The sequence below is a fragment of the Podarcis raffonei genome, chromosome 11 (assembly GCF_027172205.1).
Source record: "Podarcis raffonei isolate rPodRaf1 chromosome 11, rPodRaf1.pri, whole genome shotgun sequence".
Classification (NCBI taxonomy): domain Eukaryota; kingdom Metazoa; phylum Chordata; class Lepidosauria; order Squamata; family Lacertidae; genus Podarcis; species Podarcis raffonei.
Genome location: NC_070612.1, coordinates 22,625,409 through 22,693,428, shown reverse-complemented (window position 1 = coordinate 22,693,428; position 68,020 = coordinate 22,625,409). Strand labels below are relative to the sequence as shown.

Below are 68,020 nucleotides of genomic sequence, written 5' to 3'. Positions count from 1 at the left end.
CTGCAAACAGATAAGAATGAATGTTCATTATACAGTCAACATTGTCTAATCTCTCTGGAAACAAATCAGGATGAATGCTCAATAAACAGGTCATCTGGAAGTGACAAAGTGGCAACTGTGAAGTCCTAGGCTGTCTCAATCACTAAGTGGTTATATAAAACATAATCCTTTGCGGTAACTGAAGGTTTAGCCCACAACTAGAAAGGCTTTTGGCAAAAATAAATAGATATTCTTTTCAATTTATTGAACAATATACAGCTGTTTAAATAAAGAATATAAAAAAACTCAGGTTACAGCCCTAAAACGGAGATTCAGCCAAGATTACATTGTTTACTGTACCTGAGACTCACCTACAGTGGGCTGTTATACTGCTTAAAGTCCGTGGTTACCACATAAGCCCAGAAAGTTTATGAATGCAAATGAATGCAGTTCCAACAATGGCTGCATGCTTAATCAAAGCACTGACGTTTAAATTGCAACCTCTGGTATGCATGCAGTTCATAAACAAAAAGTTCATTTCATTTTTCTGTTTACTTTTCTTCCTGGATGAAATAGAAACACCTATAAAAATACAAAGGGATAATAGAATTGGATCTCAGTAGCAGAAGTAGACCGTGCTTTTCAATGCCTTAAGGAAGCTGGCATTCCTTCTGCTGGGAGGCAAAGTGTGCAGGAAGGAGGATTCTCAATAGCTGAAACTGAGAAAATACATGTATTTTGGATAAGTAACGTTCTCCACAATTGCTCTCTGCTGAAGGAATGCTTCGATTGTGTAAATACATTTACAGCCCTGCATTTCACGGGAAGAATGGTTTATACAACCAGGACATTCATTTTGTTCGCTTCTATGCTAGTTTGCTGAGGCACTGATTTTCTGCAGTCAGCTGGAAGACGAGTGGGAACAGTGGTTCCATGTTGCACATTTTAACATTCCCTTTCATTTTTTTCATTTTTCCTTTGCTTTTTTTTTATTAAAGATTTTCTTGTTTTACAGAAGTATGTCTAATGTCTCTCGTATTTTTTCCATGTAACATTTTTACAAATCCGTTTCATTTGTTGAAACATTAGGGGGGATGGGGAATCCCCAACATAGAAGCATATTACATTGCCAACCAAATACGCCATATAATCCCATATATACTCGAAGATGAGACAAAACAATGGGTACACCTAGAGAGGGACACAATTGAAAATACCTGCACTACAGCATACCCACTCCTCCTAAACAAACTAAAGAAAATTCCCACAACACTTAACAGGTACACACAGACCATGCTCAAAGCATGGAAAACAGAAATCTTTTGCCTTTTTAAGGTTCTGAATCTGAGGGCAGGGACTGTGGTGTTGTTGTTGTTTTATCTGCAAGTCATAAGAAGAGGCTGCTGGATCAGGCCAATGGCCCATCTAGCCTAGCATCGTGTTCTCACAGTGGCCAACCAGATGATATGGGAGATAAAACTCCACCTATTTGTGGTTCCCAGTAACTAGTGTTAAGGGGCATTCTGCCTCTGACAGTGTCATGGCCCGTAGCAACTGGCAGTCTTATCCTCTGTGAATCTGTCTAATCCTCTTTTAAAGTCAGCCATCACTTATTCTTGGGAGAGCAAATCCCATGGTTTTAAGTGAGTGAAAAATAGCCCCCCTTTTTTTTGCTTGCCCTGAATCTTCCAACATTCAGCTTCATTTTATGTCCCTGAGTTCTAATGAGAGAGAAGAAAAAGCTTTCCTCTTTTTCAAGTCACTCTAGCAATCTTTCTGACTGGAGAACAGAGTATAAATGCTCTTAACAGCAACACTGGGTTGCCTGAATACTGTTCACAAGGATATTATTTTAGAATTAAAAAAATGCCAGTGGTGCTGTACGGCAATATGTTGTTTTTATTGTATCACTCACTTTCCAGAATTCTTCATTAGACTGGAATAATGTTACTTAGGACATAACTAATTTTTTTTTTTTAAACCACACTCCTAAACGCAATTCACTCCAGTGGGAGGGCATTAGGTTTTACCATGAATCTCCCCTCTTAAAATAAATGAGACAAAGCACTTAACGTGGAAGTCCTGTTCTTGAAGAACTGCCAGTCAAAATTATAACAGAATGCTAATATAAGAGATAAAAACAAATGAAAAAACGATAGGTGTGTGACTAAAATTACAGCTCCTTACACATGCCTATTCCTATATCATTGATACCAATTAGTAAGCTGTATTCTGGTGCGCAGCTTCGTTAACGTTCTGCTATCCCACAGGGTCAAGCACGCAGATTATGAAACATTGAATACATTGTGTACAATTAACAGGGAAATCAAACATACCAATGGAGCAGTTGCAACTTGGAAATCCCCTTGGCTGTTGGGTCCTTGTCTACATTCCGAACAATTCCCACAAGTCAAAAATTATTATGAGGAAATTTTGAATGGGTCTTTGATTCGTAGCCATCATTGTAGTTAATGTCAACTTTTCATATATTTGATGCTGCTGCTGCTACTAATATACATCAAACTGTCTTTGTTGGAGCAGTTCCCGGGTCATTACCACAAAAAATGTAGAGGAAATATCAATCTGCTATTTTTTCATTGACACCTAGGAAATGGTTGTGTCATGAAATTGTACTTAATATTGATCCAATGCATAGTTAGCAGAATAAAAACTTAAACATGTTGCAGGATTCCCCAAAAATAGACCAGAGGCAATTAATATTTCATCCAGCAGAGCTTTACTACCGCTCTTAACCACTACACCACACTGGCTGTGTGTTGGGATAAAGAGGTTGTTGGGATGCTAGACTTGTAGAAGGGCAGCTCCATCAGAAATGGTAGATCTGCCTTCTGAGAAGCTAGCTATGTCCATTTGTCCATTTATATGTAAATATAAATAAAATATATAAATATAAAGCTTATTTACAGTACAGTGGTACCTCGGGTTAAGAACTTAATTCATTCTGGAGGTCCATTCTTAACCTGAAACTGTTCTTAACCTGAGGTACCACTTTAGCTAATGGGGCCTCCTGCCGCACGATTTCTGTTCTCATCATCTTGAAGCAAAGTTCTTAATGTGAGGTACTATTTCTGGGTTAGCAGAGTCTGTAACCTGAAGCGTCTCTAACCAGAGGTACTACTGTATACGCTTCCCCCAATCCCCAGAAAAAAATTACTGCAAAGACCCATGGGGGCAACTTTTCATTTCGGTGAAAGCTAAATACAAATGAAACCTTCCCCCTGCTGCAGACCCCTCCTCCTTTTCTGCCTTACACTCAGCCTTTGTCTCCACTTTTGGTCTAAATGTCCAGCACCTCGAGCCACTTAACGTGGAGTATTTACCCTTAGAGTTTAGTATCAGTTGTACCTTCCAGTGCTCTTAAATGCAAACATGTTCGCTTTAAAGGACAAAAGCAAGGAACCAGAGTGTTGCCTCCTTGGCTATTTATTGCAACACCTGCAAATCCTTATCGTTTGCTCTTCTATGACGGCTGTTTTGGTAGCTGTCTCAAGCTTCATACTGCAGAAGTGGCAGTTCTGTAAAAGGGAGGGAGATGTAGCCTGTTGACTTTTTAAAGAGTATAATCCTAAATGGAAGATATGCCAGTTGAGGGCCTATAGCTAATTACTGAGGACCCCCTATTTTTCAAAAGCCAAGCCATGGACCCCCTACTTTTGAAAATTTTGATAACTCTATGATAGTTTCCTGCTAAGCAAAGCAATTTTTTTTAAACAAAATGTGGGTCAGACCCTAATAAGCCAAGGATTTTAGGTATACTAAAAAACAGACTAGGGCTGAGCGATATCTGGTTTTCAACATTGTGATATATCAGCAGCTAAACATTGGGATATTCTGATATACCGGTAAGCTGCTACGCCTCAGTGCCACGGGAAGATAGTGCCATGACGCCTTGAAGTGAGGGCAATCAGCTGCCCTGTTCTCCGTTCTGTGTGAGGGAAGGCAGCTCAGATTAGCAGTATGAAATATACTCGGAGTCCTGTAGTGATTTCATGCTCTTTATTGCAGCTTGTAAAACAGTGATTGAATTGCCCCCCAAACCTCAGGCTTTTATATACACTATTTACACAATGAGTCCCATCTGATTGACTGATTCTGCTTCCCTCCTGGAGCCTGATTGGTCTTTTCTTGCAGGCCAATCAGTTGTTGCATTCTAGGATCCTACTTGCCTATTGTTCTAGGATCCAAGCTTCGTACATAACACAGTGTTATCCGCTAAGATCATTATTGGCGGAGATCATCATGTGATATTGACAGTGCCTTGAAATCAGTTGCCCTGCTCTCCCTCGCATGAGGAGTGATATATTGCTGTGCATTGCCGGGTCAAAACTGTTATTGCGGTGTGATTTCAAAACAGATTTTGGCCAATATATTGAAAAATCTAAAACAGACCATAAAATTTGTGATAGTGAGGCATCTGATCAAAGTCTGTATTCTTGATCAAGGCTTATATTTTTTGATCAAGGTTGTATCTTAAAAATTAGCTTAAATTCACAAATGTTTCTTTCGAGGCAGGAAACCAGCAGGCAGCTGGCAAGCTCTTGGGCAGAGGGCCCCTCTGGTTTATTGCGGTCATAAAAAGGCTGAGGTCACTGACCCTACATATTACAGAATACAATCAAGCTGCAATTAAGTTGGTAAATAGTAAGAATTATTGTGCCTCCCATTAGAGACTTGAGCCACATTTTCATAAGGTTAAAAGGGCAAATAGAAACAGCAGCTGGACTAGGCAAAGCAGCTCTCTGAAACTGCTTTGAAGCTTTAGAGAACTTAGAATTTAGCTTAGCTTTTACTAAGTTCCCTTTCTTCTAAAAAACTATATATGTTATGAAATATATTGGCTTAAATGTAATTATGCAAAGGATTTAGAAAGTAAGAAATGTTAGATTCTTATGTTAGATTCTTATTTCCTAGAATCATAGAATCATAAAGTTGGAAGAGACCACAAGGGCCATCGAGTCCAAACCCCTGCCGAGCAGGAAACACCATCAGAGCACTCCTGACATATGGTTGTCGAGTCTCTGCTTAAAGACCTCCAAAGAAGGAGATCTTTCATAGATGGTGTGTGAGGAGATGAACCCAAGATCTCTGTTTAAGATAAAATTAGAACCATTAGCCATCTGTTTTGCAGGGAATAGGGCAAGAGGGGCCAAAGGTTATCTGGTAATTAAGGTGCCTGGTCGAGGTAAATGTAAGATATATGACTACTTATTTGCCATTTATAAATAGAAGAAAATATAGCTCTCTGTCTCCCATAAAAGGTAACAGGAAATGGGTGTATCTTTTATGATTGGTTCTAGCAAACAGCCAATAGGAATTTCAACCAGGCTGATTGGACAGAGGCAGCCAAAGGAGGAGCAAGGGGGCTGGGCTGAGGGAATATAAGTGCTGGCCATCAGGGCTGAAAGGGCAGAGCTTTGGTAACCATATACCACTGTGTCTCTCATTTATTTGTCTGACAAATAAATTATTATTTTAATTTCTCTATTGCTGCGTTAGCCACAAGCAGCTAAGCGTTAACCACAAGCAGGGTGCTACAATAGTACCATGCAAAAATTTAGTTGGGGGGGGGAGTCAAGGGATGGGGCCACAGACCCCCTGGCTGTGTTCCATGGACCTCTAGGGGTCCCCAAACCCCTAACTGGGAACCACTGGGCTATATGATTGGACAGACTCTTCATTACATTACTGCAAAACCGGATCTATTGCCACCAGGACAGATATAAGTTAGAAGTTTGGAGGGCAAGGAACCCCTAAACTTCTGGGTGCTAGATTCTCTCCATAATTCCTGGATCATAGGAGGAACAAACCTAATAATGGCCAAGTTATTAACCCATTAAGAAGGCCATTAGCAGAGACTCTCTGGTTAGACATAAAACGGGGAAAGCCTCCTTCTGAGGTGAGAGAGAGTTAGTAGAGACAAAAGGCCAGAATTTCAGGAGGAAGGGGCAGAATTGTATTTACAAGAATGACTTCAGATTCTGAACTTGCATGATGAGAGTGAGCCGCCCAGAGTGGCTGGGGGAACCCAGTCAGATGGTTGGGGGTGCAAATAATAAAGTTATTATTATCATCATGCAGGAGAAAGGAAAAGAGTGAGAGCGAGGAAGAGGTGAAGTGTGAAGAGTTTGGCAGGAAGCCACAAGGTGTATTTTGCCCTGTTCAGTCTCAGACTGAGGGCAAGCAAGGTTGCTTACACACAACAGCATGCATGTGTGCAGAGGGGGCAGTTTAAAGCTCAGCCTGGGCAGCTGGAAGGCCAATGCTAAACTCTGCCCCATTTCATTTCATCCTCATAACCACTGGGCCCAAGCACAGTGAACCTTCAAAGTTGGAAGTAAAAGTTTTAGGTTAAATATGTGGACAGGCAAAGGGCTCATCTTCTGCTCCAAACTGCCCCACTATGCTATACTTTCAATAACCCCTGCTTTAAAATAAATAAAAATAAAAATATTTTCTTTGGTTAAAAAAGTATGTGCATTATCTCTTTTCAGGTTGTAGGGTTTTTTCCTACGGATCAGTTACATTCAATGTGAGATAGTAGTGTTGCATACAGTTCAGTGGTACCTCAGGTTACATACGCTTCAGGTTACATACGCTTCAAGTTACAGACTCCGCTAACCCAGAAATAGTACCTTGGGTTAAGAACTTTGCTTCAGGATGAGAACAGAAATTGTGCTCCGGCAGTGTGGCGGCAGCGGGAGGCCCCATTAGCTAAAGTGGTGCTTCAGGTTAAGAACAGTTTCAGGTTAAGAACGGACCTCTGGAACGAATTAAGTACTTAACCCGAAGTACCACTGTATAAGGTTGGGGGAGAAGGGGGCAGGAGAGTGGTAAGACTTAGTGTATGTGTGGGGTTTTAAACCCCCACTTTCTTGATATAGATTCAGCTGAGTTAGTTCTGGTGCCCACAATGTCTAGTGTAGTTTTGACCCTAAATTTGTCTGAACGGTGTGTAAACAGAGTCATGCTTAGAACAAAGACGTTATCACTGCAGTCCCTCGTTAAAATGATAAGTACCCTATCAAACTGGACCTGAAGTGCTGTTAACACACGGCAGGTATTCGTTTTTATATTTCTAGGTAAGAAAGTGTGAACCAAGTTAAGAGATCTGCATGCCACAACCTGCAAGTGAGCTTTTGCACTATTTGCCTTTATTTACAATTGGTAAGGCTGTCTTGCGGATGGGGCACAATGCATGTGGAGTTGGGCAGATGGGAGCCAGGGTCCAATGACATCTTGAGAGCTACATGTCCCTCATTCCTGCCACAGTTCAGTCATGGTAGCTGGCTTGCAGGGTGGAAAGGAAGAAGGTTCCTTGCTGCCTCATAATGATCCCTTCCACCACTTGCCTACATCATGTGCACATGAGTGCCATTGAATCAGCTGAGACACATAAGCTCCACAGTACAAAGCCATCAAAACTTCTCTTTGATTGCATGTATCTGAACACTGGGCAATTTTTCTCAAGACCGATAAATGTGTATTTTCCCAATAAAGGGATATTACTTTATGTTTTTTTTTAAAAAAAGGTTTTATGTCGTGATTTGTGTGTGTGTGTTTTGAAGCTGTATTTCTTCTAGTTCTTTCCCCTCCCTTGGTTGGCAAACTGAACAAACAATTAAAAAAAGATTACTTTCCAATGGTATTGTTGTCTTCAATCGTTAGGCTGCTTTTAAATTGATGTGAAATGCCCACAGGCTGTGCTGCATTTGAAATCACCTGGGCGCACATGAATGACTCAGTAATAAGAAAAGTCAATTGTAAAAAAAACACTCCCTTGAGAGGTGAAAGATTAATGTTAATACTGTTAATCTGTAATAAACCACATTGCCCTCTGGCATTCCACCCCCTCTCCAACTTGATTTTATCCTATATTTGGATCATGGTAGACAATAAAAGTACTTAGGCAGAAAGGTGTATTTGCTTGCGCTTAATTTATTATATATTTATTTGTGTGTGTGTGTTTTTCTAATCCACTTTTCAATTCGGTCAGATTCCCGGCTATTAACAAGTATTTCTTTAATGCAAAGAGAAATACAGGAGAGTCTACTTCATTGCCCTTGGTAACTATGAACACAAAACCAAGTCCATTCTCTACAAACCTTATACAATGGCAGGATGTATTAGATGGAAAACCACCTGCCATTCTTCCAAAACATTTGTCCAGAGCATTCACTCTGGGGCGCTATTGTTGTTTATTTATATAAGTCTACCAAATAGCATTGTTCTCTGGGTCACTGACAAGCATAAAATGCAATTAAAATACAGTGTGATAAAGCATGCATATTCATAATGTTATGGGCAGAGTGGAAAGTTGTAAGTTGATAAATCTGTTGTCAGTGCTCAGGCTATTGTATGCAAACTACTGAACTGAACACCTATTTGGGGTTCTGTTTGCATGCTAATAAGTATCCAAGCTCAGTTGTGATTTGGGCATCCTCACTTATTCATACACTTATTGTTTGTTTGTTTGTTTGTTTGTTTGTCTATCTGTCATGTCTGTATCTGACCTCAGATCTGAGTTTTTAAGGAGAGTCAATCAATATAACTTTATTGTTCTATCCAAAGGCAATGACAAACCCACAGCAACAGTACCAATAAAACTATAGAGATTACATCCATAATAATGAGCGAACATCCATGATATAAGACAGAGCTTGCCAGAGACACAACAAGCTCAAATCCAGCTTGATTTCAAATTAAACCTCGGAAACACCACAACAATTTATAGCAATTTTATCCAACTCCTTTTTCCTCCTTTTTAACTTTTTTTTTTTTTTTTTTTTGCAGCCATTGCACTCTGTGTGCTACAATGCTATAACTGTCACTTAAAAGAAACTGGACCATTTCTGCTGAGGTGTACCTGCTTGCTTGTGTGAACAAAAGGTTTCAGAAAACAATCTCTTGGGTCTCTATCGAAGGGGCAGGCTAACAGATAACGAGTAATGTCTTCTACTTGAGGTTGACCACAAGTACAAAACCTGTTTGCATACAGGACCTGGTTTTAGAGGCCATCCAAGACTGCAATCAACATCACTTGGAAACACAGCTCAATAAAAGCATTTCTTAAGGAAGCTGGTGAGAGTTTGGTCAGAGGACTAGCTCTAAAATGCTCTGTTCTGAAGAGTGGATACCAAGGGGAAAATCTGGTGTTTCTAATTAGTTGCAGATCCTTTCTGGATTCTATCCAGGAGAGCCAATCCCTTAGTCAACACTTATTCAAGGTCAAAGCAGAACTCAGTTCTGGAAAATAGTAATAATCTAAAACATTTTGACAAGCTGCTTTGGAAAGTTGGTTATCACCCAGTTATATATACTATTATAGCACAGAGCAGGAAAAGATCCAATAGGCATAGAAACATTTTTTAAAATATACTTTTAACTGAGCACAGTCTGCTCTTGCCTTAATTGTTGGCCAGCTGGATTCTGTACAAAGGACAGCAATAGGTCTGAGCTCCTGAAGTCCCTATCTGATTCAGTAGCTAAACAATTAAATGACATCAATATTGGAACTTGAAGTCAGAGACCTACTTTTGCACCATTATGAATGCTCAGGAGATGGACCTGGAGGAGTCATTTTCCATTCTTGACTCAACTCCTTCAGAGCCAAGGCTACTGATGTGGATGGATATGCTGATAACTCAGTTGCTATCTTCCAAGGAAATTATCTTGGCTCATCACCTAAACAGAAGTCCCCCAGATGATCTGCAGGTGGCCATTCAGAACTGGCCAGTGAAGAAATTCAGAGGAATAATGAAAACAGAATCTGAACTACAAGCAGGAATTCAAGCCTTTGTAGGGGCTCCTCGGTATTAAAAAATGGTTTACATTGTTTAGGAGAATGTATATCATCTTTTCCTATTTTATTTCCACAACCACCTTGTGAGGTATGTTAGGGTGAGAAATAGTGACTAGTCCAAGATCCAACCACTAAGCTTCATGGCTAAATGAGGATTTGAATTTTGGTCTCTCTGGTCAACACAATATACCCTACATTGGTTCAGCTACAGTACTACTAAAATACTAGATTACCTCCAAGGATCCTTCAAACATTATAGGATTCTATTATCCTCTCTTTTGGACAATGCAAAAAAGCACCCACCCTATTTTGAGAGGTAAATTCCAGATTTTGCTTATTGAAAATAGTGCATGGAATTGAGTTTCATGATGAATAGTAGTTTTGGGGTAAAAAAGAATGGCTTGGGGATAGAGTTCAAATTGGCTTGCGCAGAGCTGCTCACATGGGTGGGTATGGATTGTGTGCATAAACTTCACTGAATGATAACTTGTGTGCATTTGCAGAAATCTGATTTATAAATGCTAACGATATATATAAATTAAATGAGTGAAAACCAAAAGCCTTTACAGCATAATAAAGTCAGAACAGCACCACTATGACAATTCAATAATGCGATGCAGGGAAAAAAAGCAAATCCATAAGAAGTCGAAACTTGGAACGCTCTAAAAAGAAATGAGGCAAGCTTGTCATAAAAGCACAAAATTTGTTAACTGCAGTCAAAGTTTCTGTTTGCATATTGACAGACTTGCTGAAGAACAACACACTCCCATTGGCATGTGAAACAAAGGACATTCAAGTATAAGGAACAGAAAGTTTGATGTTCTGCGTTAAGTATTCCTTCAATAATGCTAAAAAGCTCCTTTGGGGAACAATGTGTACGCATCACTGCTATTCACAACACCCAAAATTAAGGATTAAAAAAATACAATTGGCTAGATGACCACAGAAGTCATTCCTGCCTCTCTTTTCATAGAATCTTAGAGTTGGAAGGGACCCTGGGGGTCATATAATTCAACTCCCTGCAATGCAGGAATCTCAAGTAAAGCATCCATGACAGATGGCCATCCAACCTCTGTTTAAAAACCTCCAAGGAAGGACAGTCCACAACCTCTTGTGGGAGTCTGTTCCACAGCCGAACAGCTCTTACTGTTAGAAAGTGTTTATGAACGTTCAGTTGGAATATCCTTTCTTCTAACTTGAAGCCACTGGTTCGAGTCCTACCCTCCAGAGCAGGAGAAAACAAGCATGCTCCCTCTTCCAGGTGACAGCCCTTAAGATATTTGAAGATGGCTATCATATATCCTCTCAGTCTCTTCTTTTCCAGGCTAAACATACCCAACTCCTTTAAGCGCTCCTCATAAGGTTTTAGTTTCCAGACCCTTTGCAGATACTCCCGTTTCCTTGTTTCCTTTAGGCTAGTAGTTAGCATCCATCTGCCTCGAGAGAAAATGGAGTATGCCTGAGTGGGGGTGATGAAGTCAAATCAATGGAGAATCACAGCATCTGCTGTGGTTGCAGAAACTGGTAACATGAAATTGATGCCTCCCGTGCTGTTCTTGCTGCTGCACCAGCAGCAGAATGACCTCTCTGGGGCATGGAGGCCTGGGCTGCCCAGATGACAAGACCTTGCCGATGTGGTCCAAAGGAAAGAAGAGCAATACATCTGGTAGCAGCTTGGCTGCCAGAGTTTCCGGAAGGAGGCGTACAAGGTGCCATCCAACCGTCTTACGGACTCCACTCTGGATTTGTGTAGCGTTTACTCCTTAGCCCTTTCTTCTCTTGAAGATATCCTGCAAGGCAGCAGATACATGCAGTCCTGAGCTCTGTGAAGGAATGGCAGGATGCAAATGTGGTAAAGATTTGGCCAATGCTAGCATGGAGCAGAAGCTGAACACCTGCAATTTATTATTATTATTATTGCTGCTGTTTGCCATGGGTACAAACCAAAGCATTTGTAACAGTGGACTGTTCATTTACCATTCCTCCTCCAGATAAGTTATCTGGTGAAGCAGTGTCCCTTTCCCACATCTGTTTGCACCTACTTAATGTAACATAGGTACTTTAGAGAGATGTTTCTTAAAATAGCACAATAGAGTATGGGGGGGGGGAGAGTTCCAGGCTCAGCACATGTCCGGGCAGCTGGCCACTTAAGCTGTAAACTCATCAGTTACTTCCATGGGAAAAACTGTGCTGATGTGATCAGGGAACTCTGTGCAGACAACCTCCAGCATATCTTGCTGGTTTGCTGCTGGGTCAGTTCAGGGAGAAACCATACAGGTAGTTTATGGGTTTTGGGCTTGTACAGGATAAACATTTTTGGTGGTAAGGTTGGACATCTCTAGATAAATAGATAGATAGACAGATATAGGTAAAGGTAAAGGACCCCTGGATGGTTAAGTCCAGTCAAAGGCAACTATGGGGTTGCAATGCTCATCTCGCTTTCAGGCTGAGGGAGCCGGTGTTTGTCCACAGACAGTTTTCCGGGTCATGTGGCCAGCATGACTAAACCGCTTCTGATGAATGGAGGACCGTGACAAGTGCCAGAGTGCACAGAAATGCCTTTTACCTTCCTGCCACAGTGGTACCTATTTATCTACTTGCACTGGCATGCTTTCGAACTGCTAGGTTGGAAGGAGCAGGGACCGAGCAACGGGAGCTCACCCCGTCACAGGGATTCAAACCGCTGACCTTCCGATCAGCAAGCCCAAGAGGCTCCCTTTAAATACGCACACAAAAGCGACTAACCTAAGTTTGCTTTTTTACTAACGTCTCAAGAGGCTAGTAGGCTGCTTTTCTGTGCTGGCCACAGAGGAGCAAACAGCATGGAAAGATCCAAAGCATACATTTTAAGGGATGGCAATGGTTTGTTTCTCTGTTACAATTTCTATATTGTAATTTGCTGGATTGGGGAGGGAACGAGTCTCACACCAAATTCCCTTTCATTTATTGTAGTGATCTTGTCAAACACAAAGAATCAGCACCACCTAGTGCCAAGCAGTGTTACAAGCACAGTTCCAGAGTCATGCTGTTTGTAGCCAGACGACAAAAATTGCTGTTATGTCTTAGAGACTCAGGTGGTATGCACACTCCTGTTTACACTGCACCCAGTGCACTCCCACTGCTAGTTGGGAAAGCGGTGTACACACGACGTTATCCACAATCCGTATCTATCTTGCAGTTTCTTGTGAAATACTGCTTTTTGATGTGTTTTCCCCCAAACAGCTTTGATTTGAACTGAGAAAGAGATGTTGTCAACGTTTTAAACTAGTAATGTGTACACAGCCTCAATGCCAAACTACATATTAGATACTATAAATAAAAATCTAGACAGCTGTTTCTCATAGTGAAAATTGGTTTCGGGAGTGGAGCAGAGAAACTGCAGGGTTCCAAATAAAAGTTAACTTTTTCAAATACCTGCCTTGAGTCTTGTGGGGAGGGCAGGCTGTTGAAGGGGGAACTACAATGGAAACACATTGGATTGAAAAAGGGTTAAACATCCCCTTGCCCACCCCAAATTACATCCTTAATCACTATAAGAAACAGCTGTCAGAGATGGCATGCATGTGCTTGTGCCTAACATGTTTGGCCATCATACCTGTGACCCAGAAAACTGGGGTGGGCAGAAAGGCCTTGAAGGAGCTTCTCTGTTGACTTGGTTCGCAAACCCTGTAAAGCCAACCCATGGTTTAGTGTGAACGTGCGAGCTCTTGGAGATGAGATCATGGCCGCTTTGCTGCTCCCCAGTCATTCTACTGCTGTGCTGAGCTGAGCTAAGCCATGGTTTAGCTTAGTCACTTAGTGTGTCATCTGAACCCAGGTTTGTGGTTTTGTTCTCCTGGACAAATAACCAGCCATAAACCATAGGACAAAGTTTCTGACACTGGAGGTAATCTAGGCTGCATCCCCTGCAATAAAGCATTCTGGGTACTGTAGTTCATAGAATACTGCTGTGTCCTTCATTACATTCTGTGGTAGCCAATTCCATGGTTTAGCTATGTGCTGTGTGAAGAAGGACTTTCTTTCGTCTGCCCTGAATTCCCTCTACGTTTCTGGTGAGTAAAATGTAATAGTTGCTATCCAGTCAGAGCTTTTCTTCTTATCACTTGGGGAAAGAAAGGGCAAATGGAGTTTGCCATTGGCAAAGGCAGAAAAGGAGCATGTACAGTGGCCACAGCTTGCCCTCAGGTCACTCTTTACACACCTGGCAAAAAAGGGATAACATTGTAAAGAGCAGCTACCCCTGTGGTTCTCTGTTAGCAAGGGCCAGTTCTATTGTGTACAGTCTCTTAGCTGCCACTGTGTAAAACCACACTCCCCTGTTCCCCCAAACCTCAAACTGTCACTACTTTGTTCCAAAAACCGGTTAAGATTCCTATAGTTCGTTGTCCCACAACACTTACAAAAAGTCAAGCACTTAAAACGCGGAAACGAGAACCTAAGGACATAATCAACTGTACACTACCCACATAATAAACAAAGGACAAAGCAATGCATATTTCATCATAGTGCAAGAATCCTGACATTTCCATTATTGTCTTTATAGCATTATTTGTCAGAAAGGGTGAGTCACTCATCATGGACTAATCCGTGGCACCTGAAGGGTCCCTAGTGTGATCAAGGTAACCTTCCACATTTGAAATAATAAGCACATAAGGAGTTCGTCATTACAGGTGTGCCTTGTCAATTTCCCTGTCCTTGTTCCCTACCATATTCCTAGGGCTTGGGGTGAGTTACGTGCCTGTGTGTGTGTACACACACACCGGTGTGTGTATATATATATATATATATATATATATATATATACACACACACACACACACACACACACGTATATTAATGCAAACCACAGAGTCTTGGGTTAAAAACAAATTGTTTCTGGGAAGATGTTTGCCGATAACCTCATGAGACCCACTGACATTTCCCCATCAGTTTGGAAACAAGCAGCCTTTGACTGAAGGGGCCACCAGGGTTGATTTTTCCAGCTTTTAGCTGAAAGTAGCACTGGGATCAGGTGCACACCCCATATGTTTAGACTAGGCATTGAGGGCCACAGTCCCTTCTGGGAAATCTTTTAAGGTCCACATAATAGTGGGCGAAGAGAGAGGCAAAGGTGGCTAGAGCAACAAATGTAAGTTCTACCTTTGTACACTCATTAAAGTACACACTACCCTGGGGCAGACCCAGTCTCCCAGCTTGTTTTGGACATTTCTACTCTTAGGGCCCAGTAGAAGCATCTGATGCGCTGCTGATGCTAAGCAGGTGCAAATACGATCAGTCCATTTGGACTGGGAGAACAGCCAGGAGGAGCCCCATGAAAACAGCATATACATCATCATGAACTTTTATGATTCTTTAAAATAAAAGGGAGGAGTCAAGTGCAATTCTCTTCCCGTTTGTGACTGTGGGCTAAGGGCCTAGTTCTCATTGAGGTGGGTACCTTATGTTTGGATTATACCACCTCAGACTACAGTGGGTGGATTCTTACAATACTGAATGCTCCTGCATACAGAGTATAGACCCCCTGCACATAGAGAACTAGGGATCAGGGAACAACTTTTAGTTTCTTTCTTTTTTTTAAGTAAGTTTTTATTGGTTTAAAATACAAACATAAAATGAAGGTAAGTATAGAAAAGTTAAATACCAAAAAAAAAAAAACCAACACATCAAGACATAAAAGAAAAAAATTAAAAAGACAAAAAAGAAAAAGAACCAAAAATTTATACAAAATTATGTCTATCAAATAAAAATTTCTGCATAAAACTTCCATTCGTTCTCATTATACAGTTTCTGTTGTCATGGTTTTATTGCACAGCTTTACTTTATACCCTTTTTCATACATTCCACTAGAGTACAATTTCTGGTTTCTACGTGGGAAATTTTTAAATGTTTGATATGGAGCTCACCCTTGGGGGATTGCAGTCGTCCCCTTGATTCACCCAGTCCTCCTGCTAATTTTTTTAATCTGAAACCAGCCTTGTGAATGCTAATTGAACCCTGCACCACAAACCTCAGTCTCCCCCCAGCTAGCTCCCCAACCTGCCTGCTTTCTTACAACCAGTCCAGGAGCTGGCACTGCCTGTCACCTTCCTCTTCCTTAGGGCCCCTCTAAGGCCCCTCCCACAATCATGATTATTTGGGCTCATGAGGCAATCGGGGGAGTTACATGCAATCACACTTTCAGTACTGCTTGTGCCTGGGGCAGTCACTCTGCTTCATTTCCAATCAGTGCACATTCCGTAACTTCCTGCTGAAATCCTATATATTTTTGTTTGTTGTGCTACAGCACTTCTCCAGAGAGCAAACACAGAACAAATCAATGAAGCAAAACTGGGCTTTATTTCACCCGGGTCACAGACCCAGTTTGGCACCCCCTCATGCACATTTGCATGTACACACACACACATACACACACTCAGGCTGAGAATTTCAATGGTGTCCTCAGCTCCCCCCCCCCCCCGCTATGGCTCTGTCACAACCGGCAGTTACAATGTCGGACTAGGATCTGGGAGACTTGAGTTCAAATCGCCACTCAGCCACAAAGCTCCTTGTGTGACCTTGTGGCAGTAACAGTCTCTCAGCCTGACCTACCCCACAGGTTGTTGTGAGGATAAAATGGGAAGGAGGAAAACGATGGAACCCCCTTGAGCTCCTTGGAGGAAAATCTGATATAGAAATGCAATAAAATAAAATATTTAATGCACCATTTCTGCTTTAAGAACACATTGCAGGCTACACCCACAATAAAACACCAGAGAGGCCCAAAGTCTCAGTGCTGCCCCTTGCACAACTCAGACTGTGCCTCTCTTTGGTGCTCCGGTTGTGTATTCATGTTTTTAAGTTCAGTCCTTGTGTGTTTATTATCACGTTCAATAAAAATCTTGGAAAAGAAAAGAACTAACAATTTGCTGCCCTTTCCAGACAACGTCCCCCCCCCCAATCAGCCGCGGTTGGGGCTTTTTAGGATCGCGTCTCAAGTTACACCAGCCACCTCCCGGGGCCCACAGCCTGGAAGGGATCTTCTCCCAGGAGATCGGTTGGGGAAGGGGGCGAGCCAGGCCCTTCCGCGCTTCTTTGCCCGCCGCCGCGCTCTTTGGCGCTGCTGTTACCTGCTCTACCCGCGCTGCCCCGCGGCAAACAATGGAGGAGTTTCCGCGTCGTGCAGCAGAAGCGGGGCTTTGCCCGGGATCGGAAGAAAAGACTGAAGGGAAAGTGGAGGAGGCGGGGGCCGCGCCGTCTGGGCGAACGTTGCGCGCCGCCGAGTTCCAACGAAGGGAACCTCCTTGCGTCAGAACACCGGTTCAGCCAATCAGGCGTCCGGGCAAGGGATTCCCGCTCTACTTGCCGCTTGTTCTGTCTCTTTAAATGGTTCCAACCGAGGAGAGACCTCAGTGGAGATTGGGAATAGGGTAACGCAGCAAGGGGGTTCTCTGCGGAGTCAAGCAGCAGGTGGACATAGACCGGAGGAGGGGGAGAATAAGGCAGCCTCGGGAGAGCCTCTTGAGAAGCAGCAGGCAAGATCAGAAACTCCTCTAGTTGTTTGGAAACATTCATTCCTCTAGCCTGGGGGGGGGGAGAGGATTCCATCTAGTGGGGGCGGATCAGGAAAGAGAAGCGATTGTTCAGCTCCAGCAGAGCTAGCTAAGTAAGAAGCCAGCAAGCCCCTCTTCAGAGATGGAGTGGAAGTTAGAAAGATTCGCAGCCCGGAAGGTCAAGACGGATGAAAGTGTGTTGTGGGTAAATCTACGTCCTTCAGTCTCTCTCCGCACCCCCATCACTATTTTGTTGTTGCTATCTTTTATTTACTTTTTTTTACATATATATCCTGCAAAATTTTAATTTCAACACTCAGTAGAGTGATCTGAATGCTCAGTGCATTAAGCACTGGCCAGCTTTGCAATCCTACCCGTGTCTGCTCAGAAATAAGTCTTATTTGAATTCAGTGGAGCTCCGTCTCTCTCTCTCTCTCTCTCCCCCCCCCCGCAAATGAGGTTAGGATTTCAGCCTTAATTAAAACTTCACCTATTAAGGGTGCAATCTTATGCACATAAGACTCGGGAGAAATCTCTTGTTTAATATGGTGGGACTCATTTCTGAATACACCCACATTAGTTCATGATGTTAGGGGGAAACTATAGTGGGACTGACTCCTGAGCAAACACACATTAGATCACTGTGTTAGAAAACCTTTGGAGGCCAAGACGGGGGAAAATAAAGGTCAGTGCCTCTAATTATTATTATGATGGGTCTGTTAGGGTGTATGCGGCGCTCCTTAAAAATAAGGACCATCTAATTCTAATACAATAAATTGCAAGTTATGGAAGGCTACACAGCCACACAGAAGTTCATTCTCTTTCCCAATCAATATGTGCTTCCAGATTAGTTAGGATGGGTAGTTTTGTTTTGTTTTTTTACAAAACCCTATACAGAAATGCTGTCCCCTGCACCATGAGATGTAGGGGAGGGTGTATGCGAAAGGTCACTAGGCCTGGGCAAACACAGCACATGGTTTGTTACAAGTCACTAAGAATGTGAACTGGCATCTGCATAGTTCAGACCTGATACCTAAAGGTTGAACAGCGTTATTGTAACATCTCTGTTTGTTTGCTTTCTAGGAGAAAATAATGAGAACTCTGGGGACAAACCTCCAACAGACCAGAAACCTAAGTTTGCAGATTCTGGCTAAGGTGAGTGTTTATAAAACTGCATAACTGACTTTGCAAACTTTTGATTGTCTGCAACACTTTTGTGTCCTCCGGAAGAGAGTATGGGAAGTGATAGGCATTGTGTAGTAGTTCTTTCCTCCAGTATAAGCTTACATGGATGTTCTAGGAGCCAAAACAGATGAATGTGTTAACAGTGTATAAATGTTGGTTGTGGCTATTTACTGTTGGGAATGTTTGGTGGTAGAAGCAGTGCTTTGTTCTGGGGGGATGCAGGGGTATGCATACCCCTAAACATTTTGTGAATCTTGGTACTTTTGTCCATTTACTGTATTTATTTTCCCTAATTTGAACTATAAAGTGGTGATTTTCTTGAGTCAAAATGAGAGTACCCCTACACATTTTTTAGGGGGAAAAAGCACTGGGTAGAAGCAATTCTGTGTTGTATGTGAGAAGGAGCAGACGCTGAATGTGAACACAGGAATGTACCGCTTTGGCAGTGCAGTACTAGCTGGCTGTTTTGGATACCTGTTGTTTTACAGCTGCTGGTTGCACTCCATACTGTTGCATTCCCAAACACCGCAAATGTAATGGGAGTGCGCCCTCTTGTGAACATTACTGGGATGCCCAGCTTTAAAATAGGTGCTTTAAAATTCCAGATTTATTGCCTTGGCTCTGCACTCAGAATCACTAAACCGTTCTTTAACCACCTTGACAACAGGATATCTTTTAATTTTTATATTTTGGATGTCTTACCCGCTCTTTATCACGGGGTCCTAAGGCAGGTGGCAACGATATAAAGGTAGTAAAGTCAGTTAAAATGATTCAGAAGAAAATGGTGGGTTCTAATCTATCTATATACATACACAGATGTATATAGTTGAAAGGATGGGGCAAAGAGGTGTGTTGCCTGCATATAAAAAAAGCTATGCAACAAGGGTGCCTGTTGCAGCTCTGCCCAGTTTCCCTGTTGTCGGAGTGACCCTGCTGTGAAGCTGTCTCTCTGTGTGTGTGGTGGAATGGCAGTGTATTGTTAGCTGGATGAATATCTGAAAGGCACCAGCTGACATTCAGCTGCCAGCCTACGGCACATATTGTGATCATCGGACAACCGCAGGGGTTTGTATAATAAGACCTTCGAAAATGTTCTGGCATTATTTGAGCACACTCATTAGCTGCTTTGCAGAGTTCTGAATGTCACAACAGTCTTCTTCAAGCATAGTTGTTCAGAGCAACAGTAAAATAAAGGAATAAAGTGATTTTTATGAATGGGTCTGGTCACCCTGAAGTGCTTGAGAGGTTCTGCAAACTAGGATATATCTAATCTTAATGAATGTAACTTACCCAATATCAGTGACTGCATTAAAAGTAAATCCATTTCCATATATGCAGGGCACTGGACACCTAATATTGATGCCCTCTACAATATTCCTTTCATTATCCCATGTTGTTTTACTTCTGCACTGGGCAGCCATAAAAAGGTTCTTGTAAGCAGCCATTGCCAACTTAGTGCCCTCTAAGCTGTTTCAAACTACAGCTTCCCTCAGCTCCAGCCTCTGTGCTGGCTGGGGGTGATGGGAGTTGCAGTCTGAAACAGCTGGAAGGCACCAGGTTTACAAAGTCTGGTCTAAAAGCGTGCACTATTTCTGAACAGCTGTTTATTTTAACAAGAGATGTCGTTTCGTGTAGCATCTCTCACCCTGGCATATCCATTTGATTCCGTTTGACCTCTCTCTGTGTGTTTGTGTGTGATGGCTTGGCAGTGTACTATTAGTTAGCTGTTGTACCTATTCCAGCAACTAAATACACTTCCATATCATTGCATGACCATGCGTCATAGGCTAAATGCTTTCCATTTGTCTCTGATGGAAGAGGATCGTTAACAGCCACTGCTGGGGAAACCCACCAGTGCCTGCGGCGTTGTGAAAACTTGCAATAAGATAGTCTGTTTCTGATCAAACTGTCGGCTTTTATGTATTTGTTCCCTGTTCTTTCCAACTCTGGCCAGTTGCTTGACTCATCTCTTCCAGACTAGCTTGTCTGCTGATGTGAATATATTGCCATATGGTGAAAGGGAAGAAAGGAATAACAGTAGAAATAACAGCAATGGCCGGGGTGGGGAACCTCAAGCTTGGGGGCCAAATGTCGCTCTCCAGGCCTCTCAGCTCCCCCAAGCAGTGCCCCCTCCCCAGGTCCTGCTCTGTGATGTCCTTGAGTGTTTTGGCCCAGCTGGAATGTGTCCTTGAATTGCAATTATGCCTCTTGCTTGCCTGTGTGAATTGTATGTAGAAACCTCTGGCTTTTGCATGGCTGGAATATAGCCTACTGTACAAAGATTAAGAGGGACATGAGTGGCGCTGTGAGTTAAACCACAGAGCCTAGGACTTGCTGATCAGAAGGTCGGCGGTTCGAATCCCTGTGACGGGGTGAGCTCCCATTGCTCAGTCCCTGCTCCTGCCAACCTAGCAGTTTGAAAGCATGTCAAAGTGCAAGTAGATAAATAGGTACCGCTCCGGTGGGAAGATAAACGACGTTTCCGTGCGCTGCTCTGGTTTGCCAGAAGCGGCTTAGTCATGCTGGCCACATGACCCGGAAGCTGTACGCCGGCTCCCTCGGCCAATAAAGCGAGATGAGCGCCGCAACCCCAGAGTCGGCCACGACTGGACCTAAGGGTCAGGGGTCCCTTTACCTTATAAAGATTAAGAGGCACACCTGTTGCTCCACCTACTGGCATGCATCCCCCAAAAGGCAATGTGGTCCTCAAATTGGGAAAAAAGTTTTCCATCTCTGCGCTGTGGCTTTGGGAGTCCAACGCAGGAGATGGGGATCTAGCCCCTGAGATCCTCTGGCACAAAGATAAGTCACATCCTTGGTAGATTAAGCAGACTTAAGACTGTCTCTCCTCAATGCCAAGGATGTTTATAAGGATCAAGGGATTTCAGAAAAGTGGCATTCAGAAGCAATGTCATATACAAAGGGGAAACTCTCAGTCAGACTGTATGCTAAAGACTTCTGGAGGACCCATATCACTGGGGTGTGCAAGTGTCTATTACAAGAGAAGTCACTGCTGTTCTGAAATTCTGCTTCTTCTGCACGTGCAAATTGTTCCCAGTGTGTAATGGGAGTATTTATAACCAGCAATGGTTACATTCATTCTTTGTTCCACATTCTAGTCTGCATTACCCTTCACACATGTACAAAATATGCAAGAGAGATTCAATGCACATTTGAGCCTCATGTTTCAACACTAAAGTTCACACAATCTTCTCCACGCAATCTTTCAATGTGTGAGCCAACCCCACTGTACAACTCTGCACAGTGAGGTGTTTTATAGTGTTCTTGCCTCCATCGTTATTAACTTTCAGGGGGAATCCCTGTTTACCCAGGTATCTGGTGGCTGAGGAACACTCCTGGCAACCCCAAGATCATTGGTGGAGGAATATTTTCAACTGCTTTTAGAATGTTTTAAACTGTAGCTGCTTTTAGATTTTATTTCATTAATAATGCGTTAACTGTTTTAGAACATTTCTGCTTTGCTTTTAAATTGTGCCTCTGTTTGCCACTCTGGGAGGAAGGTGGGATATCAATTCAATAAATAAACAAAAATATTCCCACTTGACACCTGCAAGCTCAAACAACTTCAGAAGGAGTTCTAATCACGTACCAATGTATGAATACCATACAAGGAGGATCTTCTCCCCTATTGCCATTTAGGATTCTTCCTCAACTTGGGAAGAGCTTTAGACATGTACATCGGTACACCAACATAACCCCTTCTGATGTAGCATGAACATGGGGACATCAGGGAAGTGTGGCAATTCCATAGCCACCTCCACACCTTCTTTCATCATGCTGAGGTTTGTGGGAGGTTTGTCATATGTTCCCTCTCTGAATAGACTATTTCAGCAAGCAGGGTATAGTGGTGCCTCGGGTTAAGAACGTAATTCATTCTGGAGGTCTGTTCTTAACCTGAAACAGTTCTTAACCTGAGGTAACACTTTAACTAATGGGGCCTCCCGTTGCCGCCGCGCTATTTCTGTTCTCATCCTGAGGTAAAGTTCTTAACCTGAGGTACTAATTCTGGGTTAGTGGAGTCTGTAACCTGAAGCGTCTGTAACCTGAAGCATCTGTAACCTGAGGTACCACTGTATTAGAATGTGATATTGAGCAATTGCTAACTTCATCTGTTCAAACAGCATGGGGTGAAATGTTTGAACTGCTGAGTTTACCAAAAGCCCAAATAATCCTTATCTATACAGGACATGACTGACACCAAGCAGCACAGGAGACAAACATCACAGGTGGATGATCAATATTTCCCAATAACTGAGGTATGGATTCTTTTGTATGGGACTCCCAATATGAACTGTATTGGTAACCTACCATTCTCCATGCAAAATAAAGTAGAGAAACAATTATTACACTTTTTAGTTTGTTTGTTTTTTTGTAGTATGCAGAGGAGAACTTACTAATGGTTAAACTTGCTATGCTCTTACACTGGTATTTATGATTGGCCTGCCATGACCACGGGATGTGGAGGGGAGGGCATGCAGGATATCTGTCAGCAAAGGACTGTGTTAAGGAAGCTTTTGACATCATGGCAACAGTTTCCCCAAAGTCAGCATTTCTTACTGGAACTGTAGGGATAAAGGGTGTCCATTCATTTGTAAAGGTTCCTTTTTGGAGTGACTACTGGAGTAGAATCTGAACCTGCTCTCGTCATTTGGGGGCCCCAAATATTGACCACCAAACTAGTTCCTGTCCGTGTGGCCCCCAGAAGAATGTAAGACGGAACTTTTGCCACGCTAAACACTGACGGTTGCCCCACCTCTCTTTTCACCAGAAGTCCCGCCTCCTTTTAAGGTCGCATTCCATAATTCTGTTTCTTGGTCGTACTACAGCAGTGATGGGGAACCTTGGGTCAAATCTGGTCCTTCAGGCCTATCAGTCTGGTTCTTAGGAGTCTCCCCCCCCTCCACAAAAAACTATTTAGGTGGTTATTTCTGTAAACTCTGGAGTTCTTCCAAGCCTGCTGAGACCTCCCTCTTGTATGTGGATAGTGGTGCTTTGGTTTCTTAAGTGACCACACTCACAAGACTGAATTTGCTATTAGTATGTAGGAAAATTATAATTTCCCTCTTTCCCCCCCTTAAGCAGTATGCTCCAGTTTACTCGATAGTGCATCATGTAATAGAAAATTATTTTGGAAACCAGTGTATAGAAGAGAACACTCCAAACAGACTTGGCTTATTCTATCTCTTTTTTAAAAATAAAACTTCTTCATAAAAACTATTTACATTTTTTTTTATCCCCCCTCTTCCACCTCACCCCACCCTCAATGGAGCATGCATTTCCTGCTGTTGTTGATAAAATACTAGATTTTATCAGCTTTAAACAGAATGATTCAATGGCAGGACAATTTCTCACACTGTACTTTCATTATTGGGTTAAATAGTGTTACTTGAGTTATTTGGAAAATGGTGTTTTAAGTAACCTGCTGGGAAAGAAAGAATACCTTATTTTGATTCGTCTAGGACAGGGGTAGAGAACATGTGGTCCTCCAGATGGGACTACAATTCCCATTATCCATGACAATAGGCCAGATCCAGGGCTCAGTTGGGTGAAGTGCACAGCATACCGATCCTTCTCTTTGCTCAGATGGTTTAAGAGCTGTTCCTTAAACAGAAGAGTTTTCTGTCGAAAGCTACCAAAATTTTATCCAGTAAGAAAAACCACTGCATGTCCAGCTTTTACCATTATTAAGCAGGAATGTACTAAGAGCCGAGGAGAGATGTTGCCCTGTGGAATCCAAAAGGCACATCAGCTTTGTCAAAGGTCTTCTCTTTTTTTCAAAATGATCTGCCTAACCAGAGCAGCTACATCTGGCTTGATGCTTTCTATGGGCTCTTCGGGTCTCCAGAACTTCACAACTTTCCCATCTGGGTTGATGAGATACTTCCAGAAATTCCACCGAGGCATAGCTTTGGAGGAATCTGCAAGAACAACACAAGATTAGTTTGTATTGCAAGCAGAAGGGGTGCCATTCAGATTTTTAAAAAAATTAAAAAAACAAAAACAAAACCCCCTTATAAGAACAGAAGAATGTTAGAATCCTAGAACTGTAGGGTTGGGCTCCAAGGGTCATCTAGCACAACCCCTTGCAATGCAGGAATCACAGCTAAAGAATCCCTGACAGATGACAGGAGACCCAGCTGCTGGCTCAGGCCAGTGGTCCATCTTAATCCAGTTTCCTGTTCTCACAACGGTCCACCACTGCCGTTTTCAGAAACTGGTATTCTGAAGCATACTGCCTCCAAAAGATGCATCAAAGTGCCACTGGTATCAATAGGAATGATGTGCTTAGCTCCCACTGATTCTCTGGACCGCCAAATTCTTCCTCCTGATGAATTACAGTAATATGAAACTAGGCTTCTGGAGCTAATCGTTATTGCTGATCAACACACAATCCATAGCTGCCTTTCCACATCTCTGCTCATCTCTCCTCTTTGCTCAATTCAGTGGGGTTAGGATTTCATCTTAAGGGCTAGAATCTTGGTGGTGGTTTTAAAAAAACCAGATTCTTGGGAAGCTGGGTTCTGTGTCCACATTTTGTTTGTTTTCCTGTCCACTTTCCCCCTAGAGGTAACGCTGTACATGCTTACCTATTAGAAATTGAAACGCTGGCGATGCTTCACTTCCTAGAATCTTTATTTTCTTGAAAATGGGGAAAGTGACTCCGTAATTTGATTTTGCAAGATATTCAATCCGCCGGCTTGTGTCTGGCTCCGTTTCCCCATACTGATTACAGGGGAAGGCTAGCACTGTGAAGTGGTATGGTCCAAACTCCCTATGCAGTTCCTGCAGCATGATGTAATTTTTTTCTGTGTGCTGGCAGTAACTAGCCACGTTAACAACCAGAGACACCTTCAGGGAGACAGAAAACAGGGCAGTGAGAAAGAAAGAGGATGAGAGACTGCTTATGCCGAGGTTAACAAAATGGCTTTACATTCTGACCATCTCAGCTATTTAAATGTAGGAAAAGTATACATGTTCAGCTAAGCTTCAATTGCAGAAAAACAGCCATCCATCTACTCAGCATTGTTTTAGCCACTGGCTGCCACAAAGTAAACTTCTTCAATTGCAGGAAGGAAAATATTAGTACCAGTGATTACTGCTTAGGACTGTTTTCCCCTACTCTGGAGAAATTGCAGGGATTATGTAAACCATTAGCACGACTTCAATTCACCGAAATACATTGGCTAGATTATTCCTAATGTTTACAAAACAATTGTTCACAGTAACAGATGCATTTTTTAAAAAAAGAAATGGGACTATTAAAAAGTCCAAGAATCAAACTCATCAATTGTTTGCATTTCACAATAGTTAGCCATTGGATTCTGCAGACGTTTGCAGCTTCTGTAATAAAACAAGAGAATCATTTTGATGACTTACAAAAAAACAGGCCTGTTAGAGCAGACCAAGAGGCCAGCTGGATCAGACCCTCTGTTGACAACAACCAGATGACTCTGGAAGGCTCACAAGCAGCACAGGAAGGCACCAGCCCCCCCCCCCGTAGATGCTAGCTCAGGAACGGGAAACCTGTAGTTCAACAGGTGTTGCTGAACTACAGCTTCCATTTGCCCTGAACGTTGGCCGTGCAGGCTGGGGCTAATGGGAATTCAAGTCTAACAGATCCCGTTCTGTTTGTGCTAGATGTTCATTGCATCTGATATTAGGAGAAACCTTGCCTTTGCTGAAACTACTTTGTTGGAAGTTAGAACGTCTCCATTTACACCAGCAAATATTATGAACTGTTTTTTTTACTCAGGAGACTTGGATTCCCACTCCCAGTATTCTTCTAACTGCTAAAATAAATCTACATTCACAGTGTTGTTGTTTTTTACAACCAGCCTGCATCTCAAAGGACGTAAAATGTCATTATTATGCACGGAGAAGACAATAGCTCCATGCAAAGATTTCAGAAACAAAATACGTGTCACTTACTTTGCCTCTGTATTTCTCCAACGAAACGGCCCTGCCTTTCGGATCCATCACTTCAAAGGAATAAAAGTCTTTGACTTTGGGCTTTAAGTACTTTAGTTGCAGCAGTCCCAGTATGGCTGTGAACAAAACCATAGAGAAGAAAATGATTAAAATCCTGGTTTTCAGCCTCGAGCTTTTCAAAGGACACGCTGTCAGAGGCAGAGGCAGAGGCGGCTCCATTTTGGAGGAAGTCTCAGCAGGCCTGGAATGTGAAGGAGGAGCTGAAACACAAAACTCACAGGAGCTTGGGAAGGGAGGTGGAAGAGGGAGCCAGAAGGCAGGCTGTGTCCTGTCCCCCCCCCCCCAAGCCCAGACTTTGCCTAAAGTCTAGGCTGCAAGGTCTGGAAACTGGTCTATTCTTTTTCTTTAGAAGAAATTTATTGACAGCAAGTCAGCATTTTAGATCCCCTTTTCCATTTAAATGCAATGCCTTCTGTTTTACAATTTGGCAACAAACCATATTTTCTTCTCGCTTTCCTTCTCCCCCACATTTTTCTCCCAGACTGTCATCTGATCTATGGTTATGTGGGGGATTAGAGTGTGTTGTTGTTGTTGTTGTTGTTGTTGTTGTTGTTGTTGTTGTTGTTTTCTTCTTCTTCTTCTTCTTCTTCTTCTTCTTCTTCTTCTCTTGATTGGTTTCATTAGAAACTGGTCTACTCATCTGGCAAATGAACTAGTGGGCATAATCTGATTCTCAGAAATCGCTTTGTTAATGTTAACGAGAATGTATGTAAAGGACCTTGAACAGTTAGAAAGCGTAGGTTGGATCCAGGGTAAACAAAGAAGCACAGGCATGTCTACTCAGAAGTAAGTCCCATCAAGTTCAAAGAGGCTTATCCTCAGGTTAGTAGATACAGGATTGCAACCAATGTTAGTTGCACTTAATTCCCACTGGGACAAATAGGGCTCTTATCCTGTCAGGCTTTACACTTTTATTTCACTGATACCTAAATGCCGCTAACTCACAGCACAGTTTCTATACCAGGCTAGTAAATCCCTCTGAGTTAAATTGGTCTTATTTCCAGGTAAGTGCAGACTTACTCTGGAACCAATCTATAAATAATAATAGCAACAACAACCATAAGTATTGAAACAATATTTGACTGCACAAAACCTAATCCATTAATTTATAGTGTGTTTAATAAATATAAGCAACTTTATAAACTATTATGTATCACCATTGTTATCACTTTACTGCTTTTTGTTTTAAACAGACTCCAGGCAAGACTTCCTATTCACATTTTAAAAGTTGCCTTGTGAAGAAACTGGCATCTTCTCCAGTTGCTAGTAGCCCAATTTCCACAAGGTGGCAGCAGTCATGCAGCAGAAACCAAGTGGAGCAAAGTTTTGCAGAGAGTCCCACTACCTCAGATGATGGGCCTGATCTGATGAAAATCATGACAGTTCCAAGTCAGTGTACAGAGAAGGGTGATTCCCTCAAAGTAAAGGGGTTATTCTAGTCATTACTCCATAACTCCAGATTAATAAATGCAAAAAAACTTGAAAATGATATACAGGTGGTATTTTAATAAATACCTAATAACCTAGCCAAGATGTAGAAGACTATATCAAGTAAATGCTGGAAAGGCAAACAGTCTGAAGGATCATTTTTTCATATGTGGTGGACTTGTAGAAAAGCGACAGGCTTTTGTAATGATACATAATGAATAGAAGAATATGTTTAAAATTGTGATCCCCAAAAGTCTGACACATTTCTTTTGGGAATAATACAGGGTAGAGGTCCCAAAAAGTTGGTTAGATTGTTTATGTATGCTACCACAGCAGGCAGAATTCCGTAAGTGCAGAAATGGAAAGAAGAAGAGATTCCAACAAAAGAGGAATGGACTTTAAAACTATTGGACTGTATGGTGATAGCGAAACTGACGGCAAAAATAAGAGACCAAAAAAGGTGAAATGTTTGTGGAAGAGTGGAGATCCTTTTCAGACTCTGAGAAAATGCTATAGTCAAATGAAATCGCCGGCAGGACTGCAAATATAAGCAAAGGAATGAGAATGATAAAGGAATGTAATGTAGGATATATGTTATAGAAATAAGTATTACGTTTAAGGTGGTAGATGAAGGATTTGCACAGAAATGTCATGGAAGTAAGGATGGGAAGTCAAAATGTTAAGGGAATGTTGCAATGAAACTGAACTGAATTTGCTAAATTGTAGGAAAATAAATAACAATTTATGGATCAAACAATGCACAAAAAAGGACAGATCTCTGCTTTCGGTCTCTGTAAGCTGAGTTTGGTAACATGGGGGAACTGTTCAACAATGGAACTACAGCTGACAGTGAACAAAACAGGTGATTAAAGCCTAACATTGTTTTGGTGTAACTGAACAAATAGAGCTCAACTAGTTTGGCACAGCCTGATTAATATTATTACTAGTCTAACAACAACAACAACAACAACCTTCCACATGTCTCAAGGTGACATTTAAAGACCAGGTTCCTGAAAACCTGTGTCTTCATCTCCTGACAGTTTCCTGAAACTTGACACAAACATCCTTAAAACACAATTAGAAGTACCGTACTTCTCCAGTTAATCTGTGCCAGGAAGCAAGTCCTTTGCACTTATGTGCACTGTCATAGCTGGAACAAGCTAAACTGTCATTTGCCAAAGGTGGGCTGGGTGGGTTTCTGAAGGGTCTGTATTCAAGATGAACCACAAAAGCCACTGAAAGCCAAGTGCCATGAGAAATGTGGGTGGAACTGTGATTTGCGTATGAGCTGGAAATCACCACAGAAAGGGGGGTGGGGAACCTTTCTCAGCCTCGGGGTTGCAGCCTGCTGTGGGCAACCTGCCGGGAGTCGCCTGGGACCAGATGCAAAAGCGTTCGGAACAATAGATGTGGCTCTTACTGTAGGCTACATTCCAGCCATATGGAAGTCAGAGGTCACTGCACACCCACCTGCGCTGTCTCTCCAACCAAGAAGGCCTTATCTGAGTTCATGGACAGAGCCAGCAAGGCAAAAAGAGTTGAGGAGGACAAAGAGTGGCCAGTGAAAAGTGTGGTTGAGGAGAGGAGAGGGGACACTGTTAAGTTGTGGATGAACATATCAGATGACACAGCGATTCTTCAAACAGCTCTTGTTTATTCACAGGCCAGAACAGAACTGAACTGAAGGGTTCAGCCAGCCTGCTTAAACAGAGCGCCACTACAACGCAACAGTAACCACTTTCTGTAATTATCCAATCACTGAATGTCACTTTCAATCCCTTATTTGCATATGTGGACCTGAGTGAAAACTATCTACAGTATCCCCTGCTGGCCCAGGGTGAGAACTTCAGTACATAACAGACACGGCCTAGGGAGGGTCCTAAGAGCCCAGATGTAGAGGGTTGGAGGCAGGGCTGGCCTTAGACATTTTGGCACCTGAGGCAGACCCCAAAATGGTGCCTCCTTCCCTGCTGAGGAAGAAAGGATGAGGAAAGATCTACATCAGGAATAAGAGAGGAAGAAAGATCTACCTTGGGAACAGCTGCCCCTGTGGATTTTGACACCTGAGGCGGTTGACTCGCTTGATCTTATGAGTGGGCTGGCCCTGAATAAAAATCTACATTGGGATCAGCTGCCGCTTTCACCTCACCTGGGTGGCTGGCCCTGGTATTTGGCCCCCGGGACTGAGGTTCACCGCCTCTACTCTCATACACACCAAACTGCCTGAGCACTGTTCTTGCTGGGTCTTCTTCCGAAAGCAGTGCCTGTCCCTTCATAAGCTCCGAGGCACTGAGAGAGGATGCAACCACCCAGCCTTCTGCCCTTACTGACCCTCCTCTTGCCATCCTCTTCTGTCTGCTATTGCCAGCAGCGCTGTAACTTTGTCCCCATTGTAGTTGGAGACAGTAGGGCAGTTAAATAATTTTAGGCTCTGGTTTTATCCTGCCGCCTCCAGATGCCAAGATGTGGTCTGATAGGGCCCCGTAGTTAGATGGTAATGTTCATTATTGTAAGCCCTTGTGGTCAGTCTGCAGAGTGAGGCCCTAAAGTCCTGGCACCACTTCTGGGAGAGGAGATGGGATGAAGGGACTACTGAAACAACGGTGTGAGAGGCACAGGATTATACCCTCCCTTGCTGTTGCAGTGTTTTAAAGAGGTGAGTCGCCCAGTCTTTAGGGGACGACCCGACAAATACCCAGTCAGTTTTTAAAAAACGAATCAGCAAAGTTTGTCCTGTGTTACAAGTTATGGTGCTGGTTAAAAGACTAGAATCCATGGCTGAAAAGCTTTTGGTAGCCCTCAGCTATGCTTGCAATACTTCAGTTACAGGATTATGGTGCTTGCATCTAGAGGACGACTGTTGGGCTGCAGTTCAATATATATTTTACTCAAAAGTAACTTCAACAGAAATCAAATGGAACTTAAAAACCAAGGGCTGTCCTTTTCTCCACCTTCTTCTCGGATTATAATACAGAATTTACAAGCATTAAGCAAATCTGTACTGTTTTTCTCAAGGGAATATGACATCTGCAACAAAATGTTGCAGCGTGGAGTGCTCCTGTTCAGGATTCTAGTCAGCCTGGAGACTCCATTTAAACATGGGGATCGAACCCACAATTCTGAGATTAAGCGTCTCATACTCTACTGACGGAGCTACCAAGGAGCTTTTGCTGGATCTGGGAGCAGACAGGAAGCCAGTAGTCTCTTCCTGCTGCCTGTTTGAAGGGTTTCAGGAAGGCTGCGTCCAAGGGAGAATCAAATGGCTTCTGGTGAGCCTGCCTTTCAAGACAAAGCAGGGCTGTGGCTGAGGGATTCTTGAAAAAGCATACCAGTGAGGAATATGTGTTTCTAAGTTGAAAGTTAAGTTCTCATATAAAATTCCCTTCATGAATTTCACATTAGCCTCAAGAAGCGTATCATGTGAACTGAGCATTCACAGGGCAGTGGCAATTCCCAATATTAGGATGCCTGGGGAAAGTGTTGCCTTAATCATGGTATTTGCTGCTAATAAAGACTTTTATTTTTCCATTTGTGTTTATTTGAGTCCACATACTGTTAACTCACACAGTGACTCTCAATGTTAGTTTCGTTTTCTAGTTTCGTTTCCGGTGAGCTCAAATGCAGTGGAAACTTGTTATCTACAGATCTATGTGAAATGAAAACAGTGATCTGTTATCTTTCCCCCCAATTTGGTTGAGTTTCTTCACGAGTCATGCATGGAGGGGTGAGGCGGTGGCAAAGTCAATGTGGTGCAAACCTGACAGTGAAGTTAATCTGTTGTTTCCTGCAGGTGTGTTTTCACTACACCATCATGCCTCCTCCCCTCTCAGTCCCACTAAGCAGCAGCAACTAGGCCAGAAGGATGTTCAATAAGTGGCACAGTCCCACCACACCATCTGCTACTGAATATAAATATGCCATGCAGGAAATCAGATTTGCCGCACAGTCAATGTAAATGTGGCAGAGAGGTATCCTATCTATCCCCAAGCTCTAATTTCTTGCCTAGTCCAAGGAGACCTCTGTATCTCCTGCCTATTAGCTCCTATTGAGGAAATGCCAGCACCTGAACTATTCACTTCTTTTGTCAAGCCCAACACTCTGGCTAGAAATTGACTTACAGTAAGGGCGGGGAACCTGCAACCTTCCAGATGTTGCTGTACTACAACTCCCATAATCCCTGGCCATTGGCCAAGCTGGCTGAGTCTGAAGAGAGTTGGAGTCCACCATATCTGGCCACAAGTCGCTCCCCCTGCCTTAGGGCTAAACCATAGTGGATGTTTCTGTCACAAATCATCATAGCAATCCCATATCAATATATGGTGGTCAACAGATGTATTGTACTTTTGGCAAATTAGACCCTGTTACACATGGTGGATTAGAAAATATCAGTCTTTTATCTCACATATTTATCTTCTGTTAAATGTTTGCCACAAAGGATTTTCCAGGGATCTAAAACATGTGGGACACTTCATGAGTACAGTGGCTTCCCACTTCACATGTTTGCCCTCCAACTCATGTAGGCCAAAGATGATGGCAATGGGAGGCAGTGTTTGTGCCTCGTCCCTGTTTTCCCATCCCATTGCATGTTGACTTAACAGTAAAGAAGTTCTGAAGAGCCAGTCCCTTAGTTGACACTCACTGAAGGTCAAAGCAGAGCTCAGTTTTGGAAAGTAACAATAGTCTAAAACATTTTGACAAGCTTCTTTCCAGAGTTAAAAAGGTAAAGGGACCCCTGACCATTAGGTCCAGTCGTGACCGACTCTGGGGTTGCGGCGCTCATCTCGCTTTATTGGCCGAGGGAGCCGGCGTACAGCTTCCGGGTCATGTGGCCAGCATGACTAAGCCGCTTCTGGCGAACAGAGCAGCGCACGGAAATGCTGTTTACCTTCCTGCCGGAGCGGTACCTATTTATCTACTTGCACTTTGATGTGCTTTCGAACTGCTAGGTTGGCAGGAACAGGGACTGAGCAACGGGAGCTTACCCCGTCGCGGGGATTCGAACCGCCAACCTTCTGATTGGCAAGTCCTAGGCTCTGTGGTTTAACCCACAGCGCCACTAGGGATATAAATATGGATCACCTAGAGGCATACCACTCTAATACAAGAAGTCACTTAAATTGTGACTCTCTGAAGTGCTAGGGTGGTAACAACACTGTCAGGGAATCAGGAGCAGGAGCACTGGGGAGAGAGGATTGGGAGAGCGAAGGGGAAGAATCTGAGGGCAGCGTAGGGGAGTATGACAGTGGCCCGAGAGATTCCATGAGCTTCTCCAGCGAATCAGAAGATTCCCAGAAGGGGGCGCCGATGGTCAGGGCAAGGGGGGTCCCAGGGGGGACGCACCAGAAACAAGGAGCCAGAGGGGAACCCCAAAGCAGCAGTGGAGGATCGGGACCAGTTTCCCCACCAGAGCATAGTGGGGGGGAGGAGTCACATGTGTCAGGGCCAGCGTCTCCTCCAGAGAGGGAGTCAGGGCTGACCACGCCTCCATCGGAGAGTGGGGGAACGGAAGGGAGGTCAGTTGCAGCTAGCCCCACCGAAGGGGGAAGCAGTGGCAGCAGCAGTGAAACGGTCAGGAGGAAAGCTGCTGGCTGGGCGCGCGCGCCAAGTTCAAATGTGCAGGCGCGCGGAACAGCAGGAGACCCGGATGGGGAACCAGCTCCTAAAGCCCGCCGGAGGGAGGGAGAAGGCTCAGGGGAATCAGCGGGAGAAGAGGCTAGAAAGGGCGGAACCCCGGCGGGCAGGCGGACCCAGAGGAGGAAGGAGCAGCGGAGAAGGTGGAGCAAGGCTAGGATCTTAAATTGGTGTCAGGGGGGAGGAGACTCAGACGGAGCATCAGTGGTCTGACACTTTAGACGTGGGGCTGCGCGCTGCGGCTCTGGAAGTGAAACTGAACTTCAATAAAGACTTTTATACTTAACAACGAAGCAGCGTTGGTCCTTTGTGAGCTGGGACCTAGGGCAGCCCTGACAAACACACCCAGGACCCCCTTCTTCCTTACAGAGAAGAAACTTACCACAGTTAAGTACCAACGTTTGCTTCTCTGATTTGCCCCTTATGAATTTCATATGTTTACAGTAGTCAGGTTAGGAGTGCAGTGGGTGAAGGAGGATAAGCAAACCCTCCTTTTGATTCTGCAAACAATGAGCTTGAACACGTGGATGACATCAAAGGCACAACTCCCATTCATTCAAATCAGGCCCCAAGTTTGCTTCCCATGACTGCGACTGAATGCTTTTTTTTGTTGTTGCAATCAGGCTTATGATTTAGGCTGCTAATTTGACTCCAAGGTGAAATTCTCTGGGCCAGAGGCAAGAAAAACCCCTAATTATACGGACAGTAGACTGAAGATTGGAACTAGATTTTAGAAACGGGAGTTCAGATCACAGATCAGCATTTAGATCCCACAGTTGGCTTTGGGTGCTGAGGTATCTGCTTCCCATCTGTTAAATGGGTGTTATAATTCAGCTACAGAGATGAGTAAGATGAGCATAAACTGAATCACCAGCAAACAAAGAAAAGCTTCATCAATATGTATAAAAAATGAGTATCATAAAATCATGTGATCAGCTAGTGCCATTGTTCATGACTGTGTCTATCCAGGAGAGGTGGTTGGCTGTGAGTCGAGCATAGACGCCAGGGTATCGGTGACTTTCACATTTTCTAACAAATGAGAGGATTCCAGTTTGTTCCCCATGGCATATTAAAGGACTACCAGAGTCACCCTGAGGAAAAGAAAGGAAAGAAGAGATTGGATGTTACCATTAAGCAGAAGCTGATCTATATACCTCCCTACGGTCATAATATTCCAACAACAAATTCAGTTCTGCAATTAGTCATTTTAATAAAATATTTTAATTAAAACAGTGACTGCAATGCAGCACAATACAGTCTATGGCAGGCAAAGGCAGATGGCACACCCTATGAGTCCCAGAGTGTTTACCTGCTACTGACACCAGACTAATAATTATTATTATTGTTGTTGATGATGCTGATGATGCTAATACAATAATAACATCAAGCAGCATTAATCCAGATTGGTCCTCAGTCCCTAAGTTAACACGCTACATTTTAATAATGACTTCAACCAAGGAAGGATTTTGCCTAGCAAATCGGGATAAAATAAATAAAACTACACAGCTATAGCTTGATTCCCCAAGTCATACTGGATAAAACACTAAGCATTGTTAAGATTATGAACTGAAATCTTCATCAAAAGCTGCATGCCTTCTTCAGTGTATTCAAAACTTTAAGCAGCTAAAGTTTTACTTCATAAACAGGCAGAGGCTCAATTCTTAATAAGTGAGGACCATTTCATTTCATTTTACTTAAACTGATTTACAGACTGATTGATTACAGAAGTTTCTAAGTGGTGATTAATTGGTTTTAATTGCACGTTGAGGCTGTTTCATTCTGTCTTAAGCGACTTCTGGTATCTTACTATAGTAGAGTATTGATTTATTTTTAAAAAAGAAGTGTTAAAGGTGAACACAGCTTGGTAGGTTTCTGGATGAAACATCGGCTCTCGATCCATTCCAGTCCGGCTTCCGCGCTGGTCATGGGACCGAGACGGCTCTGGTCGCCCTAACAGATGATCTCCGTAGGCAGCTGGATCGAGGCGGGTCAGGGCTGCTGATTCTTCTAGACCTGTCAGCAGCCTTCGACATGGTCGATCACGAACTCCTAGACCACCGCCTTGCCGACGTGGGGATCCAGGGCACAGTCCTCCAATGGCTGCGCTCGTTTCTCTCTGGTCGGGGACAGAGGGTGGCGCTTGGGGGGGAATTGTCATCGCGCCACTCCTTGGTGTGTGGAGTGCCTCAGGGTGCGATTCTCTCCCCGATGCTTTTTAACATCTTTATGCGCCCCCTCGCCCAGCTTGTTCGGAGTTTTGGGCTGGGTTGCCATCAGTATGCCGATGACACCCAACTCTATCTGTTGATGGATGGCCATCCTGACTCGGCCCCAGACACACTGACCAGATGCCTGGAGGCTGTGGCTGGATGGTTACGTGGGAGCCAGTTGAAGTTAAATCCTTCGAAGACAGAGGTCCTCTGGCTGGGACGGGACGATATGGGATTGAGGGGGCAACTCCCATCTCTTGCGGGGGTGCAGTTAGTGCCAGCACCGTCCGTTAAGAGTTTGGGTGTAATCTTCGATACCTCCCTCTCTATGGAGGCGCAGATTACAGCTATAACAAAGGCGGCATTTTTTCATCTCCGCCAAGCTAAGCAGTTGGCCCCTTATCTCTCTCGCCCTGACCTAGCCACTGTGATCCATGCGACGGTCACCTCCAGACTGGATTATTGTAACTCGCTCTACGTGGGGCTGCCCTTGAGACTGACCCAGAAACTCCAGCGGGTGCAGAATGCCGCGGCGAGACTCCTTATGGGGTCTTCGCTGCGAGACCACATTCATCCGGTGCTATATCAGCTGCACTGGCTCCCGGTGGAGTACAGGATCAGGTTTAAGGTGCTGGTTTTAACCTTTAAAGCCCTATACGGCCTAGGACCCTCGTACCTACGGGACCGCCTCTCCTGGTATGCCCCACAAAGAAACCTACGGTCTGCAAATAAAAACATCCTGAAGGTCCCAGGCCTCAGAGAGGTTAGGCTGGCCTCAACTAGAGCCAGGGCCTTCTCGGCTGCGGCTCCAATCTGGTGGAACGCTCTGTCAGAAGAGACTAGGGCCCTGCGGGACTTGACATCTTTCCGCAGGGCCTGCAAGACAGAGTTGTTCCACCAGGCCTTTGGTCAGGGCACAGCCTGACTCCCTCCTCTGGCAACCTGCACAGAGTTTTGCTTAATGGTTGCCATTAACTTGATTTTAATTAATTCTTATAATGAAATATTTTTAGAATGTTGGTTTATTTGATTGTTTGATTATTTGATTGTTGTTAGCCGCCCTGAGCCCGGCTTCGGCTGGGGAGGGCGGGATATAAATAAAATTTATTATTATTATTATTATTATAACATTCCTTCTAAAAATGAATCAAGTGGCTGTACTTCATTCAATGCCTCAGGTTTATTATTTTTTTTATTGAATATTTGGTAAAAAAATAATAATTTAACTGATTCCTCGGTCGATCAGTTGAAAGGCAAAAATTTCTTCATGGGGGGGGGGGCAAGCAGCTGTATGAATGCAGAATTAGTTGAAAGAAACAAAGACTCTCTTACCATACACCTGTCCCCACCGCCTTTCTTTTCACCAGCACACAGCATATTCATTGTCAGAGGAGGGTGAGAATTATAGTGGTGCTTGTCATTGCAGACCTTTCTGCTAATGATGGTGACGTTGGCTCCATGCAGTGTATCAAATCCGCTTCTTCTATTAATTGTTCCCCACCCAATTACGACACACTGGGTTCCACCCTTGATGTCATCATATGAGTGGGTAAGTGAAATGGTTTTTACAGGTGGAGGGTGGCCTTTTCCTGACTGAAACTGAAGGAATCATAAAAAGGATCTATAGTTGGGATCTACAGACAAGAAGAGGCCACAGATTTTCATGCAATCTACCTTAGGCTTCCTTCTAGCATAATATTAATTAATAAATAATAATAATAATAATAATAATATTTCCTTTATGAATCGCTCTCCATGAGGCATCCTGAATCTATCTATCTATCTATCTATCTATCTATCTATCTATCTATCTATCTATCTATATACCGTATATACCGTGTTTATGGAAGACAATCTTACTCAGCTATGAGTGATCGCCAAAGAAGAATATATATATATATATATATATATATATATATATATATATATATATGTGTGTGTGTGTGTGTGTGTGTGTGTATATATATATATATATATATATATATATATGTATATCAGCTACATATAAAGAAATTAAAATAACTGTAAAATGCTTTTGAGGTTTTATTACAATCAAGCTGCTTGTAAATTTCGTTAAATGAACACATAAAACAATTGCATATATAAACACAAACACATGCAGTTTAAAACGGCGGTAGCACTTACATAACATCGACTTACCTGCAAAAGCATAATATCATTTTCAAATGTCTTCGGATTAAATCCTGGGTAAGAAAATGTTTTGGTAATGTTAGCCTTGTGTTTTCCATGCTCCATTTTAGTTCGTGAATAAGCTCCAAAAATCATGTATGCTTCTTCATCCCTGAAAAAGCGAGCCACTGATAAATTCACCACACTGATATTTGATTTTCACCATTCTGAGTGTTTGCATACTCTTCTTTATCCACATATGTATATATTTTGCTGCCTCAGATGGGTGAGCAGTCATTTGAAGCTCATCACATATTCAGTATTAACTCTGCAGCAGCTGCCATTTTATCACCTTGCTCATTCTAATTTGTGACCACTCTTTTATAGTCAGAAAGGGGTTTCAGCACTAATTAAAAGATTGATTAAAAAAACTAATGTTATAAAATGGCGGCTGGCAGAAAGCTTCTGGCAAGTGTGTACATTTGTTTGCTTAATTTGTATCTTGTCCTTCCTCCCAAAGGAGCACAGGGCAAAAAACAAGAAGCGATAAAACAATGAAAACATCTTTAAAACAATTCCAGTACAGATGCAGACATGTTGAGAATGACTGGAGAACAGCGTTGTCTGGTTGCCTGTGAAAAATGAGTGAATAAAAATGGAAATTCCATACTAAAGGTGGAAACCAACATAGCACAAAGGAAATTGTTCCATTTCTGCTTGCCCAATGGAATTATCTCTCTTCTCCCCACCAACTCACACTGCTCTGGGAAGTCTTCCAACTGTCCAGAGTGTACCAGCCAAGCATCTCTGGAGAGAACGGAACCAGAATGGATGAAATATACTCAGAGTCGCGAAGTGATTTCATGCTCTTTATTCAGCTCATAGTGGTGAGGAGGAATGAATGAAAGTCCCCTCAAAGTATCTGCTTTATATACATTATTTACACAATGGGCTGCACATGATTGGCTAATTCCGGAATTCTACTGTAAGCCAATCAGGTTGTGGATTCACTTCTATCTGGAGCATGATTGGGTAGTTCCTGCCAACCAATCATGCTGCTGCATTGTTCTAGGACCAATCAGACTGCTGCATTCTGAATCCTATTGTTCTAGGACCAATCAGACTGCTGCCTTTTGGATCCTATTGTTCTAGGACCAATCAGACTGCTGCAGTTTGGATCCTATTCAACTCAGTACATAACACCCCTCCCCTCTAAGTTCCAGTCCTGCCCGGGAGGTCGCATTCATAGTCCTCGAGGTACGCTGGCGGCCTACGTGTGCGTTGTGGCCTGGGGTGTTCCCTGGTCCGGGGTCCAGGTTCTGGCTCGTGTTCCAAGGATGCTGGCTGTGATGGGGCTATTTGGTCTGGCGCAACCGGCTCGCTCAGTCGTGGTTCTGGTTCCGGTGTCCTTTCGGCCTCGCAGGTCCTCTCTGTATTTACTGATTCTGCCTCTCCTGCTGGCCCCTCGTGCTCTATGGGCCTCACTGCCCCTCTGTTCCCTTGGGACTCCTCTGACCTTTCCTCCTCCTGGTTTTCTCCCGGGAATCGTCGCCGTATCTGGTCGCAGTGGCGGCGCCAGCATTGCCCCCCATCTGTTGCCTTGGTGCGTTGGGCCCCGGGACCTGGGGCTCTTGGATTGGTCATCTGATGCCTGGCGTCGGGTGGGCCGAGCCCGACACACCCGGGCGATGTGTCCCAATTTTCTGCACTGCCTGCACTCTGCGTTGCGGAAACGGCAGGTCCTCCTCTCGTGACTTTCTCCACAGCTTGCGCAGCTCCCTCCTTCTCGTCGAGACAGCTGTGGTATGTGGGCTGCTTGAGTGCGCTGCTGTACTCGGTGCACCTCCTCCCTGTCGGATCCTGAGTCGTCGGTGAGGTCTTCGTGGTGGACCCTCGGTTGGGACAGCTGGCTCGGCCGTGCCTCTTGCGTCGACCTCTCGGCAGCTTCCGTTGCCAGGGCCTCCTCCAGAGCGACCTGGAACGTTAGGTCCTTCTTAGCGTAGAGGCGTCGTTGCAGCTTCTCATCCTTCAGGCCACCGACGAGGCGGTCACGAAGCATGTTCTCCAGCTCTGAGAAGTTGCAGAACCGGGCGGCTTGGCGGAGAGACGTCACAAACCCAGTTATGGTTTCCCCAGGGGCTTGCCGCTTTGCGTAGAAGGCATTTCGACGAGCCACCACTGAGGGCTGCGGCGAAAAGTGCCCCTTCAGCTGTTCCATTATTGTTTTGTATGGAACAGTAGCGACGTCTTCAGGCGCAAGGAGGGCCCGGGCGATTTCAAACGTCTCCTCTCCACAGACGCTGAAGAATATCGCCCTCTTCTTGGCGTCTTCTTCGTCGGTGACCCCTTTGGCTTCTAGGAGGAAGGTGAAACGGGAGGCGTACGCTTCCCAGTCTCCAGATGCTGGGTTGAATGGCGAGAAGCTGTTGTCGGTTGCCATTCTGAGTTCCTTGTGTCCCGGAGCTGAAGCCTGGATACACGGTGCGAGGCAGCGGTGCGGCAGGTGGCGGTGCTGTGTGTGGCAGTCAGCTCAGCGGGATCCCACCTTCGTCGCCAGTGAAATATACTCAGAGTCGCGAAGTGATTTCATGCTCTTTATTCAGCTCATAGTGGTGAGGAGGAATGAATGAAAGTCCCCTCAAAGTATCTGCTTTATATACATTATTTACACAATGGGCTGCACATGATTGGCTAATTCCGGAATTCTACTGTAAGCCAATCAGGTTGTGGATTCACTTCTATCTGGAGCATGATTGGGTAGTTCCTGCCAACCAATCATGCTGCTGCATTGTTCTAGGACCAATCAGACTGCTGCATTCTGAATCCTATTGTTCTAGGACCAATCAGACTGCTGCCTTTTGGATCCTATTGTTCTAGGACCAATCAGACTGCTGCAGTTTGGATCCTATTCAACTCAGTACATAACAATGGAACTGATCTTCTCTCCTCATTGGACATGAGCAGCCACACGTGCACCAGCCAATTTAACTAATGACCTTCGCCCTGTCACTTGTCACCACCCAGTTCATTTCTTCATACATTTTTGATACCCAGTGTGTGAGGAGGTTCATATGACGGTAGGCGCTTTCAGAGATTCTGATCCCAACCCAAGTAGAACTTTGTAGGTGACAGTCAACACCTAAATTGTACTCAGAAGCCAAGTGGATGCTAGTGAAGATCTTTTTAATACTGCAAAGATATGTTCTAAGCCAGGGGTCAGCAAACTTTTGCAGCATGGGGCCTGTCCACCGTCCCTCAGGCCTTGTGGGGGGCTAGACTATATTTTGGAAAAAGAAGAAGAATAATGAATTCCTATGCCCCACAAATAACCCAGAGATGCATTTTAAATAAAAGCGCACATTCTACTCATGTAAAAACATGCTGATTCCAGGACCGTTTGCAGGCCGGATTTAGAAGGCGATTGGGCCAGATCCAGCCCCCGGGCCTTAGATTGCCTACCCATGTTCTAAGCAGTTGTTATCCACATTTCAAGCCCACAGTTGGATATCCTTGTTCTCTTACCCTTCTTGAATTTACAAGCTGCTGCTGTAAGCAATGGATGTTATGAAGCAAATATTGCTACCTGACTTGAAAAGGTCCTTGAGAATTGATGCCAGGAAGAGGTTTCTACAAAGCATCAGTATTTCTCCAGACTTACGGAAAACAATGGGCTGCTGTTAACACCCAGTTCTCTTTGATCAAAGTTCCTCCACAGGACACGCCATTTCCTTTGATGAGTGCAACCATATATGATCCTAAAGGGTGACCTTCTTCTATCCATTCAACTATATCTTGAGGTTGACCTGTAAGACATAAGTCATTTGATCAGGTCGGATTTGTAAACTGCTTTGAGGTTTTCCCCTCTTACAATCAAGTGGTATATATATTTTATGAAATAAGTAAGTACAGTGGTACCTCGGGTTAAGTACTTAATTCGTTCCAGAGGTCCGTACTTAACCTGAAACTGTTCTTAACCTGAACCACCACTTTAGCTAATGGGGCCTCCTGCTGCCGCCGCGCTGCCAGAGCACGATTTCTGTTCTCACCCTGAAGCAAAGTTCTTAACCTGAGGTACTATTTCTGGGTTAGTGGAGTCTGTAACCTGAAGCATATGTAACCTGAAGTGTATGTAACCCGAGGTACCACTGTAAGTAAGTAAGTAAGTAAGTAAGTAAGTAAGTAAATGCAATGTGCTGCAGGCCAGTTCATGAGTTATGGGTGTGTGGGCATAACTCTCACCCTCCAGTTCCCAGGAGTCTGTGAGGTGGGGAATGTGCTTTAAATTTGTATGGTGTGCCTGCAGCCTGAGTGAAACTGAAATTGGCAGATGGGTCCATCTTTAGACGTACTTAACATATTCTGTTTCTTTGGCACGGTGGCTAGTTTAGTTCAGAATTCCACATAGCTCTAAGAATGTTTTAATACACCCCACCCTGGCCCACAGCCTCTCTCCTCTATCCTGCCGACCACCAAGGCAATTAGGCTAGCAGGGAAAAACTTGCACCAAATTACTTTTTGGCCATGTGGTTGTTCTATATACACCATGCTCTACATATATAGGAGGAGAAGAAGTGGGGTGTGCAGGAGACATATACAGCAGATATAGCAACACTGACTTACCTTTCTGAATTTTGAGGAGGAAAATGGTCATGGAAAAGCACAAAACAAAGACACGCCCCATTGTCTGCGCCCCCCCACAGTGAGATGTCTAATATGTATTGAGCATAGGAAGGAAGTGAGATTTCATTTCGTTGTCTCAAGGGCATCCTTTTATAAGCTCGGAAATTTGAAACACCCACAATGAAGCCTCTGGGCTTTCTAGAGAGCTGTTATTTATAGGCATCAGAGAGAGTCTGGGGATCTCAGTATGTATATCAACAGTTATTCAGCTAAGAGGTACAAAGAGAGAGAGAGAGAAAATAATCATTGCTATAGCTGTTGCAGTTTTCAGGAAAAAGTACTTTAAAGTTGGCTGAAAACTACAATTCTGGCCAGACTGAAGAAAACACCTACCATTAGCTGGCATGATTATGACATCACCATTCTGTTCCTCCAGTGATTGTTGTACAATGAGATAATAGCGCATCATTCTCTGACAAGTATGCTCTGACAGTTAACTAGCCAAAATCAATCTGTCTCAGTGACCTCCAGCTGTAAAATGGGACAGGTGTATTCTAGAATATTGTAGGAAATAGTATAAATGCTTACACCTCCTTGTGAGGTGGTCCGAAACAGTTTTGGGATAATAAATTGTGTCTGTGGATAGCCTTAGTTGGGTATCAAGAACAGATAATTATGCAAGAAAGACTGGGGAACACTGCCAAAGCTTTTCTCTGTCCACCTGTACAGAGGGGAGCCCAGCCAGCTGAAGCAACACTTGGCGGGTGCAAACCAGGTGCCCCCACACCGGTAACTCCAGAATGGCATGGCCTGGTGTGCTGTCTGCGAGCACTGTTTCCTCTGACACCAGGAGAGGAGCAGCAGGCATCATTGTGCTGTGGGTGCCTATTTTGCGCCCCCTCAAGAATCTGCGCCCAGGGCAATGGCCCCTCTGGCACTCCAATTGTATGCCCCTGAATGGACTCACTACCACCTCTTCCCACAGTTCAGAGATAACCTGCTTTTGTTCCATGTTATAGGGCTTTTTAATGCTCTGTGATGTGGTCTCAGCCATGGCCAGAGCATAGCATAGCATAGAGAAGTTGGTTATCCTCAGAGTCCCCTGTGGTTTTAATTTAAAGCAGGTGTAAAAAAAAACACACCCTTCAATGTTGAATTCATAAATTACAAAGAAACAAGAAGTTCCGGATTCAGTTTCTGTTACGTGCATGAAAGTTGCTGTCACTGCTATATAAAAACCTTTAAATCAGTGGTTCTCAACCTGTGGGTCCCCAGATGTTGTTGGACTACAACTCCCAACATCCCTGAGCTCTGGCCTTGCTAGCTAGGGGTGATGGGAGTTGTAGTCCAACATCTGGGGACCTACAGGTTGAGAAAGGTTGTCTTAAATGGTCATTAAAATGCAGATTGTCAGGAATTTGGCCCCCCAGAGCACACCGGGAGAGTCAGCCTCAGAAATTGAGCTGAGTGAGGAAGAGGTTGACTCTGTAGATGAGAACTGTCTGTTTGATTTTAGAGAGAGCAGCCCAGGGCCCCTCCTCTCCAGGGAAGAAGCGGTTAGCTCCCAAGGGGGGGGAAGAGTTGGAAGTCAGCCAAGGCGTTGCTAGGCAACCAGCAGATAAGACGGTGTCGGAGGCTGAGTCTTCTGAGGAAGAGGTAGCTCAGCCCTGCAGTCCTAAAACGAGGAGATTAGAGAAGCTCAGAGAGCAATGGAAGGGAAGGAGACAAAAGGTGGGATTTTGGCATTCTTCCTGTTGGGGGAGGAAAGATGAGACAGACTGAGCAACTAAGATTAATGAGAGCAGGCAGAACGCCATGCTCCGGATGTGTTTTTCTTTTAAATAAACTTGTATAAAACTGACGGAGAGCCTTTGTTGCTTATCAGGCTGCTCGCCCGCCAGAGATCATTATACAGATTGTGTCTCATATGTGGCAGGATCGGCCAGAACATAAGGCCAGACATCAGTTGGATGGAGCAATGAACTGAGAGTGCAGCTTCTGCTCTCTCCCTCTCTCTCTTTTTTAAATAATCTTTATTAAAGTTTCAAAGAAATTACAAAAATAGAAAAAAGAAAGAAAAGATAAAAAATTACAAAAAATACAAAATACAGAAAAATAAAAAACAATTAAAAACAAATCAGTCTTTCCATGTCTTATCTTTCATTTGCTTGTTTCCCTGACCTCCTCATACCTCCCTTTTTTGTATTCTAGTTCAGTAGTTGTTTCAGCAAGTCCTTACCCTTTTTGCTTTTATCTTAATATTTTATCTTAACATATTGTAACTTTACATTTTCACCTGTTAACAACCCATTTTTACATACCCCTTTGTAACATTATTGCTAAAACCACATACAGCTTCTGCTCTCTCAGTGAGACAATTAGACCTCCACTAGAACTCTAGGGTGGCAAGCTATGCCTTGCCAAAAAAAAAGTATCACCCCCCAAAAGACAACAACATATGGCAACAGTTTGCCCACATGCTGATTTTTATGTATAGAATAGATGAAACTTTAGAAATTATTACTATAAATGGGGCTCACTGTGGGCGTGCCATTTCCAGGCCTCACCCGCTCGGCAATCTTATGGCACTTTCAACCAGACATGGAGACGACAGTCCTTCAAATGGAGGGTGGCCCTCTGTGAAGTATGACACCTGGCCCACAACCCTGCTAGATCTCTGTGGCCTGGTTCACACACGCAGCTCAGCAAGGGTGCACCCTGAGGTGGTAGGCAAAGTGGGCTGTGTCGTTTCAAAATGCTGTTTCTGAATGCTCTTCCTCTGCAAGTAAACCCACAAGCACATTATGAAAGATTCTTGTCAAATCTGCTCCCTGCTTCTCTGCTTGTAGAGTATTGATCGTATCAGAGGCACCAGCTTTCAAGGGCAATGGGGGGGCAAGGTTGTGCGTGTGATGTCAGAATACTGGGAGGAGCTGGGGGCTGAGCCGAACACAGTGGCCGCATGGCTTCAATGGCTGGCAGCTCTTCCTCCGACTCCTCTTGGGGCCGCCTGAAATGATTCGTTGCAGTCTAGTACCTCAGAATTCTGCCGCTGCATCCCCACCTCATTCTGCTGCATGTGAATTTCATATCCTTCAAATTTTCTTAATTGAGAGATGGTCCTAGTACATAACGGGCAAGGATGAATGGCATGCTGGCATCTGATCTGTCTCGAGAGAATGGAGTGTGCCTCTGGGAGGGAAATCAAACCGCTGTGTTAGCAGCACCTAAGTGACCAGATTGCAAGTCTGGGCAGTGTGTATGGAGGTCCTGGGCTGCCCAAATTCCAAGGGGCCCTCTTGGCCTTGCTGATGTGGTCCAAAGGAAACCAGAGCAATACAAATGGGACCAGCTTGGCTGCAGGAGTTGCCAGAATGAGGCATATAAGGTGCTATCCAACAGTCTTAGGGATGCTGGATTTGTGTAGGGCTTACTCCTTAGCCCACTGGTTTTCAACCAGTGTACCAATGCCCTCAGGGTACCCTGAGGTGCCCTGAATGATGGTCGGGGGTGCCGCAGGCAACACTGGCCTCTGTCCCTCTTTCCTTCCCTCCCTCCTTTGATACTCTCTCACATCTCTGCCTCCCAAAGGCTTGCATAGCTGTTTGTTGCAGCAGCCCTGTCTACAAGCTCCCTGGGTGAATGGTGCCTCTGGGGTTGGCCAGGGGGTGCTGGTTGCCAGGAGCTGAGGTGGCCTCGGAGTAAGCAAGCAAGCGGGCGAGGGAGCCCAGCCACCAGTCCGCCAGCCCTTACTGTTGGGAATGGACAGACTCCCACACCCCTGTGGGGCAGTGGAAGGAGGAACCTCCCTTTGGGGCAGGGGGGGCAGCTCAGATACCGGGGGCGGGAGCAGCGGCTGCCCGGAGGACAGGAGAGGAGAGGAGACTGAGGAAACACTCCACAAGGGAGGGTGTTCGAAAAAGGGTGAGGGTCTGCCAGCTCTGCAGGCAAGGGGTGACATAACTGGGCTCCTGAGTCCCACAGGGGTGCAGCAGGGAGAATGTAGTTGGTCAAGGAAGCCGTGGACTCAAAAAGGTTGAAAACCTCTGCCTTAGCATTTTCTTTTCCTGAAAATATCCTGCAAGGCAGTGCAGGCTTAGGACCAGAGTTTTCCTTCTCCCAGATGGGCTACCTGCCCAGGCGGACAAGCCCCATCTGCCCCTCACTTCCCTCTAGACCTCTAGACCACTATAGGTCTTGTCCGTTCAATCTGCCAGAGCCTGTGTTTGCATGCAGGGAAAGTCATAGCTCAACGAGGGTTTGAGACCCATTGGCTACCCTCACCTGGTTTAGCCAGCCAGTGGAAGCCGTTCCTGGGGTCTGTCCACTCTCACATGCTGAGAGCTCCTAGGAGGTGCAGGTGAGTGTTGAGTGCAGGGAGGGGGACCAAAGGTGGACAAACTATCCAAAAGCAGCACAACATGGCCCCCACCAGAGAGACTACCCCTCCCGTAACATCCCATACACCCCGTGGGTGTATGAATGACATGAACGACATACTCATGAAGTAAAGCAGCTAGCAAGGTTTTTTGTTGTTGTTTACATTTGATTTTATTAAAGGCAGATCAACAAGTATCTGGAGAGAGAATCACAAAATCAAACCAACCATCTATAGGTTGCCTCCAATCGTCTTTTGTATCCAGGAGATATGCTTCTTTGTGAGAAGAGTATAGACGCCAGGTTGACGTTTATTACCACATGCTGATTTTCCACCAAAGGATACAATGGCTTTTTGTTCCCCGTTACATATCAAAGGACCACCCGAGTCACCCTGGTGGGAAAAAGAAGAGAGAGCCTTGACAAGACTATTCCTTGTTGCTGATTCATATCTTTCCTTGCTCACACTCTCAAAATGATAGTAAAAGGAGAGTTTTGACAAATTAAAAACCTGCATTTCATGATTTCCCTACAGGACAGTCCTTCAACTGTTCTCCCACTATACAGTGGTACCTCAGGTTAAGTACTTAATTCGTTCCGGAGGTCTGTTCTTAACCTGAAACTGTTCTTAACCTGAAGCACCACTTTAGCTAATGGGGTCTCCTGCTGCCGCTGCGCTGCCGGAGCACAATTTCTGTTCTTATCCTGAAGCAAAGTTCTTAACCTGAAGCACTATTTCTGGGTTAGCAGAGTCTGTAACCTGCTTGCTCCGTTCACCAAGTCCCCTACCTTCCCCCATATTAACCCCCTTTCCACCCCAGCTTGCTTTTCACCTCCTCAACCCCATTTCTGAAATCACTTCTCTCTTTTATTCCACAGCCTGGCTTTGCAACCCTGTTTTCACCTTTGCCCCAAGTCCACACTTCCTCCCTGCTCTTTTTCAGCAACCCTCCTGCACATAAATCACTCCCTAACCCTGGTAACCTCCTGCATCTTCCTCCTCCCACACCTTACCAACTACTAAGCAGACTTGTGTGTTTATTTGTGTGTGATGGTAGCTAATCAGGTGCCCATCATAGCTGTAACAAAATCAAGGTCTGAATAGGCATTGGCTTTTCTTTAGTTTATGCTGAATCTCTGCAGAAACATTTTTCTCAAACCTTGCCCAGGTCTGTTGTTTTTAAGGGCAGGAAAGGCACTACAAAATAATTGCTGTTTCTCTCTAAACTGCTGTTTCCACCCTGATCTTCATTGGGCTATTTATATAATTAATTATTATTATTATTATTATTATTATTATTATTATTATTATTATTATTTATTTATACCCCGCTCATCTGGCTGAGTTTCCCCAGCCACTCTGGGCGGCTCTCAATCAAATGTTAAGAACAATACAGCATTAAATATTAAAAACTTCCCTAAACAGGGCTGCCTTCAGATGTCTTTTAAAGATAGGATAGCTGCTTATTTCCTTCACATCTGAAGGGAGTGTGTTCCACAGGGTGGGCGCCACTACCGAGAAGGCCCTCTGTCTGGTTCCCTGTAACCTCACTTCTCGCAATGAGGGAACCGCCAGAAGGCCCTCGGCGCTGGATCTCAGTGTCTGGGCAGAACGATGGGGGTGGAGACGCTCCTTCAGGTATACAGGACCAAGGCCGTTTAAGGCTTTAGAGATCAGCACCAGCACTTTGAATTGTGCTTGGAAACATACTGGGAGCCAATGCAGATCTCTCAGGACCGGCGGCTGCTCCCAGTCACCAGTCTAGCTGCCACATTCTGGATTAATTGCAGTTTCCGGGTCACCTTCAAAGGTAACCCCACGTAGAGCGCATTGCAGTAGTCCAAGCGGGAGATAACCAGAGCATGCACCACTCTGGCGAGACAGTCATTTAATTCCCAGTTGGGGGGATTTCACCAAGGAAACACTGTATTTAAAAGTCTTGAGTAAACAGAGCTACAACTTGTTTGAATTATTCCTCCTTATGTGTATTACGCTACTGAACAAGGTGTCAGTCACAAGAGAGTTCATATTTCAGGACAGAAATGGTAAATAAACAAGCTTACCACACACGCATCCTTTCCTCCCTTCTTGTCTCCAGCGCACACCATAGTCATTGTCACAACAGGAGGATTATAGCCATCATTGCATTTTTTTCTGTCAATGACGGTGACGTCAACTTCACGCAGGGTATCAGATGGCTTCTTCTGTCTGTTTTGAGTAATTCCCCATCCGGCTACTTGACACTTGGTTCCTGCCTTGAGATCATCGCCCTTTTTGGTAAGCTTAATGGTTCTCACATCTTTGTTAATCTTTGCTGTTCCATTAAGCTTAAAAGAAATGGAAGAGAGAGCGGGGTGTGGGTGGGTGTAGGGAAAACCAACACTTATTATTAGCAGGCAGTGTGGTGTAGTGGTTAGTGTGTCAGATTAAGACAAGGGAGAGCCAGGTTTGAAGCTCCATTCAGCCATGAAACTCTTTGCTGGGTCAGTCAGGCAAACCTACCTCACTAACAAAACTGCTAAAAATGTGCTGATCTTCAATTTGAAACATTCCACACAACCGTATTTTGTGAGCAACAGTGGGTTAAATAAGTTAAAGTTTAATGAATTTATAAATACACTTTAAAAAAAAGAAGTTTTCACAATGTTCTGTGCAGTAACAAAGAACACCAACCAGACTTCACTTTTGAAATAACCAAGCAGCCCATGATAAACTCAGGATGCTATCAGCAATTCAGTGCATCATATAGGTAGCTCTGAAGGGACGCAGGTGGCGCTGTGGGTTAAACCACAGAGCCTAGGACTTGCCGATCAGAAGGTCAGCGGTTCAAATCCCCGCGACGGGGTGAGCTCCCGTTGCTCTGTCCCTGCTCCTGCCAACCTAGCAGTTCGAAAGCACGTCAAAGTGCAAGTAGATAAATAGGTACCGCTCCGGCAGGAAGGTAAACGGCGTTTCCGTGTGCTGCTCTGGTTCGCCAGAAGCGGCTTAGTCATGCTGGCCACATGACCCGGAAGCTGTATGCCGGCTCCCTCGGCCAATAAAGCGAGATGAGCGCCGCAACCCCAGAGTCGGCCACGACTGGACCTAATGGTCAGGGGTCCCTTTACCTTTACCTTTATCGGTAGCTCAGTTTACACCAGGTAATGTAAGGGAGAGTGGGAGGAAATCTTCAGGGTCCTTCTAAAAATACTGATTCTACTAACTCTCTAGTCAGCAGCTAATTTTATGGGGCGCTCCTCAAAATCACTTTGAGGAAGAAAATGGACCATCCCCAGTTCCAATGAACTGCTCGCTAATCTGGGTGTGGACAACTTGGTCCTCCAGATGTTGCTGAACTACAACTTCCATCATTCCTTGCCTTTGGCCAGGCTTTCTAGGGCTGATGGGAGTTATAGTTCAGCAATATCTGGAGGGTCAGAGGTTTCCCACCCTTGTGTTAGTCCCATGGTCATAAATAAGTCACTATACCAGGTGCACTCCATGGTCTCTTGTGACAGACAGATGCCAACAGCAGCACCTTGTATATGCCTCACCCTCTTGTGCAATTGGAGAATGGACTAATGTTCTTCACTGGGGGGAGATATGGCCCCTCCTGGCCTCCTATTACTGAATCCTACCATAACCCTCTCTGGATGCTGCCAGATCTTCCCTTACAGCCACCCCCTGCTAATTGGATCAGAGGAAATTAGTCATGCTCTACTCCCATTAAAATCAGTGTGGCAGGTTAGCCAGAAAACCTCTCTAGATTCTGCCTCCTGGGCATGTAAATAGATCTTAGCAGGCCTAACAGCTTACCCAACCCTCTCCTCATCTCTCTGAACATCCAGGCTTATGGTTGGGAGGGGGAGCATTTCCTATCACCCAGACAATGGCGCTGTTATGCTCAATCTTTATGATTCCTTTTCTCTACCTTATGTCTTTAACTTCACTCCACCAGTGTTACCCCGTTGCCAAGGCAACCGGCATATCACTATCATAGAATTTCATAGAACTGGAAGGACGTCTAGTCCAACCCTGGCTCAGTTCAGAGATCATGCTTGGCCAAGTGTGCGCCTCTTGCAGCAGCTGTGAGGAGTCCACCTATCATGATGTTATCAGTGGGTGTCACTGTCAGCAAACTCCCAAAACTCCTCAGGGAAAAGAAGAAGAAGAGTAGAAGAAGAGTTTGGATTTGATATCCCGCTTTATCACTACCCGAAGAAGTCTCAAAGCGGCTAACATTCTCCTTTTCCCTTCCTCCCCCACAACAAACACTCTGTGAGGTGAGTGAGGCTGAGAGACTTCAAAGAAGTGTGACTAGCCCAAGGTCACCCAGCAGCTGCATGTGGAGGAGCGGAGACGCGAACCTGGTTCACCAGATTACGAATCTACTGCTCTTAACCACTACACCACACTGGACACAACATGGTTGCTTCCCTTAGCACCTATATTAGAAGTATGTGCCATTTGGAGATATACCTGCAGAAGCATAAGGTCATGTTCTTTTGTCGTCTCATCATAGCATGGGTGAGCAATTTGTCTAGCAACCCTAAATATCTGCTGGGTATCCTCACGTGTAGCAGATGAATGAGCTCCAAGAACAACTGTGGGACTTTTCTCCCTAAGAAGATAAAGAATATGGATAAGTTAAAGGATGTCCAAAGTTCACTAGCGTATGTCAGTTTCACATATGTTCATTTACAAATCCATTCCCTTTCTGCATCAATATGCATTTTTATTAAAAACCACACAAAATTTTACCTTTTTGAACTTACTTTGCACAAAATAAACAATTTAATACACTCTACCCCAATCTGCTCCCCAATATATTTTATTATGAAACATGCATTTTTATACCCATTTTAACCTTCAATATTCATTTTTATATGCATTTTCCTAAGTTTTCTTGGGCCAAGAACTGTACTGCAAGATTTAGAGATATGTGCAACACCCAAAGGATAGCTGTGCTCTGATATTAAGCGGGTAATTGCAAATCTGCTAGCATCCCTACATGGGCAGTATTAAGTTTGTGAACCACCACCACCAAAAACAGAAAGAGAAACATTTCTTGAAACTTACAGACAATGGGCTGCTGTTAACACCCAGTTGGGTTTGATCAACGTTCCTCCACAGAGCTGGCGTCCTTTGATTAAGGCCATATAAGGTCTTGAGTGTGGTTTCGACTCTTTCCCTCCAATTATATCTGCACATTGATCTGAGAAAGGGGTGGTGGTGTTAGTCATGCTAATAATCACAATGGGTGGCATATAGAAGAATAAATAATAGAGGAAAATGAGTAATGAAGGAAAAGAATGTAATTCACTCCAGGAAGCCTGTGTTAACTGATGGCCCATCAAACTGAAAAGTGCTCCCTGGCCATGTTATTCTGGTGGCCCAACCAGGTGATTGACAACCTGCCTCCTGTTTCTGCAATTCCAGGCAGTATTAAAACAGGCTTAGCGTGCCTTTGGTGAGCTGCCGTAAGTGGCTGGTGGGCTTGATGGATCACTCCTTGTGCTGACCTCCTGCAAAGGATGAAGACAGGTGCATACAGAGAGGCAGAGATTACTGGGTGCTCGCTTTGTGCTCAGCAGAAGCTGAGGGTGGTGCCAATTGTTAGATCAGGGGTGGCAAGTCTCAGGCCCAGGGGGTCAAACTCAGCCCTCCAAATCTGGCCCTTTGGACTCTCCCGAAGCCAGACCACCTACCGTATTTTTCGTTCTATAGGGCGCACCGGCCCATAGGACGCACCTCGTTTTTTTGGGGGGGGAATGAATAAAAAAAAATTATTCCCCCCCCCCAGCCGCGGCTGCCGCCCCAAGCCTTGCGCACACCTGCCCGAAGCACGGGGCGCCCTCCGGAGGGCTCCCCGTGCTTCGGGTGACAGGCTGCCGCCCCAAGCCTCGCGCGCCCGTCGGGACCTCCCGCCGGGCGCGCAAGGCTTGCAGACACTCGCCCGAAGCACGGAGAGCCCTCCGGAGGCCTCCCCGTGCTTCGGGCGACAGGCTGCCGCCCCAAGCCTCGCGCGCCCGTCGGGACCTCCCGCCGGGCGCGCAAGGCTTGCAGACACTCGCCCGAAGCACGGAGAGCCCTCCGGAGGCCTCCCCGTGCTTCGGGCGACAGGCTGCCGCCCCAAGCCTCGCGCGCCCGTCGGGACCTCCCGCCGGGCGCGCAAGGCTTGCAAACACTCGCCCGAAGCTTCGGGTGACAGGCTGCCGCCCCAAGCCTCGCGCGCCCGTCGGGACCTCCTGCCGGGCGCGCAAGGCTTGCAGACACTCGCCCGAAGCACGGAGAGCCCTCGGGGGGCTCCCCGTGCTTCGGGTGACAGGCTGCCGCCCCAAGCCTCGCGCGCCCGTCGGGACCTCCCGCCGGGCGCGCAAGGCTTGCAGACACTCGCCCGAAGCACGGAGAGCCCTGGGGGGCTCCCCGTGCTTCGGGTGACAGGCTGCCGCCCCAAGCCTCACGCGCTCGGCGGGACCTCCCGCCGGCACGCAAGGCTTGCGGACACTTGCCGGGGCTGCAGGCTGCTGCCCGCAAGCCTTGTGAGCCCGCGGGAGCTCCCGCCGGGCTTGCAAGGCTTGCGGATAGCTTCCTAAAGCCTGGAGAGCGAGAGGAGTCGGTGTGCACCGATGCCTCTCGCTCTCCAGGCTTCAGCGAAAGCCTGCATTCGCACCATAGGACGCACACACATTTCCCCTTTATTTTTGGAGGGGGAAAAGTGCGTCCTATGGTGCGAAAAATACGGTACTCACTATACTGTGCCTTTATGATCATAGTGTGATCAGAGGCAGTAATACGAGCTGACCGAGATAGATCAGTTGGTAGAGTAGAAGGCTCTTAATCTCAGGGTTGATGGGTTCAAGCCCCACCTGATGGGGAAAGATTCCTGCATTGCAGGGGGGGTTGGACTAGATGACCCCTGTGGTCCCTTCTTACTCTACAATTCTACAGTTCTGTGATTCTAAATACTAGCTGCTGGGGATGGGGAAGGTGCTGCCCTTCTGTTTACCCTTCTGATCAGAGACACAATACAGTGGGAGCTGAAGCCATTTACATAACCATCACACATTAGGCATTTGACAGAGCAGCAATGCTCTCAGAGGGAAGGATAGCATTTCCCCAGCAGTAAATGCTGCCAGATGAGGTCTGTGATATAGCTCAGCCAAAAAGGTACAGTATCAGGCTCATCTTTCAACTTCAAGTGGACCAAACTGGTGTGCAGGTTCCCTTACTTTGTAAATACTGAAAGGAGCACACATGTTGTAAATCAGTTGCCAGTTGCTTTAAATGGTTTTAATATTGCATTTTTAAATTGTTGCAACCCACCCTGGGACCTGATGATGAAGGGTGTGCAAGAAATCCAACTAATATATTTTAAGCTATTGAATAAATGATTGAACAAAAACAAGATTGCTTTGCTTAACCACTTGATTGCATTACATTGCAATCTCTCTCTCTCTCTCTCTCTCTCTCTCTCTCTCTCTCTCTCTCATATAATGGGACACTTACCTCTTGGAATCCCGAAGAGAAAAATGGCACTGAAGAACCACAAGTCAAAGAAAACACCCATTGTTGCTGCTTTGTGTTCCCCCACATCAAAGTATCTGGTATATATACACAGTGAGGTTTTCTTCTTCTTTCTCTTTATAGATGTTCATTTAGAAACTGAAACACCCACAATGTGACCTCAGAAACGTGTCGGTCATTTCCAGGCAAGAAAAGTTTGTGTCATTTAATGAACCAACATGACCAATGAATTGGGGAGGGAATGAGAGACAGGCTTACCCTGTGTTCTCAGGAGTGCTTTACTGATATTTGCTATCATACCTGAGGTTGCTGTGTAAAACTGGGTGACGACTATTGAACCTAGTGGAATGTTTTGGGTAGGCAATTGCTTCCTGCTGAGTCAAAAGAAGGTTTGAGAGAGAACGGACTTCCACAGACTTCTTCTGTGGAAAGGAGCTTATAACCTATAATATTACTGTGATAAATGAGTAGATGATAATGTTAGTTCCATATTTGTGAGAAATTGACCTTTTATTGTGGAAGCATCTGACCTCTGGAACTCCCTGCCTATTGATATGAGAAAGGCACCTTAGTATTTTTGACACCTACTAGAAAACTTTTTCATTTATCGTTTATTTTTTTGTAGGCAAGCCTATCCAGACACATAGTTTTATTACATATATTTGCTTTTAAGATCTGTTGACGGGGTGAGCTCTGGTTGCTCGGTCCCTGCTCCTGCCAACCTAGCAGTTTGAAAGCCTGTCAAGTGCAAGTAGATAAATAGGTACCACTCCAGCGGGAAGATAAACAGCATTTCCGTGTGCTGCTCTGGTTCGCCAGAAGCGGCTTAGTCATGCTGGCCACATGACCTGGAAGCTGTCTGCAGACAACCGCCGGCTCCCTCGGCCTATAGAGCAAGAGGAGTGCCGCAACCCCAGAGTCATCCGCGACTGGACCTAATGGTCAGGGGTCCCTTTATCTTTACTATCCAGACATGTAGTTTTATTACATATATTTGCTTTTAAGATCTGTCGATTTGATCTATATTTTGATAATGTATCTACTGTTTTTAAAGCCTTATTGCTGTTCATTTTAAACATTTGATACCATTTGATATTGCAGGTAAAGATCTGGCCTATTGGACCAATGAGGCTTCCCACCCCCATATATGGCTTGCTTCTTTCTCAGTGTCCTTAGTGGGGGGGGGGTCAGGTAAAGCTCCGCCCATATCTAAAGGATGCATGAGGCAACATGGGCTACTCAGGCAGGACCTGCCACTCATATCTTTGCCAGTGAAAAAAAGTCATGGAACCAAGAAATTACACAAAACAAAAGAATTGCCGTGAAAATCCCTGGAACGAGAAGTAATCGACTATAGAATTAAATTAAATAACAAAAATCAAAAAAATTAAGGAAAAATTAACCTGGAATTAACAAAGACTTAAGGAGATGCCAGCTACAAAACTCGTTTTACTGAACTAATCAGTTTCCTCAGAAGGAAATAAAGAAATTATAAACCTTAAATGATTTTAAGAGATATCAAACAAACTCAAGAGCAGGGCTGAAACGCTTCCTTGAGTTTACAAAAAAGGTATAAGAGCCTCAATGACAAGTTTTAAACATAGCCCTATTTAAGAGAACATTATAAACCTTAAATGATTTTAAATGATTTCCAGCAAACTCAAGAGCAGGGCTGAAACGCTTCCCTGAGTTTACAAAAAAGGTATGAAAACTTCAATGACAAGTTTTAAACATAGCCCTATTTAAGAGAATCAAGCGGTAGTAACAAGAAATTGAGGACTCGGTTGTAAAAACTCTAGTATTGCTTTTACAAAACGGTTTTAAGAAAAACTTACAAAGGAATACGAGATACCGGTAAGTTGTTTAGGTTTCAAACAAACTCAAAAACAGGGCAGAAATTCAAAAACAGGGCTGAAGCGCTCCTGACCGCTGATGTTAAAGACTCATATCTCTGCCGGCTGCACATTTGGCAGGATTGAGAAGGGACTCTGTGCAGATCTCAGCACAAGTGCATAAACTCCCTCCACACAAAGATTTGTGTGCTATTTGATTCATCCACATGAAAATAAATGCCTTTGAAACACTATAGGCACCATGTGCCAATGTGCCAAAGAGGCAGCAGCAACTGAGATGGTGGAGAAAGATGCTCCTCAGAGCCTTCTGTGAAGTTTACCTTTTCCCCACAGAAGTCCTAATATTTCTTATGTCCACCAGAGGGCTCTCAAACTCACATATACTATATATTACCTTTAGAAATTTGTCTCTGGATGAATGATTTGTTTCACCCTGCTAAAAAGCTTTGGTTTGCATAGGAACTGAACATAAAATACAATATTGGGGGCGGGGGTAGTCAGGAGGGCTTCTCTATATGATTGCAGTGTATAATAGGGTTGCCATATTTTTAAAGGGGGAAAGTTGTTGAGGCGTTTGTGGGGTTTTTTTTTTGCAAAGTTGTTCAGCTTTTTGAGGTATTTTAAAGAGAATTAGCCAAAATATAGATTTCCGACATGGACTGTGGTATGTCCAGATTTCCCCCAGACATTTCAGCGATTTTCACCCAGACACTGTGTCTATGTCTATCCTTATTGTCCATAGTATTTGTTACATTACAAGTGAGATTAAAATCCTGCTAATGTTTTCATCTGCTTACAGTGGTCTCCTAAATAAATTATAAACTTTTCCCATTCTTTCTTGAATTTCTTGTCTTCTTGCTCTCTGAGTTTTCCAGTCAGTTTTGCCATTTCAGCGTAGTCTAACCGCTTAGTTTGCCATTCCTCTCTGGTAGGGACTCTTTTTTCTTTCCATCTCTGGGCTAGTAGCATCCCTAAGAAGCACCATTTCATCACCACTGTATGAAATTAAATTGGGCTGGTTGTTGGTAATTTATTGATAAACAGTTGTTTATTAATGTTGATATGTGATATGACGTGGGTGGCGCTGTGGGTTAAACCTCTGAGCCTAGGACTTGCCGATCAGAAGGTCAGCGGTTCGAATCCCCGCGACGGGGTGAGCTCCCGTTTCTCGGTCCCTGCTCCTGCCAACCTAGCAGTTCGAAAGCACGTCAAAGTGCAAGTAGATAAATAGGTACCACTCTGGCGGGAAGGTAAACGGCATTTCCGTGCACTGCTCTGGTTCTCCAGAAGTGGCTTAGTCATGCTGGCCACGTGGCCCAGAAGCTGTACGCCGGCTCCCTCAGCTAATAAAGCGAGATGAGCGCCGCAACCCCAGAGTCGGTCACAACTGGACCTAACGGTCAGGGGTCCCTATACCTTTACCTATGTGCATTAACCAGGATAGTTTGCATGATTTAGCTGCCTTCTTGTTTCATTGCAGATTATTTTGTAATGCTGAGTACTATCTGTATGATATGTCCTCGCATAATGTTAAATATGAATGTGACAAAGGACATTTATCCATTGCCTTGGCTGAAAATGCTGCAGAGCGCTACTTAAATCCCATTAATTCCAGTGGGATTTCAGCAGCCTAATTGTGGTCTGGACTGAAGTCCTTTTAAATAAGCTTCTAATGACTTTACCATTTACAAGGGAAATATGGGAATCAGTAGAGAGACAAGCTGGCATTAAATGTACACACGATATCCTGCACTTTATGAACAGGATGGTAATGAAATTCTCTCTCATTCTCTTTGTCACTGCATGAAGCCCATTTCATTCCATGCAGGACTTGTTTCCCTTTCTTTGTTGTTGTTGACAGCAATTCACATCTGGCTCTCAACAGACAATGTAGACATGGCTGAAAATGTTGTTTCCTGGAAGAGTGGTGTTTTGAGAATGGAACCTGTCCACTGCTGATGGGATAAGTCTTTGGTTTATCTTCCAAGCAAAGGTCATTTATCCATGTAAAAGTGCCGTCGAAGGGTGCTTCCTCTTTGGTGACGTGATCTGAGGGTAGTAAGAGATGTTTACAGAGCAGAGCTGCAAGAACAAATGTTGCTGGGTTTTCTAGATTATTTTATTCAGATTTACCCGTGGGATTATAAGAGGCAGTTGCAAAGGTATTTTAACAGGCCAGAAAACAGAGAGAAATTAAACAATAACATACATGCTATATTTCTATTTTCTTAAAAAAATTATTTTTATTAAATATTTTCTTGGTTTTCCGTACTGTATTTCTATTTAAATTATATGAATGATTTGCAAATTTGTCTCTGTATGTATAAGTTGACACATGCAAATCTGGGTTCTCTTTTGCCCCCCTTTTAATGTATTAATTGCATTCTGCTTACCACCTTTTACCACCCAATGAGTGCAAGGTGGTGTGCATGTTCTCTCCTCCCACAACAACCCTGAGAGGTAGATTAAGCAGAGAGACTGGCCCAAGGTCACCTAGGGAGCTCCAGGGCTTAGTGGGGATTGCAGTGCTGGTGTGCTGGATTGTAGTCCAACATTCTGGCCCTCCTACTGCTATGTATCTTCCAGTCGTTTGTTTGCTTTCTAACAGGCAGAGCGATAGCTCCAGGCTCATTTTGGGCTGTGTGTCAGAGAAACAAAGCGGCTAGGAACCTTGCATGTCCACAGCTTCTCCGACATGCCTGCTCTGATGCTCACCACAAAGAAGCTGCAAAATTGATCCCATGCCCTCTGACTATGGGCCAGACGGCAGTTGCAAACCTCAGAATACACCAAGTTGGCTGTGGAAGGTACAGCGTACGAAACAATTCCTGCCACTCCCCAGAGGAGGAAGAGACGTGTGGTGGTGATAGGTGACTCCCTTCTGAGGGGGACAGAGGCAGCAGTGTGCGGTGGTAACAGGATGTCCCGGGAGGTGTGCTGTCTCCCAGGTGAAGAGAGTCATGATGTGACGGAGAAATTGCCAAGCTGACCACAACCTCCTCCTTCTGACTCATGTGGGTACAAATGATACCGTCAGACACAGCCTTCGATGTATAGCAGTGGCCTATGACAAATCCCAGCTGTATTCAATGGGGCTTAGTTCCAGGAATTGGACTGTTATAGCATAAAGACTGTTATAGCATAAATCTTCTATTTCTGCGGTCAGAGGCAACATGTCTCTTAATGTCAGTTCCTGGAAACTGCAGGTGGGGAAGGTTCTGTTGCATTTGGCTTGTGGACTTCTCGGGGCATTTGGTCAGCTGCTGTGAGTGCAGAATACTGGACTTTATGACCCTTTGGCCTGATCCAGCTAGGCTCTTCTTATGCAATTCATGCACGTCAACCTGGGAACAAATCCCATTGAGCACAGTGGGACTTAAATATGAATAAACATTTATAGGACTGCCGGAGACCGACAGCATGAGAAAAAAGCTTGGGCTCTTCAAAAATTGCAACCGTTTTACCAAGCAGTGAAGCAGCTTCGAATACATCTTTTCCTCTCTTTCTAATGTCTCGTTGTAAGTTATAGAGGTCAAGAAAACATCGCAGTGCAATCCTTTATGTCATGAGCTTGGTTTGGAAACTCCCTAGAGCTTGGGTAGATGAACTCTGGGGTTGCACAACTTATTTCCTGCCCCTGCCCTTTGAGCCTTAAAATCTCCTCCTTTGGGAATATTGGCTTAGGTCTGTGTGAGCAGGAATTCTGTGGCCAGATTTTTAGCCAGTTTCATGCAGTACAACTAAAGACAATTAAATACTTGTAGGGAAAGTGAGTTTTGCTTTCTCAAGTTGCCTAAAAACCATGACAATGGTGACTCATTTTGAATCAAACAGAGGCTAGTTTGCCCATCACTATTCCAAATGTGTATCTGGATGGATGATGATACTTGGGAGGAAGAGTGTGTGGGAAGGTTATATAACACCACAGCAAGCCATTATTATTCCACACTTTCCAGTGCATTTTCAAATCATTTTTCTTACCACAAAAACTCTTATGCTGCTTCTTTTTTTGGGAAGTGGGTTTGTTGTGCAAGACCCCCAAATCCACTTTCCCTGTGCAACTTGAATTTGACAGTGTATAATTGAATCCTGCCTGCAAAACAGCAACACCCTGGAAGCAGGCTCAAAAGTAACTTTAAAAATACGATTGTATTCTGATTCAAGCCTTTTAACCTTGCTGGGATTCTTGACTTCTGAAATATCTGCATCCCGAGGAAAAAAAACAAACCTTCAAATGGTACTGCTGTGGTCAAGAAAGCATCTAAATGCCCAAACCTCTCTTTTCCACTTGCATCTATTTTTACCGAATAATCTTGAGCCGCAGTGTCACATGAAACAAAGCACAATTAGTAACTCTTTGAAAAGTCACAACAAGAGAAATAATACCAAAGGAGGGAATTGGGTGTTGTTGTTTTTTAGTCTTCTGTTCCTGGAATCTTCTTCTGGAATTCACAGAGTAGGTTTCCTTACTCTTGTTTCTTATACGTAGTATATTGTGCTTACAGCTTTGTACAAAAGAAGTGACAGGAAGGCTCAGCGAGGTCTGGAATGTGAAGAATGGTTTCTTCAAATGCACCTAAGTTTAGAAATCAACTAATATAGTTTTCAGATGTCCAAATGGCTATTATACATTATAACACGCAGTGAAAATATTAAATATATACTGTATAGTAAACAATAAATAAATAAATGATGTATGCATCAAAAATAATAATTTATCTTTTCAGGTTTGATGAAATGAGTAGAACCTACTCAGTTTCTTCAAGTGGGGGAGAGAAAAACCTCAGGCTCAAGGACTGGATGTGCCCCCCCCCGTCTTTCTATTCATCCCTCAGGACTTTCCCCACAGAATTCCCATGCTATTTTCTCCCAGGCTCCCAGCATCACCAGTCATTCCCAATACCCTCCTTGATAGCTTTTGCATGGCTGGAATGTGTGGTACCTGTGATAACACCTTTTGCTTGCCTGGATGGAGAGAGGGTGTTAGCAGGTGACCAAGGGCTTTCATGAATGAAGGAGAGTTTCTGTGGACCCTGTGCTTGGTTGAAAATGTTGCACCATTTTCCGACATCCTTTGATACTTGCACGTCTACGAATTTTGCAATGTAGTTTGCCAGCAAAAGTAATGTGTACAAAATTGCACACATTAGGATAAAGTTTACGTAAAAATGCATATTAGACAAAATAACATGAAATGCATTATATTCTGGAAAATGGCATACATAAATTTATATACTAGGAGAAATTCACACTAAAATGCTGATGACTTTTCGTGATGACTCGTAAAAATAATGATAATTGCAAACTGATGTGGAAATGTGGAGAATTGAAGTTAAGACTGAAGAAATGAGAAACTGAGAGAAACTGAAATTGTGAGATTCAGCCATCCCTACCTTCAACTAAAGGTATCTTAACTTGTGTCTCCATTATTTCACCCAGCATAATTAACTGTACATATTACATTCTTTTATCCTGCTTTCTTTAACATAATTTGTGTTGAATAATAATATTTCTTTTGCTGCTTGTAATATGGGCAGCTTTTCATTCTACATACCACTGGATCTGTTCCAGAAGAGTTTGTGACTGAATTTGGTGGGCTGTTTGTTTGGTTTTTTTAAAAAAGTTTCTCCTTTTTTGGGCCACATCTGTGTTAACACTTCTATTTTTATCACCTCGTTAGGATATTTTCCTCGAGGAAGCTCAAAAGTGCCAGCAATCTCTTTCATCCCATCAGATATTGTTTGGTATTTTACACAATGAGTACTTCCTAAATATATTTGCAGAAGACGCCAGGAGCAGCGCAGTCGTCCATAACAGAAAGACATTCTTGCATGGAAATGTGTGTGTGCATTTTACACACACACACACACACACACACACACACACACACACACACAGCATCAAACAGCATGTCATGCAAGCATGTCATTCAACTAATCTCTAAAATATTATATGGATTACAGTGGTACCTCGGGTTACATACGCTTCAGGTTACAGACGCTTCAGGTTGCAGGCTCCGCTAACCCAGAAATAGTGCTTCAGGTTAAGAACTTTGCTTCAGGATGAGAACAGAAATCGTGCTCCGGCGGCGCGGCAGCAGCAGGAGGCCCCATTAGCTAAAGTGGTGCTTCAGGTTAAGGACAGTTTCAGGTTAAGTACGGACCTCCGGAACGAATTAAGTCCTTAACCCGAGGTATCACTGTACTATGATTAACAAAACATAGTATTTTTTATTTATGTTGCAAAACATTTTGGCTTCCACCTGAATCAGCTGCTCGAAAAAAATGAAATGACAGTGTTTCCAAGCAGGCAGTTACAGAGCTTTGAGGATGGAATGCTCAAAAGATCTTCATTTGCTGAACCTAAGCGATGCTGGTGCTCTCCTCAAAATTGAGCCCATGCGCAGGGGCGAAGGAAGGCGTCGTGACACCCGGGGCGGGCATCGCTACATAGGGTGCATGTGCGGCATTGCTACGTATGATGCATGCGCCGTACATGTGCTGTACATAGCGGTTTGCCGCCGGCACGAGGATCCTCTGCTCGCGGCTGTGGCCGCGAATGGAGGATCCTTAACATGTGGCTGCGGCAGCACGATGGCTGCTCACGCTGCCCCAAGCCCCCATGGGGTGGCTTCATGTCACCCCTGCAGACATGGCACCTGGGGCACACCCCCCCGTTGTGATGCCACTGCCCATGTGGTGTTAGTGGTAGAGCATCTGTAGTTGCACATAGGAGCTCTCAGGTTCTATCCCTGGCAACTTCCAACATGACTGACATACATGCATACATCATTTCATTTGTATTCCACCTTTCCACAGTTCAAACCCTCCTCAAGATGGCTTATAAGGTGAACAACATACATAAAGGCAACGTAACAGAAATAGTCACAAGCAATAAATAAAGCATTAAACAATACACAACCAAACTGAACGATTTCCACATACATCACAAGATCTAAAATAAAGATGCAAATAAAAAAAAAAACACAGCAGCAGCTGCTCCAACACAACAATCCCTCACAAACAATGCTCCAGCCAGAGAGTCAATTCAGTAGCCTCAGCTTTTGTAGCTGGAGTCAGTCAGGGCCCCGCCCTCCCGGGCCTGGTGGAAAAAGGCCTGTAAGGTCTCACAACCAAGAGGGTCTCTAGCCTCTTCAGCAGCCTCAGCTTCTGTAGCCGGAGTCAGTCAGGGCCCCGCCCTCCCGGGCCTGGTGGAAAAAGGCCTGTAAGGTCTCACAACCAAGAGGGTCTCTAGCCTCTTCAGCAGCCTCAGCTTCTGTAGCCGGAGTCAGTCAGGGCCCCGCCCTCCCGGGCCTGGTGGAAAAAGGCCTGTAAGGTCTCACAACCAAGAGGGTCTCTAGCCTCTTCAGCAGCCTCAGCTTCTGTAGCCGGAGTCAGTCAGGGCCCCGCCCTCCCGGGCCTGGTGGAAAAAGGCCTGTAAGGTCTCACAACCAAGAGGGTCTCTAGCCTCTTCAGCAGCCTCAGCTTCTGTAGCCGGAGTCAGTCAGGGCCCTGACCTCCTGGAGCAGGTGGGAAAAGGCCTGCAAGTCAGGGAGCAGGTCTTCTGCGTCTCACAGTCAAGAGGGACTGAGAGAGACCCCTGCCTGAAATCCTGGAAAGCCAATACCAGTCAGTGCAGGCAATATTAAGCTATGCCGACCAATTTTCTAATTCAATGTAAGGTAGCTTCCTCTCTTCTTATGGCTTAGGATAGTCCAGCATCATGGTGAACCAAATTTCACCATGTGAAGTGGTTGTATAAATGCCCTCTTGATGTGACGTCACTTTATACCTCTTGCGTCTTATCTACAGTGCTTTGGTAGCTTCCGCTCCGAAGCGGCTTATAAATTTGTAAAGTTAATTTTAAAATTAAAAATCAGCTGTCTTGACTCCAAACCACATATGTTTCGCACAAGGCAAAGCTGAAATCGACAGCCTAGGAAGTGCAGAAGTGCACATTCTGGGCTCGCAATAAAGGCTAGGAATAAAACCTGCTTTGTGTATATTCACTCAGTTTGGCATACTTTGCTCCGTGACAATAGTTCAATATTTTCAGAAGTTGTTGGCAAGGAGAAGGCCAAAAGAACAGAAGGAGAGGAAGGGTGTGGGCGCTGGGTGGGCCAGCTGGGTTGCCAGAGAAAAGGAGAAAAGGGAGGGGGACGAGGTTCTGTGAGTCATCATCACCAACATTCCAACATTCCAAACTGGTTCCAAACGTCTTTGTATTTTCTTGGAAGCCACATTTGGGTAATAGCTTCTATTTTAAAAGAAAATAAAGCACACCATGGATGCCACATTCTGGATGAGTTAGATGTTCTTGAATTTGCATAGCAAATCTGCAATCACTTGAAATACCCATGCCCAGAGAACCTCTGGTATGTTTGTGACTCTTAATGCTCCACATCCCCATAGCCCTCTGTCATTCTTGTATTCAAGATTTCCCCTGCAATGCAGGAATCTCAACTAAAGCATCCATGACAAATGGCTACCCAACCTCTGCTTAAAAACCTCCAAGGAAGGAGAGTCCACAAGCTCTCAGCGGAGACCATTCAAGTGCCGGAAACCTCTTACTGTTAGAAAGTTTTTCCTGATGTTTAGTCGGAATCTCCTTTCTTGTAACTTCAAACCATCGGTTCAAGTCCTATCCTCCAGAGAAGGAAAAAATGAAGCTTGTTCCCTGTTCCATGTGACAGCCCTTGAGATATTTGAAGATGGCTATCATATCTCCTCTCAGTCTCCTCTTTTCCCGAGGAAAAACATACCCAGATCCTTCAATCGTACCTCATAAAGCTTGGTTTCCAGCCACTTGACCATCTTGGTTGCCTTCCTCAGCACATGTTCCAGCTTGTCAACACCCTTCTTAAATTGTGGTGCCCAAAATTGGACACACTGGGCCCATCACCTCCTGGCAAATAAAAGGGGAAGAAATGGAGGCAGTGAGAGATTTTACTTTCTTGGGCTCCATGATCACTGCAGATGGTGACAGCAGTCATGAAATTAAAAGACGCCTGCTCCTTGGGAGAAAGGCGATGGCAAACCTAGACAGCACCTTAAAAAGCAGAGACATCACCTTGCCAACAAAGGCCCATATACTTAAAGCCATGGTTTTCCCGGTAGTGATGTATGGAAGTGAGAGCTGGACCATAAAGAAGGCTGATCGCCGAAGAATTGATGCTTTTGAATTATGGTGCTGGAGGAGACTCTTGAGAGTCCCATGGACTGCAAGAAGATCAAACGCATCCATTCTTAAGGAAATTAGCCCTGAGTGCTCACTGGAAGGACAGATCGTGAAGTTGAGGCTCCAATACTTTGGCCACCTCATGAGAAGAGAAGACTCCCTGGAAAATACCCTGATGTTGGGAAAGATTGAGGGCACAAGGAGAAGGGGACGACAGAGGACGAGATGATTGGACAGTGTTCTCAAAGCTACAAACATGAGTCTGACCAAACTGCGGGAGGCGGTGGAAGACAGGAGTGCCTGGCGTGCTCTGGTCCATGGGGTCACGAAGAATCGGACACGACTAAACGACTAAACAACAACAACACACCGGGTGCGTTTTGACCAGTATTCCGGGTGTGGTTCTTATGTTCTGGAAGATCCAAGGAGACTCTCAGGGTGGCTCATGGTGACTCAAGAGAAGCAGCTGTTCCAAGGGTCTTGTGCGTCCTTTTGTGAATTTCCCCCCATTGTACAAAATGAAACTTTTGCATCTCTCCTGGTGGAGTGTCCATCGCCGAGGATGGGGAGATTGTCTCTGGGACAGGCAGGAGCGAGGCAGTGAGAAGTGATCAGCACTTACATGTCATGCTCCTTCCTCACTGTTGTCATGTTCAAAATTGCTCTAAGTGGCACTGAAGAATAGAAACGTCAAAAGATTCAAATTCCTAATTAGAAGTAAGAAAGGCCCATCGCCTTCCAAGATTTATTCTCTTCAGCAATGATTCTCATGAGCAGAGTATCTCTGTCCTACCTCTTGAGTTTGAGCAGCTGTTCTATTGGCGCTTCCTTGCAATGGCTCTGAAAGCCTGAATGCCGTTTGAACAGGAAGAAATGTGAACATTTAGCCTTCTCCAATGGACGACCTGAAATTTCTCCACCAGAGTCAATGGAGTTCAGGAGGCAGGAGGTTGCGTTGTTTCAGCCTCACTTGGCACGCACTTGACACTGCCTGCATGCAGATCAGATGCTCTGACGCTCAGCTGCAGCCCTTCCCTGTGGCCTTAAGGTAACTTGGAGCCTGGGCAGAGAATCATGCCCATAAATTGGTCCTCTGCTCCTGGGAACAGCAAATCAGCCAAAAGATACTGAACTGATAACTGTCAGATATCTGAAGGTGAAAACACAAGACCTTGACACCTATCTTACTATGTAGTCTTTGGCATGTCTCTTTGAACACAGTGCCTCAGTTAACTACCTAACCTAAATGTTGACGGGATTATTCTTTTTGTTCCAAATAAGAGTTTCCTTTAGCAGGTGTGCTACCATATTTTTTCTTTAAAGCGCCCTTCTCCAACCTGGTTTCCTCCAGATGTTGTTGGAGCACAACTCCCATGAACATTGGCCATGCTGGCCGGGACTGATGGGACCCAACGTCCAAAACATCTGGAAGGCACTAGGTCAGGGAAGGTTACTTTAAAGTAACAAGACATCGCTTTATATTACCAAGGTTGGTAGCAGGGGTTTAGAAAATGAATTGACCATGGCAGCTATGTAGTTAGATATACAATCTCTCTTTCTGACTTTGGGAGCTGCTTTTGTGAGTGAAAAGGGTGATTTGCAAGGGGATCGAGCCAATGTTGTCCTGAAGGAAAGGTATGTAACCTACTACTGCTCTTCCTCCCCACCCCACCCCACCCCCGTGCACTTTTCTGGCAGACATCCTTGAGCATTTGAGACGGATATGAGAGTTTTCAGCCCTCACTGGAAAACAACCCAACTAAACATAACAGATTACATCAGCTCAGGCTTTTCAATTCCTGGATGGCAGCAGCGTGCTAATCCAACCTTCATCCTGGATTTCGCAAAGTAAAACAAGGGAGGCTGGCAAGAAGACAGCTTGAGGAAATTGACGACGGCAGGCCTGGTGAGCAGTAGGCTGTATAAAGGCTCAAAAAACTGCAAGCTGATCTCCCAGCTACTACTTCTGGTCCTTCACTGCTACGTCCCAGCAGCAGCAGAAGAAGACCTCAGAGCTAAATTTCTCAACCTGCTCTTCTGTAGTGGAAACCGTGCACCTAGCACCAAAAGACATGAATCGTTTTTTGGTCTTCACTCTCTTTTTGGTACCCACGAATGCTGGACCTACTTGGAGTACCAAGTATGCTGTGGACTGCCCCGAGTCCTGCAACAGCAGCGAATGCAAAAGTCTGGTGCACTGTAAGAAGCAGGTGTTGGATGACTGCGGCTGCTGCAGAGTCTGTGCTGCAGCCTTGGGAGAGACGTGCTACCGGACCGTCGCAGGGATGGATGGCGTGAAATGCGGCCCTGGATTGAAGTGCCAGTTTTTTTCTGAAGAGGATGATTTTGGTGACGAGTTCGGTATCTGCAAAGGTAAAGGACAGTCGCTGGATAAAACTGCCAGTCATGACAATTAGGACGATACTCTCCGTGTGTAGTGGCTGGTGATTTCATCCAGAAATACACAATTAGTACTCTTTATTTTAAAAGCAACAGCAACACCCATCCATATTTGAATTATCCTGGCATAGCAAAAGCCTCTCTGAGATGGAGACAGACACAAA

At 44.5% G+C, this 68,020-nt stretch overlaps 4 protein-coding genes across 7 annotated transcripts in view; 2 read left to right on the top strand and 2 right to left on the bottom strand.

Annotated features, from left to right (window-relative positions):
* Positions 1–17,191: 17,191 nt before the first annotated feature.
* On the top strand, positions 17,192–28,094 carry CDC20B (cell division cycle 20B). 4 transcript variants are annotated; one of them, XM_053408313.1, is made up of 5 exons: positions 17,313–17,423; positions 17,455–17,533; positions 18,412–18,483; positions 22,719–22,790; positions 27,717–28,094. In XM_053408313.1, the coding sequence occupies exons 2-5, from the start codon at positions 17,471–17,473 to the stop codon at positions 27,960–27,962; spliced, it is 453 nt and encodes a 150-aa protein (XP_053264288.1). In that variant the 5' UTR covers positions 17,313–17,423; positions 17,455–17,470; the 3' UTR covers positions 27,963–28,094. The 4 variants fall into 4 exon arrangements, with proteins under 4 accessions (XP_053264290.1, XP_053264288.1, XP_053264286.1 ...); XM_053408315.1 differs by lacking the exons at positions 17,313–17,423; positions 17,455–17,533 and adding an exon at positions 17,192–17,245; XM_053408311.1 differs by having other exon boundaries at positions 17,313–17,533.
* On the bottom strand, positions 23,820–26,709 carry GPX8 (glutathione peroxidase 8 (putative)). Its single transcript, XM_053408310.1, has 3 exons — positions 26,464–26,709; positions 25,122–25,383; positions 23,820–24,452 (listed from the first exon to the last, which is right to left on the bottom strand). The coding sequence occupies exons 1-3, from the start codon at positions 26,680–26,682 to the stop codon at positions 24,289–24,291; spliced, it is 645 nt and encodes a 214-aa protein (XP_053264285.1). The 5' UTR covers positions 26,683–26,709; the 3' UTR covers positions 23,820–24,288.
* Positions 28,095–34,466: 6,372 nt separating the features above from the next.
* LOC128423682 (prostasin-like) lies at positions 34,467–54,517 on the bottom strand. The gene is made up of 11 exons (XM_053409122.1): positions 54,409–54,517; positions 51,979–52,114; positions 51,379–51,520; positions 48,984–49,247; positions 47,163–47,313; positions 43,330–43,382; positions 42,543–42,630; positions 41,581–41,725; positions 37,953–38,094; positions 37,125–37,391; positions 34,467–34,673 (listed from the first exon to the last, which is right to left on the bottom strand). Exons 1-11 carry the CDS (start codon positions 54,467–54,469, stop codon positions 34,515–34,517), a joined length of 1,608 nt encoding a protein of 535 aa, XP_053265097.1. The 5' UTR covers positions 54,470–54,517; the 3' UTR covers positions 34,467–34,514.
* A 12,676-nt stretch (positions 54,518–67,193) lies between these two features.
* Positions 67,194–68,020, top strand: part of ESM1 (endothelial cell specific molecule 1) — a 7,018-nt gene continuing 6,191 nt past the window's right edge. The window contains exon 1 of the mRNA XM_053408490.1: positions 67,194–67,829. Coding sequence (XP_053264465.1) covers positions 67,529–67,829 — 301 coding nt within the window. The 5' untranslated portion in view covers positions 67,194–67,528. The remainder of the gene's footprint in view (positions 67,830–68,020) is intronic.

Bases quoted from the DNA above. Each gene is read 5' to 3' on its own strand.
- CDC20B (XM_053408313.1), top strand. From the start codon at position 17,471: ATGGAGTGGAAGTTAGAAAGATTCGCAGCCCGGAAGGTCAAGACGGAT. The intron at 17,534-18,411 runs GTAAATCTACGT...TTTGCTTTCTAG, and splicing joins CGGATGAAAGTGTGTTGTGG to GAGAAAATAATGAGAACTCT. The intron at 18,484-22,718 runs GTGAGTGTTTAT...TTATCTATACAG, and splicing joins GTTTGCAGATTCTGGCTAAG to GACATGACTGACACCAAGCA.
- GPX8 (XM_053408310.1), bottom strand. From the start codon at position 26,682: ATGGAGCCGCCTCTGCCTCTGCCTCTGACAGCGTGTCCTTTGAAAAGC. The intron at 25,384-26,463 runs GTAAGTGACACG...GTCTCCCTGAAG, and splicing joins TGGAGAAATACAGAGGCAAA to GTGTCTCTGGTTGTTAACGT. The intron at 24,453-25,121 runs GTAAGCATGTAC...TTGTTCTTGCAG, and splicing joins AGCGTTTCAATTTCTAATAG to ATTCCTCCAAAGCTATGCCT.
- LOC128423682 (XM_053409122.1), bottom strand. From the start codon at position 54,469: ATGGGTGTTTTCTTTGACTTGTGGTTCTTCAGTGCCATTTTTCTCTTC. The intron at 37,392-37,952 runs GTAAGTCGATGT...TGATTCCTTCAG, and splicing joins ATGATATTATGCTTTTGCAG to TTTCAGTCAGGAAAAGGCCA. The intron at 34,674-37,124 runs GTAAGAGAGTCT...TCTTTTCCTCAG, and splicing joins GCGGTGGGGACAGGTGTATG to GGTGACTCTGGTAGTCCTTT.